We start from the raw sequence: 72,089 nt of genomic DNA, 5'->3' as shown, positions 1-72,089 counted from the left end.
TATCACGGTGACACGTTGGGTCGTTATAAGATTTAGATTGATATTCATATTTGTTCGGCATGTCACCTGTAGTAGATACACACCCACCCATTTTCGAGCCAGTCGCCAGTCACCCCTAATGTTCTCGGCACAAGACGCTCCTGATAATTGGACTTTCGGCCAGCTAAGGAATCATCTCACTGGGTGCCGGTCGCCTCCAGATAGCACAGGCGTCACTTCGAACTTCGTTGTTCGGTCGCCACGAAACACGCTACATGTAAGTACTGAGTACCGTTAGCGTTGGATCGTGAACGCGTGTGCGGGTATTTATCGTTTCGGCGTCACGTGCGACCTGTATCGAAAATATTTAATGAATTATTAAAAGAAAAATACCGCCCTCGGTGAGTGGGGCGATCGCTGCATCGAAAACGCGGACGGCGATCGTGCGGGTAACGTGTGTAACGGTGCACGCAGCGCTCGGGCGTAATTCGTTCCGAACGCGCGCGAAAGACACGAGCGCAATTATAGTTGTCTATGTCCGAAGTTTATTGCGTTTTTTTCTTTCTTCTGGTTTTTCGTATTTTCGTATTTCTCTCTCCGACCGACTTCGGTTGCACGCGATTGATTTATGTACGCCCGTAGGTATATGCATCACGTTGGTTCGTCACGTAACACTACCCGTGCAAACGTTTCTCGTGCGCACACCGAACGCTATACACGCCAATAACATAAATATACAATGTCTTCAAATATCACGTGTTATGATATAGTTCCACGCTTAATAGCCTCGCCTGGGATTTTCTCCGCTGTTTTAGACCGGAGAAATCACCGTTTCGGTGTGAAAAAACGAATTTCCTTCGGTCGGACCTGACCTAACATAACCCCAATTGAAGGTGAAACACTTAATACATCCGACCCGGGGCCAAAAATCTTTTCAGTCCGTGCGGTTTTCGAAAGAACCATCCTTGTGCTGTACCCGCACGTGTGATAATCAATACATTCCGTCGAGATTTCAAATGAGTCCGTGGAGAAGTTTCGGCTGAACGCCGTTCGACGAGTGACCGAATGAGTGTTATTCGAATTATATATACATATAAAAATACACGGATTATCGTCTCACTGTGTTGTACAGGTTTTTGTTGAATCATTTGTTCCGGCGGTGCGCGCACGAGCGTATAAGAAAAACCGGTGGCTTCGGTGGAACATCGTCACAATACCATCACGTTCGCATATTAATTACTTCGGGGCTATTCGTTTTCGTAATGCGCCGATCACAATATCGATCGGTTTGTTGATCAATCCAGAATGGCCGGTGTAAATTTGTCCGGACGTCGTTTGTTCGGCCTGAAAACTTTTCGATCCGACTCCGCGAACTTAAATCGACGAAAGGGTTGTTGTTATTGCTATTATGCGTTCGTCTGAGTCAATAAAACGACTGTGGGATATTCAAGCGCGACGCACCGAGTCTATGTGTTTTTTTTTTCATTTCGAACAAACAATACCATACCCATTGTGCGCAAGCCATGTTGTTCTACACGTTTTACGTTTAATTTTTTAGTCATTTTGCGATGCAGATAGTCACTAGTCGTCAAACTTGCCGTAAAACGTAGTTTTAATCATTATTAAATATTTTAAAAATCTATAAATATATAATTCAAAGAAATGTGAAAACGGAATTTAGAAAAAAAAAAAAATCATCAAAAATATTTGATTTTATTTAATTGTTAGCTTCTACTGAGAAATAGCTATTTTCCACTAGTGCCCCTTTACCTGTAAACCGTTTGTTTTATTATTCGTGTTTCAGAAAGGTTTAGAAATATAAACAAAACGTTTTAGCGAATATTGTAATCGCCCTAGGTAAATGATTGCATTTCAATTCTAAACATTAATGATATTAATAATCGGTAAATATAATCCAATAACTAACGTGCATTTCCACAGTTCTCTGTACTTGAGATGTTGAATGTTATAAATATCTTTAAACGTACATTACGTTTTTGTTTCAAAATTTTAAACTTTTTATTAGGACTTCAATGTTTTCATTGAAATTTGTCATGACAACAAAGATTCTAAAATCGTTAAAATATCCTGAACCACGGTAATTAATTGTACACCGCAAGTGTAATTCTCTATTAAAGTTATCATCGCAACAGTTCGATTCATTAAGGCAGATCGGCGAATATTATTTTCCACCGACTGTAACTCACCCTAAAAAAGTAGTGTCGAATGTCGAGGAAAATCAAAATGTTCCGGGACAGTTCGACACCAAACGTAAGAACATGCCGACCAATATAAAATGTATTACAGTACAGTAGTCGTTGATTGCATACGCCCCCCTCCACAAACTTCGGTGCGTTAATAGAATAATAATATATGCACGCGCACGGTTCATTATTTACCGATAATTTATTGCCTACAACCGACGGAAACACCGAATACGAGTGAACGCGAATCGGTTTACGATCTCGCAGAAATTCTCGAGGTCTTGAAAATTTTTTTTTCCTTAAAAATTCTAGCGAACAACAGCACTAGAACGCTGTACATAAACGTCCTGTAAATCATCACGTTTTTAAGTACATCCAGCTATCCAGCCACCAATAACGTTGTTGTGCATAAGTATCTCGCGCGGCACTACTGCTGCGCGGTGCACACACACCACTATCGTAAATCATTTCGAGTCGAGTCGAGGAGAAAAAACTTGGTTATATATATATATGTAAAAAAAAAAAAAACTAAAAAAATTAAGGAAAAAGGGTAGCCGACAAAAAATTATTTTTTATGTATATTTTTCTTAATGTCTAGTTATTTCAATGCGCCCGAGTTCGTTTCAAAACAAGCTCGTAGTTTTTACGGCTCTCGTTTCTATGTAGGCGGTCTTGCTCTTCCTCCGTCTAATATATGACACATGTCGAACTGTATAGTGCGTACGCGATACGACTTCCTATACCCGAACGATAATGGCTGTTTACGTACCGCACGTATTGTTAAAAGGAATTTATTTTACGACGCCGAACGGCGGTGAGCTTACGAAACGGTCCGAGGGATCAAATAATGATACGTTCAAACGAATACGAACACAAACAAATTTCTGCCTTCGGATGGTTCAATTACTTTACGTTCTGCTTGAAACTCTATATCAGGGGTGGGTAACTGGCGGCCCGCGAGCCTTTTTTATCTAGCCCGTGCTATACTTTCAAATTATATCGTAAAATTTTAAATGTTATCGTCTATCGATATAATAATTGTTATCCGTTATTAAAAATCGTTAAAAGACGAAATTTCATAACATGATATATTATGTATATATGCGCATAGCTTTCGACCTAGGTATATAATAGTTTCTATTTGATATTTAATTTAATTTAATATTTTTCTATATTAGTTTTTTCGTATCATTCGTGTGTTTTGAATTCATTATTTCCTTGTATATAAATGCTAATTAAAATTCATATTTTAAATAAATTTTTTTTTGTTTTCTACGCTTTGGTTCACCAGATCTTAATTTACTAAAAACTGGCTTTCTATTACTTTTTAGCTGTCCATCCATATTCTATTCGATATAATCACGAAACAGTGGATCCTGAAAGCTGATCGCACACCGGAAGAGCGAAACGGTACCGGTCACCAACAGTACTTTTCGTCTAAGAACGTTTAAGTCTAAGACATCAGATCGACATAATCATACAAGCCGTAAATCATCACCTGGCGAAAATGTTGCGGTCGGTAAATGTGATACGCGTTAAAAAATGTATTGAAAAATAAAAAATAAAATTATTGGAACAATAATTTTACAAATGATTCGGCGTGCAGTTCATATTTATTTTCACGTCCATTTTTTCTCATGATTTATCTGAAACAACTCTGTTGCCATTTGATCTTTATGAATCAAATCAAATATTGATGGTATTTTTTCTCCACTTAACTTAACAATATATCACCATCGCTAGCGGTTTTGTTTTCAGTTTGTTGTAATTTAATAAATACGAAAAAAAAAAAGTGTGTACTACTTAAGACGTGCCCATGTTCTTCGACCAGTGTTCATATCACATCGATCGCAAACACAATACTTTCAAGCTCGTGGTTCCAAGTTGAATCGATTATCAGCGTGTTTTAAGACCCGCGTGATAAAATATACAATTACATTGCACGTCGATAGAATGTGATCGAATGAATCGCTTAAACATACATTACTTCCGTTGTAAACGGTTCAAGTCTGTATAAAATGTCCGTTTTCAACTCTTATTTGAAGAATTTAATAACTGCATACTCGCAAGTGCATAACGATGATGACGCGTGTTTTTTACTCCCTTTTAATTTTGTTGAATTACGCGTCTGTACATTGTTAGGAAAGTTGTACCGCTCGCAGATATTATAATAAGACGCACATCATCGGCCGCGTATCAACGTTTACAAATCCCATCATCTCGAGACGAAATATCTCACGTGAATACTGTACGTAAATTAAAATGTATTCCAGAGAGACAAATAGGGAGAGTGAAGTGGGAAGGAGCACTTGAAGTTCCTTGATGTTTTTTGTCTTCAGAATCTGTCGGTATTCATATGTATTCAAGTGTTTGGTTTACACGGTTAAACCGATCGAGGGGACGCGGACGAAGTATGTTGTTTCCTTGTTTTGTTTTCGTTTATCGATTACGAACATACTTGCTGTCACATAACATTATTCTACAGTTTTCTAAAAACCGTCGTGCAACAAATTATGAACAAAACACCCTTTTAACTAACCCAACCTATTCACGGACACACAATTACAATTCGAAATATGGATATTATATTTTCCAGCCGAGGGAACTTACTTAATGTTGAAGTACATATATATTTTAACAACCCAGTTACACGTGAAAAAGTTTACAGTGACGTAAGTAGGATTTGAAAAACAATACAACTTTATAGATACATATATACGAATATGTAAACAAAACATAGAAACACAAAAGGAAAAAAAATACGGCGGCACAATAAATAGCAAATAAGTAGCAACGAGAAAATTCGATTTCTTGCGGGATGAGAGTTAATCTATTAATAAAACAAGTTATTATATGTGTAGTATTTTTGAAATCGATTGAAAACGGATAAAATTTTCTTACAAATCGTTTTGTGAACCGAGATCGGAAAACCAATTGAATCAAGTACTATCGTATTGTTTCAGGTATCTCGATGCAGATTTACCGTCCGACGGACGTGAAACTCGTGTGGATCGAAAATCGATGGATTCGGAGCGACTGAAATCGCTACGAAAGTGTGTCTCGGAGTGTTTTCGAAAAAGCGTTCGAGAGCCGTCAACGTACGAGCCACGTGGGGTGAGTATGCCCATCCGACGGACGGCTGAAAAATCAAACCGCACTCGTACACGATATAATATACACAACGCGACAATAATAACGTATCAATCGACCGGCGTTGTGTACGCGAAAAAAAAAAATAATAATAATGTCGTTTATTTTCCGATTCGCCGAGGGTCCGTGCATGATTCCGAAACAATGATGAAATTTGCGGGTGTAAACCACCCGGCGGTGGTGAAGGCCCCCGAACGGGAACAGCGTCTATTATAATAAAATAAAATACGGCGTTGTACGCGCATTAAATGAAAAGGACCCAATGCAATACAATAAGTATTGTATAAGTGCAAGGCTGCAGGGTTCAGTTAACATTGCCATTTATTTATATATAAGTATGTATTCAAGACTGTGTAAGTTGACTATTTTTTTTTTTTCTTTAAACTCTTCGAGTAAAGTCGATCAAGAGAAATAAGTCAAGTTTAATGCTAAAAGTTATTATTCTTTTTGTTGACTCGTAAAAACCATAAGTAAAATAAAAAAAAAAAAAATGACATAATTCAGTAGAAAATAAATTATCCTCTTTATCTTTTTCAACTGTGATTTAGTATTACGATACTTACGTAAAGCTATAACCGTGTACGTTAATTTGATCCCGATCGAAACGCAAGAATAGCGCGTTTTCAAACAGTTCTGGTTTTGCGAGTGAAAAGAAAAAAACATTTTTACATCGGAAATTTAAATTAGGGGTCTAATGAACTTAACGAGACCATAAAAGTAAATGACCGATCGGTAAGCTGTGTACGTCTGGGAGAAAAAAATATAGCTCGTCAAGTTAGAAATCACTCGGTTCGTGACGACTTAACAATAACGTTTTAACACGTCTAGCCGTAAGTACCTGTATGTAAGTTTATGAATCGTGTGCCTAAACGTATGTGCCGTTCACCTTGGTCGCATCCAGCGCGGGACACAATGCGAACTATGTAATATATCGTAACGTGTGTAAACGAGCGCACGGTGTGCAATGCGATGAGTGTTCTCATAACCGGTGTTACGAAATCGCGGTATAAACCGCGACGTCGTTACAATTCCGAACGGGTAAACAACAAATATCGTACTATTATTAAGACCCCGGTCTTGCGTTTACAAACTCAGCACGACGTGGGTTTTGTGAGTTCAAATAGTAATAATGATTTCACGTGAACCGTTTGGGAACGAACGTAATTATTTATTTTTTGCCGAACGATGGTAACAATGCGCGCGTCCAGGAAAAAAACGATTCGCCCCGCAAGCGCACGCGATTCGAATTCCACGCGTTTCTTGTTATCCGAACTTGCGCCGTTACATCACGTTTACATACGGAGATCGTGCTCATAGGAGTGCGCAGAACAGCATTTCGGGGGGGGGGGGGGCCTAACCTAACTTTTGGGTCCTATCTTAAAAAACCGTGTTTTTTTTCCTTGAATCTCTTATATTTTCTTCGTTTATTTATTATTCGTACTTTTTGAAGTCAATCGTAGCTGTTATCACAAAATGTTTTTGCACGAAAATTATAAATGAAATCTATCATTTTATTTTGTTTTTACCGATCACGAAATGTCGTTTATTTTTACCCGATGTCTTAGAATGAAATACATTTAATTTCAGCGGTTGAACTACAGGTCCCTTATTCTTAGACTTAAACTGTATTGTCCCGCTTACAATATTTCGGGGGATGCCTATGGTCGTACTGTTCGACGGCTTTTTGAGCGTTCAGCCGTCGTCACGCGCGTTAATCGATCGTCCGTACTATTCCGCAATGTACACAGTGCGAAATTAATTATGTTCAGGATCTCGGAACACGTTTCGAAAATCGTGGTCAGGAATCTGGTTAACGCCATTGTTTCGTTACCAGAATCAATACCGCGGTATCGTCATATGAATAAGTAGTGCCGACCAAATTCAGACGATCCAGGTATCGCAATACAACCGATGAGATGAAATACGAACACCGTATTGTTCAAAGATGAAAATAATGTAGAAGACATGTTCGAGAAATAAATACCGAAGCCGTTTACGTAGGGTTTTCCGGAATCGTTATTGAAAAAATAAAAAACGGGGCAATCCGATTGCCGAAGTCTAGACGTTTGGAGTATAAACTATCATAGAAAGTGATTGGATTCGAAATTCTGGGGAAAAAATAAATTTTTATTCCCGTGAAATCTTAAGATTGAAATACAACAGGTATATTGGCAGTAATATTTTAAGCCGTAAAAATGAAAAGTAAAAATGTAAATCATGGTTTTACAGTGGAAATCGTAAGAAGATCGGTGCTCGAAATCGAAAAAACTGTACCGTATTGTTGTTGATCGTCGCAGGAAACCAAAATTTTTTCGAGAATCGATCGAAACAGATTCGGTACACAATCGCAACGGCAACGTACGCAGTCGAATCTCCGAAATATCGTGGAAGTAACTCTAAAACGTTAGCGGTTCTATTAGCGCTTCGCGTCGGCGTACGAATGGAAATAATAATAATATATAATACGTTACATTCGTGTGACACGTACACAAATATTTACCATGGGCTGTGCGTTCAAGACGTTGACACGATGTTTGGGTTCGTACACGCTCACTTCAATATATTTTAGACGTTTAAGTGGCGACGAGACGTTCGCGCGATATTCCATCTGGTCGTATATATTGACGCGCCCACGTGTATTTATTGACGTGCATACCCGTCACGTAGACGTTCCGTGTCGCGGAAACGTGTGACGAACGTGCGACATCGGAATCCGTCGGTTCGTTTTATCAATCGAAAACGACACTTGCCGTACACCCCGCGGAAACCGCGGAAAAAATGATAATAAACGACGGAATCCGGGTGTGCATATCAAGTCGACTGGGTTGAGCATTATATTTAACTCTCACTAGCCAAACACGAGAAATTCAATAATTTTGTATAATTCTTACAGCAGAAATGAATTTTCGTTGACAACAGTACCCAAGCCATAAAATTATTAAACCATAATATTTCACATGGCCCAGAGACATATATATATGAGAATTAAATTTAACTCTCAAAGCGTCTGGTAAAATTTCATTCCAAATGGCTTGCCAATCAACTTGATATAAGAAGTGACACGTTGGGTCGGGGCGTTAACGAAAAGGGTCGAGGGGACTGGACGGAAAATAACGCGCGTCGAAACGCCGTTGCATGGTGCACGGCTACGCGAGAGTCCAAATCGCTCCAACACCATTCGCGTACGAATACCAGAACCGCGGTTCAGTGGCGCAGGAAGACTAGCTAGAGCTTCTGGAAAACTTAGAAAAAAATGCTTTTTAACCAATCAAAATTTGATGTTATGATATTTTTTCATGCAATTTATATTTAGTTAAATTAAGTTATATTAAGTTATAATTACATTGTTAGTTTTAAAATTTGAAAATTTGCTTTTATCGCTATGTGACCGGCAAATTCTTCGATAATTTTTTCATACGACATTTTTTATTTAAATGCCCTTGTGCTATTTTCACAATCTCACCATCGAATTCAGTGTGTATACAAATAGATTATATTTCAAAAAATGTAATGGAAAATTATGGATTTTACTGTAGGATAAAAATACGACTTTTGCAAAATTTCGCGCCACTTTGTAATTCGCGCCCTTAGCGTTGACACAGTTTGCCATACTCTTGCTGCGCCACTGCCGCGGTGGCATTGTGCGGATCATTCGTGTTCGTCGTTTCTTACGTATCATCTCGCAACATCAACAATAATAAATGTAAATCGTCAAACGGTTTTGTCCACCGCCGAAAGAACGATCGCCACGTGCAGTCACACGCTCGCGTGAATGAACGCACTGCTTTTCCCAATTCCGATGTACGTTTGTATCGTATCACGTGTGTGTGTGTGTGTGTGTGTGTGTGTGTGTACGCACGTAATAAAAGATTTTCGTGTTGACGGAACGTTGTACGCAAACGTCACACCCTATCGAGTCGTACTTGTGCACCCGACGATACAATTTCGAAAACGTCGTCAGTCATGCGCAAACCAAGACTCAGGCTAAGACTATGGTAGTCTTGGTCTCAGTGGCGTATTTAGGAATTTCGCTAGGGGAGGGGATGAAATATAAAATAATTTATAATACACCCATAAGGTCATAAATTGGTAGTTGACGACCGAATCATGATATAATAAACTAGTAACAAATTTTCTAAAAACAAACCTGCCCTAGGTAATTCTATGGTCATCATAGTCATTTTGTTTTATTTAGCGACTGCTTATGGGGTTTATTAACTCTTGCATGAAAAATAATTCGCAGAAACAAAATACAGTACACCATATATTATATAGGTATATATTTTTGTTGCCCGATAGTCACAAATGTCGCCAACGATTAGTAGCGATTAGTATATCAGAGCGGTACAATAACCACGACTAGGAACACTTAAAAAGCAGACATACTTAAAAGTAATATCATACTTGAGAAATATAGAAAATGAGACAACTTAACTACCTATATAAAAAAAAAAAGGTCAAGGGGGGATCTTTCCTCCATATCCCTCCCCGTAAATACGCCACTGCTCGGTATTGGTATTGTTCTTGCAGACTCAGTACCGGTCTTGGTCTTACAGAATCATTGTAGTATTGGTCTTGCTGAAAGATTTTTTTTTTTGTTTTCGTCGAGCGCTTCTATTATATTTGACTGCATGTTAAGATACATACAGTACATGTTGAGGTATATTGTACTCATTCCTCCAGTATGTGCTTAAACGGTAAGGATTAGATTGCACGTTTCGCATGTCGGTTGAGGCTCTTTACTGATTAAAAATTAGTGTGTGAACACGGAGCGTCCGATTGTAACGCGAGCATTACGTCGTACGCCCAACGTTGGTTTCAAAAGCAATAAAAATTAAATATAAAAAAATATATTATTATTATCACCAGTTACGGGTAGGAAACGGGAGCGAAACGATCCAACCGTGACCGACCGCATCTGTACGCCACGCGGTCTATTGTTGTCACGAGCTACCGCGGCAAAAAAAGGTCGTGGAGATCCGTTTATGTGCAATATTTGTTATCGGCATTTCAAGACTTACCGCAGCTGAACTGCAGCGGGACAGGTGGAACCGAGACGGGCGTGCGACGAGCGAACGTGGGAGTTCGCGGGCCCGGGGAAATCGCGAGAGACGTAGCAGAACCTCTCAATACCGGACGACCGGAGCGAAACTCGAGGGCACGAAACCGTGACGCATTCGCGGCATCGCATCCCTCCGTCCGACATTCCAACACGGTGGTTACGCTGCTGTGAGATGGTTTGCTCCAACAGGAGGGTTTGCAGGCTGCGCATTGTATCGATTGATTTCTTATTAAGCGTACAACACTTGAACGCGACCGCACGTTATTTACAAACGCACATAACAACAATAATATTATGCGGTTACTGAGCGTTAAGGGAGCGGTACGACTCGAACAACGGTTTGAGAATATTTCCAAACCGGCTGCGCGCAAGATTACTGTAACGTACGACTACAACCTAATACATAATGTACATAACATATGTGTGTATATTACAGGATGTGGGCACGAGTGGTACGAGTGTTCGTGCTGGTGTTGTTATTATTTTTGTTGAACGATCGAGGTAATGAACGGATGATTGGCGTTCGACGACACGTGAATTACACTCGTTGCGCTATTAAAATCTCATTTCAATGGTTGTACACACGTCTTGAAAACGGAACACGAAAAGATAAAAGTACCCGGAGCGTGCTGTCAAGTCGATCGGATCGAAATGAAAGCGTAATCAAACTGTTACACTTAGTAAAATACAACAGTGCACAATGATAACGAACAGGAGGTCGGTGCACTTACTAGATTATTACGAAACGACCGAAACAACCGCCCCTACCGCCAGAGGTGGAACTAGGAATTTTTACGCCCGCGGAAAATGTTGAATTTACGCCCTGTCATAGACCAATAATCAACACTCGTCTCGAGAATTTCTTTCCAATACAATTAATATACAATTACACGTATTGCGTTTTAACCTAATATCAGTATTACAAAAATTACACCCTCTAATATTTTACGCCCGGGGACGAATCCCCGTCTTCCACCCCCTAGCACCGCCTATGCCCACCGTGTTTCCGTAATGGTACATAGCCGCTATGTCGAAGAACGAAATTCCTTATCCGCACACGCACACGCGTCGCGTATTTCACATGTGCGTTAACATTGTTCGGTATGATATTATTATCGTGCATGATGTTATGCACAACACTCGGTGATATACATTATAACGTCTACACAGCATCGTGTGCTCGATACGATATACTTGAGAATGTAATAATATTATGTATGTTATATTTTAATCCGTAGCGTAATAATAACATTAAAATATGTGCGTTCCGGAAACTTGATCGGATATGGTGGGGGGGGGGCTTTTACTCTGTTCCGGAGACGGCGGATTTTCGAGCAGTGAAAATATTCAACAGGAATCGAATGGTTATAAAAATATGTGGATTTACAGAATCATATCGTTTACCGAGAACACGGGAGACAAAGGTTGAAACGGATCCTTGTCCGGACGAGATCGGGTGAAAAACGTGGCCCGTTCAACGGGAAAAATGATTTTTAAGTCGAATTTCGGGCATTCCGAAACGCCGCGTACGTCCCAACGTCCGACCTGCGTGATCGAGTCCGCCATGAGAAAAAAAACCTCGTCCGCGTGCTACACGTGGCTACCAGCTGGTCCGTAATAGAGACATTTTTAGACTCCAAGGGAGGAAAAAACGTTTTCGAAACACCGCCGATCATGAAACCGTTTGTAAGTTCACGTCGTCGAATGAGTTCTTCGCGATTTCAAACGCAAAAATACGTGTTCGACAATAAACTTACGATTTTTCAATAAGGAAACGTGTGCGTTGTACCACTTCATAAAACGACCATTGCACTGCAGAGTAACCGGATAAATCTGGTACGAATTACGTACACGAATGTAGAGAGAGGAGGACGATAAATGTTTCATCAGTGGAACACCGGCGTCGGAGGGGGAGGTTGGATGCAGTCCGTCGAGTTGTGGTACGTTGCAATGTGCATTCGACGTTGCACCGAATAATGCACGCGTTACTTCATTCCAACCCGATATCGGAACGCGATGTTCTCGCGGGCTGCGCTGGCTAATTAAAAAATACTACAGCGGACGGCGTAAAAAATGAAACGAAAGAAATACGAGTGTAAACGCAATTACGTAAACACCGGTGGTACTATTACGTAGCAGAGGCCAATACGTTACATCACGTAGTCAGTTTTACGTGCACATTTTTATGTACACAGTAGGTACGTAAATGTTATGCACGCGTACGTATTATATGTATAACGTTCCGATTCCACCGGTTTTTTTTTTCGGGGTGAGGGGGGGAGGGGAGTTGTGAGAGTGCGAAGTAGAACGAAGAAGACGGAGTAATCTGAACGTTGAGTACATTATAGTAACATAATCTCAAACGATGTTGTTGCGTCTTGCACGGTCGAAGGGGTGTTCGTCCGGCACTGTCACAGGAAAAACTTGCATTTATTACACGTTCGTAACGCGCGTTGTCTCGTAAAACCATGTTAATAATTTCACAAAGCGGTTCGACAAAAACTGTACAAAGCGATGTGTACACCGCGTACTCGTACGGTTTACCATGGCTAATTAATAAATTATAAAATCAGTAGGGCACTCGTTGCGGCCAGCAGCTGATGGTCGGTACAGTAGCGAAAGAAAAAAAATAACGACAGGCGGTTTTTTTGTAATTTTTTTTTTTTACAACTCGATCCATTAAAAAAAATAATGATGTCGGTATGATAAATATTTTTATTCTTCTCGTCCGAACACCGTTGTCGTTACAAAAATATTGTAATGTAGTGCCACCGTCACAGCCGACGATGATACCGCATACATAATATTATCGAAATCGTACTATCTAACCACGATATTGTGTGTGTGTGTGTGTGTGTGTGTGTAGAACGTGTTACACATCTTTATGATATATAACGGACGTTCATAGGGGTCGACACGTATTATAGTGTGCGTCCCCTGCACAAAGGTATCCTCTGTTAAGTTGGAAAGATAAAGAGAGCTACTAGCCGGCGAGGTGTACAAAATATTATAATCTTTCAAAGGAATATTTTAAAACGTCCGTTATTAAGTACAGATGCCGAGATTTCTATTTTCGTTTTTTATCTCGAGAAATGGCGGTTAGCAAAGGGTTCACGCTCCGCGATGTACGTATGTATGCCATATTAAACGAACTATCGGAGTTAACTGTTAACTCTCGAGCGAAGGCTCGACCAACACGGTCGTTTTCGTGTTACCTCTCGCCGATTAAACGTTTCCGCGAGAGTGAAAATATTATTTTTAATATATTTTCATAATTTGTAATCTCAAGCGGTCGGTAAATTCACTAACTAGATATTTTTAATTATTCAACTATTTTCGTATCTCGGTTTTTTAACTATCACTGATAAAAAACAATCAACCAAGTTAATATTTATATTTGATTTTTCATATTTAAAATAAAAAAGTTATGATATATATATATATATTCATTGTGATGAATATTACCATTATTTTAATAACTAACACCCGAAAATGAAGAAGGCACCAATATCTTCCTCGTTATCCAGATGATAATAGACTAGCTCAATTTAAAAATGAAATCAATTTTATTCATACAGCCGAGTAACGTTAGTGTTTTTCTTCGTCTTCGAGCTTTTTACGCGTTTAACCGTTCGACCCATGAGCGCCGGGAAAAGTTGTCCAGACGTTGGACGATTTATAGAAAAAAAAAAAAAAATGGTACGTAACAGTTATAATAAGACCGTCAGCGTTTCAGTAATACATAATACACAATGTATTACGTGTATTAGTGCATTATACGTTTTATAGGTGTATTGGCTGCAAACGCATTGTACGCGTTACGCTTGCGCGTATAATTATAATGGAACGGTAACAAAAAAAAATCACGTTTCCAGCTCACTACGACGTGATGTTATAATTATTATTGTAGAACGCAGCTACTATGTATTATGCGTCGATGAATGAATTGACTTCGGTCGAGAAAAAGTGCGACGGTCGTGGTGTAGGTACAATACTGTAATATTAGTATGATAGTGACGATTTTGGCGGTAACGAATCTCTGGCATAGTATTATCCGTAGAGATTCATAGATGCTAAATGCAGGAACAATATCCGGGCTGTTGAGCAAATTAAAAAAGTATGGTTCGAAAAAAATCAACATCGATATGACTAATTGCGAGTACCTATATTCGATTAAAATCTATTTGGCTTTGAACAAAAGTTCTACGCTAAAATATTTAAATACCCGTCGCGTGCGGAGTTTCGGACTCGTTAATCGGTCGACTCGAAACGTGTGTATTTTTCACATAGTCGTGAGTCTTATATCCGTCGTGCTGATGTTACCAATTATCGATTTCGGTTGAAAAATCGTAGGATACATAACTAGGATAGTACTATTTCGACTATCAAAACACCCCCATTTCGCCTTTCGCACACGCGTACTCCCTAAAAGATGGAAAACTCCTTTGTGCACGGTTGGACGAAGACAATAAAACAATGCGCAAAACGATCGTATGATACTTTTAGCGAACATTTTATGATTTACAGGAACAATGGTCGTACGACGTAACGAGTTAAATGTGGACGACGAACATTTTTCAAACGAAAAACAACAATCGTTTAAAATCAGTTCATGTACGTATACTTATCGCGCGTTTCCCGCTCTTTGGGTCACACTTTTCATACTATTTGATACGTCACGCGTTATTCTACGCACTATCTCTGACGTTCGATTAAAAAGGCCGTTTCGCCGATGAAAAATCACGTGTTATTACACTCAAATAGCCGTGTGTGAACGTCAAACCGCGTTATCTCCAAACTTTGCTGCACATATTAGCACAACGTTAGTATGATGATGCTGCTAGCGAACCACGGTTACTGGAACACTTCGTTAAGTCTTGATGTAACTATGTCGCATGACCACGTCTTTTGACGGTTCGGAAATCTGTCGGAAAAACGTCGTCGCGATAATTTTAAGGCGACACGGTGACGAACGATACGATAGCAATATCCCAACAGTGTATTTGACAGTTTTATGTTCATTTTTTTTATAACATAAGAATAGTCACGTCGCGTACGTATTTTTCCACGACACACAGCCAATTGTGGTCTACGCGATGCCCACATCGGGAAAATCGTCGACTTTGATGATATATGCACGTGATTATTAATCATCGTATAACGTTCAATTGTATTATATAATTATTACAATTGTTGCGGTAATTATTATTCGATTACAATTATTATATTGCGTGCATAATCGATGAAACGTTTTTTTACTTTTTTAAATTTTTTTATTTCAAACTACTACATGCCGCAGACCTATGCCCGTATATGATTCTGCGTTACGGAATAATATGGTTCTTTTGGAAACCGTCAGCTGGAAACAAACTCGTTGTTGATTTAAGATAACCTCCCGTCCCGTTACCATCTCTATCCCGGGATACGTTCGAGCGGTGACGCGGGTAACAATGTAATAATAATAAAAAAAGAACCCCCTCCCTCCGGGAAGAGGACGATCCCGCAGGGCAACCAGTTTGAAACTTACACGGTCCATTGGTCGTGCATAATCGACGTTGAGTCCTGCGCTTTATCCTTCCGTGCTTACATTGTAGTGCAGCGGGAAGTACACAGTACAGGGGGCTTCTCTGCGCACTCACTGCAGGTAAAATGTCTTCATTGTCGGTCTCGCGACATTGTATCCATACATTGTTTTCGGAGGGATATATCCTGTAGGCAATAGTACCCGGTGAGGATGAACAACGCGGGGTTGCTCTCGCACATGTCTCACTGCGCGGGGCCAAAGGTGTATCCGTCATAATATGTACAGGGTGGGGATTCCGATATTTTTGCCGTGTTGATAAACGTGGGTATAGGGTGTCCATCAACGTGGTTTTGAATCTTCACGGCTTAGTAAATTGTTGTTAACGTCGTTTTTACCGATTCTATAGGATCAAAAATCATTAAGAATACTTTATTGAACTACTAAAAGTCTAGGACAATGATTTTTCGATAAATTCTCGATTCGAAGCGCATTACGAGTAGACAGTGCACGCGAAAAGACGTTATCATTTAGCGGTTTGGAATTATATTCGAAAAAAAGAAAAAAAAGAAGTTAAGCCCTACTTGCAGTTAGACTGGAGACCTATAATTAATGATAATATATTTTTAAACAAAATTATTACGAAAATTCAGACATTTCTTTCATTCATTATTAAACTTTCAACAACACAGCTCACGAGTGCATGAATAATGAACTGTTTTTGGTGGATACATGTAATACATACCTGCAAACATAATTTTCAATCCCATCACTTAAATTTTTTTTACCGCTGTACAGTATACTATCAACAACAACGCTACAATCGGTTTTTCATATTTAATTAATTATAAATGCCAACTGAGTTTTTCTGAAAACGTTCGATTCAACTAATAACTCGGTGTCATAAATTTAACGTACTTCAGTTACTGATAGGTGTACTTCCGTGGTTACGTGAAAAAAAATAACTATATAAAACTTTTATAATTAGTTTTCAACAATTATTAATTGAACTATGTCAACTATAGGTAGATGTTTAAGTAACTGCAAACATTTACGGTAATATTTTTACTTCCTCGGGAATGAAAAAAAAAAAAAAAGTGAAAATATGACGAAACTGTTCTTAAAAGTTCAAAACTAAATACGTACAAATTTCTTTTTTTATCAAATGGTTTAATGACTAGGTATAAGTTAATACCTAAAATCGAAAGTAACAGCATTTTTATAGAACTATATAAATGCGTCAAAGTTTTCTCTCTCTCTCAATTATCTTAATAGATCGCCGAAGAAAAAACCACCAGTATCTAAAGTTCGGTGTTCGTTATTGCTTTTGTCATTGGACTAATGCATAATATTTACGATTTAAATGATTTATGCACTGTATTAGTACACTATGGTTTGTCATTCGAAATTTCTGAGTTTTTCTGCATCAAACGCGATGGTATACGTACAGTTTTGTTCTGAAACCGCATTAACACATCCACGGGCATTAATCCATCGATTTTCTGTGATTTATTTTTCGGTTTGTGAAATATGAACCGGTACGTTTTCATGTTAAAAGTTGTATGATCAATAACGGGCGAATCGATGAAATAACGAAATGTTTGGAATTTTTGAAGAACCAGCGCGAATAAATAACTCAACATTTTTTAACATTTTCTCTAAAAATTAGTTGTACGCTATGCTCGTTCGGTATAAAACAAAGACATTTAAGAATTTAAAAAAAAAAAATGTATTTAAAATCATTGCTGCGTCGCAGATCAGTAGTAATGGTATTACATAAAAAAAATAAATTCCTAATGGAAAATCATTTATTTCGCTCGTCGAATCACCGAATGCCGTACTCGAGCACGTGTCGTACGGTGCACGTTTTTTTTCGGGAAAGAAATAAAATAAATAACAAAAAGTGAATCCGTTAATCCATCAACGAAATACGCGCGTTGTACGTCCTCCGTGGTTGGTATTGCTTAAGCAAAGGGGTTCGTTTTCAACAAAAAAAAAAAAAAAAAAAAACCTGGTGTACACAGTCACAATAATACCGTAAAAAAGTGCATTGTACCGAGTTCGACTTTGACACCGCGCGTCTACGAGCCACTGCAAGCCGTACTACCCTTTGTGCCAGAATGACGTTTTCGAAATCGTCTGCGACCGGCGTAATTTTTTTTTCTTTCGCCCGAACAATACACGCGCTCACAGTAGCCGTATTGCAAACGTACCGTGCGTTCGAATTATGCATAAATCGTCACGCGCGTGCGGTGTGCGATTCGAGTGCACCGGTATTGCGACAAGAGTTGCAGGACTGCGCGCCCAGCCACTATTCGTTTGTTTGTTCACTATTGTTTTCACTGTTCCTTTGATAAACCGTCGTCTCGTGGGTTTCGATACGGTTTTCGTCCGAACAACAGTCGTGTTAAATGTAACACCAACCTGTAGTCTGGCCCGCCATGCGATTAGAAAGCCCGCCGAAGTATTTCGCATCGCTCGCGTTTCTCGTTGGTCTCCTTTGCGCCCTCCGCGGTATACTTGTCGAACGCGGGTCCGTGTTCCGTGGCCAAAACCATCGGTAACCGCTTTAGAGGTCGCTGTTGGACGAGAGATGTGCTTTCGTATTTTAACTCCTGGTGAGGTGTACGTTAAGTAACGCTTAAGTCCCGAGTGCGCGATGTCGACTTTTGCCCAAGGGATTCGGACGAACGTTGCCAAAATTTATCGAATTATATTTTAAACGATCACGTGATTTCAACTTCTTAACTCTTCGTTAGACTTGGAATCGACGGAAATGCGAATAGAACGAGGTAACTCAGGAATATTTAAAGTCATTTTTAACGTGGACGTGTGAAATGTGCAAAACTTAGCTCACCGCGAACCGTACTCGTATTTCCGCTAACGTCAAAGCATATGTATAAAGTAACTTCGAATTTTGATTCATAACAGTGCGATAATAATGAACAACAGTTATTTTTTAATAGCATCTTAGTAAATTATATTTTCTACAGCAAAATGCGATGTTCGGCGTACGACTTGTGCAGCGCGTTCATAATGTCGTCGTAAGATCTTTTTTGACACACGTTCACGGATGAATAATTGTTATTAGTGTCGGGGTGACGATAAAAAAAAATTATAAAACAATCTGTTACAGGTACTTAATACTACGATATCTCTGTATTATCGAACAGCTTAACGTTTAGATTAACATAAACATCTGCGACGGGAACGCGTAAACTACTCGTGAGAACCCTTTTGAATAGGATTTTTCCGAAAGCGCTTCGACATGAATAATTTGGTAACGTGTCTTCTCGTGAGCGAGTATTTATCCTACGTACACGTATTTCGCATACATCACTTTAACGTCCAATATCGTTTCGTTGTTCGCGGTAATAGGTAGTCAAACCTAGGTATACGGTGTATCTACTCGTAAATAGGTGTTTACCATCGATGAGTGGTATAACATTTGGTCGTTGTGGTTGTACTCGACAGTGTTGAGAAAAACTAAAAATTACAATTCATAGCACTAACGGATTCTATAATTTCAATATAATTTGTTTGATAATATAATTTATTTAACCTAACATGGCTAATTTTACGTCCGGTATACGATAAGGTATAGGTTATATGGTTTATTTAGACATATGTTAATTTCGAAATCCAATCATTGCCCAATTTTAAGATGTTTTAAGATTACACCTAGAAGGTAAACTTCAGTTTCGTCAGAGTATGAAATCGTTCGATAAGTCTTAGGCCAATCTCCAAAACAGTACCCGAGTATTCTACATAGGATTTACTCGTTTTATCGCAATTGTTGGATGAATTTCAGGGAAAATATTCATTCACTTTTTTAAGTGCGTTATATGGTTGTAGTATGATTTGTTTATTTTTCGATTTTAACTTAAGAATAACAAGGCAATTAAATGTTATAGGTTTATATAATCTGTACAAGACCGTAATTTATTTGCAACACATTGAAGATAATTATAGTACTATTTCAATATGACATATACAGTTTTTTATTATGTACAACGAATGGGTACAAATATTAAACACATTCATCGTAGTGCTTATCTATTTAACATCAGTATACCCACCATACACCTAACACGGTCAACTGTCTTACAACCAAATGCAACGATACAACGAACTTGCGGCTAAAAAAGGGTTGATGCGGCCCAATGAACGAAAGATAAACAAAGAAACAAGAGAACGTCTAATGTTTTAGTATGGATCATTTAAACGGTCATTGTCAATTTTCTAATCGAAAATTAATTCAACTGCTTGTGGATATGACGTGACTAGGTGCACGAAAATGGAGAAACAACCAAAATGTGTACATCGAATATTTATCTTTATACGAGTACGTCGTTTTAATCTGTCGGAACGCAAAAACGAAAAAATACAGTTTCCTCGGTGTTTACATAGACATTATATCTGTAAGCGTACGTTTGACGATGAATATTTTTATATGATTCGGAGGAAAAAGAAAATAAACGTTTTCAACAGTACACAAAATCAAATAAATGATTAAAACGATCTTTCTTTCCAAAGAACAGCAATCAAACCCAGTCGCTTTTCGGTGTAATTTCACGTGGTGTTATACGATTCAAAAGAAGCATAATTATTGTTCACTCATTTTTACCAGTACTGTTATTATTATTATATATTTTTTCGAGATATTCGTACGTCGTTTTTTTTTTTTTTTTTTTTTTTTTTTTAATGACTTTGAGTCCAGTCCGATACCAACGCAAGACAATAATAAAAATATACGCACAGTCCGCGGCACTGCTCGTGGTTGTAAATAATAACGTATAAACGATCCGAAATTCCTGTGAAAAAGCAAATTTAAAGTACGCCTGCTTATTACGCGAGTAGAACTTGTTCCGTTTTATTATTATTACTGTTGTTGTTGCGACGTTATCGTATTAAACCGTTCGCGTTAACGACCGTTGCGTTTGCACTCGGTTTTTTTCCGTCGCGTTTACACGCATCGATGTACAATAACAATATTAAATAGTACGTATAAACGGTCGTCTCTTAAGTCCTGTTGCCGCCATACTCATCCCCGACTAGATGGACTGATTATCAACAGTCGTTAACACGAATGAAAACACGTATGACGCCATTCGTAGACGTGTACATTACACAGCCTTGACGAATACACCGTTTTATTCGCATGATATTATGTTTCGTTCGAGAAATGCTTTCAATCGAGCGTACGGTCAAAACGAGAGTTGACACCGAAGCAGAACAGTTCCAATCGCAGAAATGGCACTTGTACGTAAGTACAATGAAAAAAACTGACATTACTAGGGGCGAATGACGAAAAAAGCAAATTAAATCTCTTTTTACATAAATATTTTACGCACCGGCCGAGCAGTGCCATGATAATTGATTGCGAGCAAAACATTGGAGTTGATAACCAAAGTCTGTTCGTCTTATACTTATACGTCTTTAGAGATGTATATTACAATCACGACGACTACGAAAAAATATTTAATCAGTCCCATATTGTATAGACATGGCGTGAAGACGAACCATATTTACAATTTGCGCCGGATGTGCTTTTATGTAAATTATTTTTTCACTCGATTGGCATTTCATAATATTCACATAGTACTACGTAGTTGTGTCTTTTGCGAATAAAAATATATTTGATACCGAATTGTGTGAATTGTGTCGTCATCAAAATAAAAAGTTAAGATCCTCGAATCGTGGACACGAAATTTTGTATTCCTAATAATGTATTACCTGCTAAATAAATAATACTCAATAATAAATAAATTAATAAATTACCAATTTCGTAAAAGTAAACTTTTAAAACCGATTCAAAAATGATGATAAATGTAGGTATATGTTTATACATTTATTTTATTGATCCAAATTAAGTTCGCTTTATTTAAATTTTTTTTTTATTAGCATACATTAGAAATAAATTTATTGTATTCCGTATACATTTATAACACAAATATAAAAACACATAATTTAAATACATAAAATATATTTTAATACACAATGTATACATTCATTAATGTATTCGATTAAACGATATATTTTATTGTGTGAAATATGTAATGTAACTATTGTTTGCTTGTTTGCGATTAATTATGTACAATTAAAATAAGGCATTTTTTTTTATTGTATTATTACTTTTTTTTTTTTGTTGAGATTTAATTGAAAAAAATAATTATAAATCATGGACAATGCAATAAAAAATTGTTCAAAACTCGTTTTACGTTCGATACCGCGAACGACAAAAACAATGTTATATAAATCATAGAAAACTGCAACAACATTTCAATATTCTCAAAACGAAAAAAAACTCGTATCTATATAATAATATAATAACGTATATGATAGCACGGAATGTTCTTATAATTAAATAAATTAGGTTACGTTTATTACTTTCTTTATAATATCTAGTAAAATGTAAAGTAGTAAATGTTTACAACTCTTCGGGATGGTAAAACAATTAACCTACTTCATGACGTCCTGCGTGGTTTATTATGCCTGCAATACAGTACCGAAAATAAGTACTATGTCCGTCCTATTGGGACATGCACGTAAGACAACACGTACACGATGCGTACGCGCAATAATATTGAACAATATAAACAATATAACAATATAATATTTGAACACGCGTATTCTACGGAAATTCGATTTTCAATTATTGTAATGGATGCGCGTAGTTAGGAGACCATACGAACGAAACGTTCGAAAACAAACCGATACGACGCATAGATAATTGTACATATCGTACACAGGGTATAATTCGGAAGAATAATTGAGTAGATGGTTAGGAGACCTAAATTTGTGATGTGCTGGACGGAACCACGGCTTTAAAGGACGGCGCGTGCTGCAAAACTGATCGAGATAACTACGTATCCACAATACGTTAAAACGCGATCAGATTTTATTCATTATACAGTATAACTACGGTAGTTATTAACATTGACCGTGTGTTGGGCGATAATATTTCAATAAACGGTACGGTTAGAGCTGATCGGATACTATTGCCTGTAGACGATAATTAAATTTACGGTTTATGCTGAATTTAATAGTAATCGTACAAATGTAATCGGTGCGTGCGGTATAGTAATGGTTATCTAATGGTCTCTTTAAAACATTAGATAAATCTGAAATGTGCGTAATTCGTTGCAGGGATCAAGTACGATTGTGGTAAACGTCAGGGGTGAATTTGACATGTAATTTTTGATTTTTCTATTTACAAAGTAATTATTTTACCAGATCCAAGAGTATTTAATAATAATATCTATATCGTGTTCAAATATTTTGTGCGCGTTACACCGAACCTGTAGCGAATTGCTTAGGTTCAAGAAATCAAAAAAATTCACGAATTCGGCATAACATACAATTGATCGTATAATATTGCACTTATTCTCGGACGTTATGCGTCTGTATAATATATATAAAATAATAGGCGGTACTTGTGCGTTATCGAGCCTACCGCGCGACATATGCATTATCGTGCTTACCTCATATTATGGGTTATAGCGACGCCGTTTTATACGCGATTCTATTTCTAATTCTATTTTGTCCAGTGTCGTTACAATAGCATTTATCACAATTTTTATCAGCGACTGGGTAACTTTTAGGACTTCTAGAACTTTCGTGGACATTTAGTCACAACCACGCTGTAGTAGTAATAACTTTTTGTACAGCTACGATTATTTGGCAATGGATCTGTGGAACTTACCAACCACATTGAATTTTAGCTTTGGGTAGTTTTATATTACAATAAACGTATTAAAAATATGTTGCGTACAATAATGCGTTCGAAATCAAGGTAGTCGCGACGAGTCGGCGGTAGGCGCGATAACCCACAAGTACCTACTAGACTGCAAACAATAGTTTTTTCCCTTGAGTTGTAAATGTTATGTTTAGAACATTTTTCGATAAAATACTCGTAACACTTGAACGGAAACATTTATTGCAATGAAGTAAATAAAAAATAAAAACCAAGTAGAAAATTAAACTTTTTTTTGTTTTCTAATGGCGAGCTCGCAAACAGCAGAACCAAATAACTTTGTAGAAAAACAAATGCAGCTATACGTGCGTAATACAATTTACCTATGTTTTTTGTTGCCGCGGTATTTAAATATCGGAAGCGTAGAACTTTAAGATCCATCGGGCCATTGTTTTAAGCACATATGATTTTCAAAGCTGATGTATTGTTAAATATATATGTAATACAAACACGATGATTACGTATCGTCGGTTAGAAGGCTATTTGCTGTCTATGGTGTAGATGACGCTCTATTGCAGGAGTTGGCAACTTTTTGAACTACGCGGACCATATTTTTTTTCCGAATGTTTATCAAGGGCCACATTAAAAAAATTTTTTCACATATGATTTATACTAATAATTGTATTGCTATTATATTTGATTATTTTACATAGAAATATGAGTGCAAAAATACGAATGTTACTGGAGAAAATTGCTTTTAAGAAAAAATTTAATTTTTTGACAAATTAAACATAATGGCTTACCATTGTTTTCGACGAAAAAGTATAAATCGACCAAAGAATTATTAAAAAAACGATGTTCATCACAAATTTTTCTTTTTTAGTCGTCATAATGTTTGGATTTACTTGTAAAATGAAACCATTACAAACGCAGTCACACGTACGAGCATAATCACGGTGTAATACTAATTGTTACAAACGCAAAGTAAATATGACCATAGATTGAATATATTAAATACATATGTATTAAATACATAGATTAAATATATTTAAAATTTTAATTTTTAAATATATATAAGTATATTTAATTTATACGATGACTGAGTAGTGCAACCATCGTTATCTTCGACTCCGATTAGATAATAATAACAATTTTATTTATAAAGAAAAAAGAATTGAATAGTATTGAAAATTGTATGAAAAATGTATTGAACAAAAATAAAACACAAAAATTAACCACCTTTTTGCGGGCCATAAAAAATTGCTTTGCAAGTTACATTTGGCCCACAGGCCGCGGGTTGCCGACCCCTGCTCTATTGAATAGTAATAGATAGTTTCCATTACAGCGTAATCATTATTTTATAATATGTTATCGATGATCAAACGTTATGTTGTAAACGACGGGTATGAAAAAAGTATTGTGTAAACGACAATATTTGATGTAGGCGACATTCTCATTAATTGAGTGAGTAGTAAGGGAAGTAATAATTTTGTGTTAAGCGCTCAATTTTTTTTTTTAACAATGACGCATACGCCATATTGTTGTTCATAACAATTTAATTTGTCGTTTACAGCATATTTTTTATGTAAACAAAATAATGGTATCTAATAAATGAGAAAAAAATGCGGTAAGTGATAACGATTTTTGTGTTAGTTCAATTTAATTTTAACAATTTTGACAGCTAGAAAATTAAAAGTTAATTTATAATGGTTCAAACCTCCAAATAATATATGATAACAATCATTATTTCTTATATTGATGATGATAATAAAGTAACTATCAAATTTGATTAAGTAAACGTGAATCAAATGAGGTAAAAATATTTAAGAGTTGTTGTTCTATAATTGTAATTGTTATTCAAATTAAAAATAATTGTTTTTATTGTATTTTAATGTTATTTTTGATTACTACAATTTAGTACAAATAAGTCCAACTATGCGTACAGTTCATATCTTTGGTATCGAGAACAACCATACAATAATATGGTATATGTTTAACGATTAAACCAAGAAAAGATCAAATGACGAAAATTAAAACGGACTAGATGATTTCAACTGTAGTAATTGATTGCGTGCTACATAATGATAGCTGTTGCGTTTGTAAAATAATACTATCATACATACCAGATGAAAGGGTTGCAAATGTCGATGGCTGGCGAAATAATGTTCATTATTGTTTTTAAAAACGTTAACGAACGCCGTACCATAGGTTATATGCGTGGAATCGATGTGCAAACGCAAACCTAAACGGAATTTCCAAAACGTAAATATTAATAAGTAGATTGACTCAAAATTTCAAACGTATCAGTGCGATATTTTTGCTGTACGCTGATCAGTGAACGGACGAGCAGCATTTTAGTTCTACATTTATACATTTTTATATGTCATGGAAAATGTTTGTATTGTATATTATTAAATTATACAAACAAATAAATCATAGCGTTGCGGTGGAAATGATTTATAATAGACGACCAGCTTGTAATGGTAATTAGCTGGTATAGTGTCTAGGCCCTGGCGGATTTCCTATTTTTTATAACGTTGTTTATCGAAGCTGTCGACCTTCTATCATCATATTACATGGTTGTAACGAACTATTTTTAATCCTTTTCGTACGACGTATGAATATATTACTATTGTGTACATTTTTCATACGGTTGCAATGGACGATATAATACACTCACTTTTCCTACACCTAATTCGTTCTTACATCGCTTAGTTTAATTAGTTAAATTAATAATTAGTTTAAAATTAGTTTAACATATTTCAAACGCAAGTCGTTAAGCGAATGCCGTTGAATTAAGTAGAGAAGTAGAATGTAAATAGGAACTGATATTAAAGTAATTTAGTGCACAATCGTATGTGTAACAGCAGCTGTACCGTATGAGAAATCGGTTACAACTACGAGGACTGTGCGCAAGCAGATCCTTGAAAAGAAACGTACACTACAACCGAATCGCCTTTTTGCCAATCTGAACATCTGAATATGTGGAGCAAGGGTGTCCAGCACGCGATCGGTATCATCGCGGTCCTCTCGTCGGTTGCACCGACTCGGCTGTTGCTTTCGGAAAAAAGCTGTTTCAAATTTTCACATAGGTTTTTCTTCTTCGTGGTTCTAACAATTGTTTTTTCTTTTAATCACAAACACATTTACGCCTTGCCCTTGTTACCGTTGTAAACGAAACGTATTGCAATAGCTGTGGAAACGTGTGCGGCTCACCGCTATTCGTTCTCAACGCGGCCCAGTAGATATTTCCAAAAGCTTGGATGTCCCTATCGGTAATACAGGGGACGATGTGCGTAAATTATTTTCTCGATCAAGCGTTGATGCACAGTTCCGGTTGACAGGATCGTCCTGCGCATCCTCGTGCTCGTATGAAACGTGCACGTGAACCTTATTTTAAGTAATTTTCACTAGACGGCACTTCGATAAAATCTTCTATCATCGTAGTTCATGGACGCGGTGTTCTTCTGCGGAGGAACGTGCAGGGAAAATCAACTGCTGTCACTAGGGTCGTTATGAGAATGTGTTGGATGGTGTTGGCACGATCACTCAACACTGGGTAACGTTCGATTATCACTGGGGTAGGGACACTAGTTTAACCCTTTCCTTCATACATTTTTAGTTTCAGAAATTTTTTTTTAACTAATTCAAATTAAACTTGAATTTTCAAAAATATTTAATATGCTCTGGTGCAGTACGGTTTCCGATCGTTTCGCGTCGGTCGACTTGCAAATGACCGCTCAAACGAACGCGCGCAACGCAACGGTCGTAGTGCAATACGCTAGGTGTTTTGTAGCTTGTGCTTATACTTGTGAACTGTGCGCGTACAAACTTGTTACGTACCCGCGTGAAATCTATACCTAACGGTATCGCAGAGCTCACTCGCACCGTTAGAAAAAAATATACGTTACACCCATAGGTATTATGATTTCGAGTAATTTCATTTCAATACGACGCGCGCATATATCTCGTGCACTACAACGTTGCGCCGGTACGTGTGTAATGCGTTTTATTATTATTGAATTAATAGTGTTGACGTAGTCGTATATCAAACGGGCAAGCGTACGGTCGTAACAGTTGAAAGCGTGAGGTAAACTTTGAGAGAAAAAAATCGCTCGCAATGTTAGTCGTACGAACGTTACAATATACGTACATTATATCGCCATTGTAACCGGACGATTTCACATACGCCGCCGTGTTTTTTCCCTCTTGTTGAAAATAAAATAGATTGTGATAATAATGATGTAAAATAATAATAATAATAATAATACACAAATAAATATTTAATTACTTGCGTATATAAAATAGATACTCTTATATCATAACCATACCGTAACGTAATGCATAAAAAAAAAATAAATAAAAAAAAAATAAAAAAAAATAGACATTTAATACATAAAAATTATGCTGTGCTCGGACAGACCACTTGATTACATTATTTCAGCATAATCGAATTGTGTAATCCGTATAACTCGTTGTGCACCTTTTATAATAAGCACCGAATCGTTCGTTTATAGTTCAACGTTATTAAACTGTTGTGTTATCGTTTACAATGATAGTTTATGGAATCAAATGATTGTCCGCCTGATCGATAGGTATTCACATATAATTGTGTATCACTGGGAGTCAAAAAATTCAACCGTAATTAAAACGTCCGGAGGGATTCGTTGGGCCGTGGAAAATATTTTCGAAGAATCGTTATTTGTCTTACTGGACCACGAACGTTCCAAGTCTGCTAATAGGATATGGAATGTGCGGCGTTACGTCTTGACCTGCGGTGTGAAATGCGGAAAAGCGTATGAAAAAAAAAAAAATGTTCACTTCTCCGGTTGTAACAATAATAAGAACAAAAACAAAACAAATAATGTTAATAATAGAAATTATTATTATCACTACTCTTATTAACAGACGCGATCGATGGCATTTAACGGGTTAAACGGCATTTTACAGTATAATCGGCGGTGGTGCTAAAAAAAAAAAAATAAAAAAATCATACCCCGTCATATTTTTATGGTACAACATCGTATAAGTGCGTACACGTGCGCGCGTATATTACATGGCGCGCCTATACGGAACGGTCGTTCTCAAAAATAAAAGTTTTATCGCTGCGCCGCAACCGCGTGTCGAGTAGGTACGGCCCCAGACGGGACGTGATTAGTAATAATTAATATTTTTTTCCGCTCGTAAAATCAGGTTACCTCCCCCCTTCTCGGGGTGGTGGGGGATGAAACGAAAACCTTTTTCGCAGGTCGACCCGCGCCTTGTTACGCGATACCGCGAACCTTTACGACGGAGACCGCTTGAAACCGTTCAACGTCAAGCGACCGTTATTGCTCCGCGGGCCGGACCGGCCGACGGGCGGGTACGTCTGGAAAACACGTCCGTCGTCCAAAACGCGCGTGTATTTCGCGGCCGCGGTCCGTTCGTTCCCAGTGCGCACGTCATTATAACAATGGTCGTTGTGAAACGCGGCGCGGTAGCGGCTGCGCGACGTGTCCGCGTGTGTGGCCGAACGGTGCGATTAACAACAACCGGCAGAGCCGTGTTTAACGGGGAGGCAGATTTTGCGACGTCTGATGGGGCGGAAAAAATCTTTATGATCGACATAAAATAAAAAATATATAATTGTAATTTTTATTGTACGACTATAATACATATTGTTTCTGTTACGCATATTATTTTGTACTTTCAGTTGTAATTTTCACAAGGGCGGCATATTTTAATATTGTTTACCGCGGCACTGACAACCGGCGTTGCTTCGGGACGCATCGTGAACCGTGTTACGCACGGCCCACCCCTGCGCGACGCGTTTTGGACGTACCCGCGCGTTTGACGTGGTCGACGAGTCAGATCGAACGGCAAGGAACGCGACCGCGGCCGAAAAAACACCGCGCGTTGCGTCCGCGTCCAGTCACTGCGCGGCTTTCGCGTCGTGCCGCGCCATTAAAATTCTCCGAATTCGGAACCGCTGTTCAAGACGGACGGTCGAAGCCAAAACTGCTCTCGACGATCGGAACGAGTTCTGTTTCAAAGGGCCACGTTTTCGAAACGGTCAACGACCGTCCGGACGCGGGATTCACCGGAAAGATGACCGCGCGTAGGCCGGACCGAATTCGAAGTGGCGGTCAACAGATAGGTGATTCGCGTTGGCGGACGAAACCCGTTCGATTCGCACCGGATCGCGGTGTACGTGCGCGCCCCGGACCGTATCCGTGGCGGACGAAAATAGTTGATAATGATCGATAAGGGACGGATGAGCCGAATAGACGGAAACGCGCTGTACGTAGCCAATTGGACGGTTCTATTTTCGGTGGCCGTTCAATTAGCCGGTACCGCGGTGGTAGACCGGTCGGCGCGCGCGCGGGAGGGGATGCGCAAGGCGATTTTTCCCCGGCGACGACCGTGCTCCGAGATTTATGGACCCGACGTGCGTGCCACCGCCGTCTCTAAAAATGTCCTTTTGTTCATTGTCGGAGTCGCGGGGGCGTGACGCGAACGATTTATGATCGGTTTTTCGAACACGCGACACTAGCGTTTATCACCGGTGCGACGCGCTGCTCGACGACCAAACGCGCGTAGTGCACACGACGCGCGTCACGGAATCCGAACCGGTCGGTTTGCTGAAACGCGAACCGTCCTCGATGTTGGCGACCAGCAGCTGTACATGGTCTGCAACACCAAGGCTCTCCGTATCCGGTAGACCGATACTAGAACAAAACACTTGCAGTTTTGCAATTTTAATAGTGACATTTTCGAAATAAACATGCATGGTCCTCGGAAAAACACGCATTTTATGTGAAATATTACGGTCGACTTACGACGTCGGGAAACAACGAATCTTTGAACCGTCGAAAACAATGTGAGAAATGATCGGATGTATTCGGTACCGTTTTTGACGTTTTTGGCGTTAATGGCTGCGCGTACAGAGTTTAGTGTCCTTTTCGGAAGCAAAAGTACGATTATTATTTCACATCAACAACTAGTTTTCCAAATTGTAACAAACGTTTGGAATTCGAAACGGTATTTTTAGACCTCTACTACTTCTTTGTTAGAAAACGTACCAACCGTAGTAATTTATCACGGAATCACAGTAATAAATAACTTTGTAGCCGCTTGTCACTGTACGTTGATTTGTTAATCAAATGTATCGCTATAGAAGTAATCGTCGTATTTATAGTATTTGAATTTCGAGTTGAGTATTATTTATTATTATTTTCAAACCGTAACTTATCGTTCGAGTCAGACGGTCGAATTTCTCAGAGATATTTGGCCCAGTGTGCCTATTGGAAAGAAGCAGCGTTGGCTACAATATTCGCTATGAAATGGTTTTGTAACAAATAGCAATCTCGAGTATGGGAACGTACTGGAATAATTTTAAGCTACCGACTATGACACAAGTGCTGATGTGTGAGCCCAAACACGTATTATATTAATAACACCAAGACCACCAATACGGGCGATACGTCTCTCCGTTAAATCTGATACCAACAACGGGGTTTAATAACAGTTGATACTTGGGGTATTATTATATTGCATGTATTTATTTCGCGTTCTATTTGTGTGATACGGTACAACTGTTTATTGCACAATTATCGAGTTCCACTAAATCCTAGCCTAAACGGAGTTATAATTTTTCTTTTTTTAAATTTTAAACAACGCAAGAGTTTCGTAGCAAGATCAGTACATGACCAAGACCGAAGACCATAATGATTCTGCAATACCAAGACTATCGTAGTCTTGGCCATGGTTTACTAGTCGCACCCGCGAAAAGCGCAGCTGGAGTCGTTGTGCAACTAGTACTCGTGGTTTCGGAAACCGATAGACACAACACAATATATTACAACGTGTTGGTACACGTTTTTCCATCAAACCAGTTGATGGAATGGAATATCGTGCTCGAAACGTGCAACCGTTCTAGTATTTTTAGTATTTTTATTTTCATTTAGTTCACGTGCATTACCGGTCGCTGTCCAAGGTACCGTATTGAAATAGACATTATTAAATTACAACAGACATAGAATTAATATTACACGCATATGTAAAAGGTATTAAAAGCTGGAGAGGTTCTCATTTGCTAGTCGCATCATTCGGTGTGTACCGTGGTTCCGGCCATGATTTGTATTATGTCTAGGAACATATTAGGGAGAACATGACCCGGAGGATCTGTGCTAGGAATTCTAAAATTAACCTCTGATTTACGACTCAAGTATTACGAGTTATTCAAAACGATATGAATATTGTCAATAAATATAAGGATTAAACAGAAGGAAACAAGCTGCTACTTTAAGTTATTTCGGTAAAAGTCGCACGCTATAATGCACACTCTCTGTAAGTGCCGCATTTTCGGTCTTGTTGGACGCGATATACTATGTTTAACTTCTGTATTCTTCACATCAGCTGAACCGTCGACTGCGTACTATCTTAACAATGGTCAGAGTTCTTCAGTTCGTTGTCACGACGAAGGATCAGGGAGTTCAAGAAGTAATGTTCGAGAAGTAAACGAGTTTCAACTATCGTGATTATCAGGTGTTGTGGTGATAGTATTTCTATTTGTTAATTACTGGTACGAAGTCCACGCATACACACACACTCGTATAAGTACTAATCGGTATAACTATTACGTGTATCATGAGGTTTACCGCATTTATTACAGTTTTTGACAAACCATACGAGCGCGAGAACGGCAAATCTCCGGTTTGTGAATGTACGAGATCGATGTAAAACAAAAACTACAGTCGCAATGTCCGCGTTTTATTCTAAATATTATAGAAATCTTAAGATATTTTTTATATTTTATTTTATTCTTTCACCGTTCGGTAATGAACTTATTAACATTATTTTATGGTGAAATGAATTCGCGCGGAGCATTCGTTATGAAATTAATGATGAAGTTTACTAAAGTTTCTTTTGGACGGGACACTTGAAAATATGTTGTGCATTATTCTGTTTGTACAGAGGTTGATTAGAAATTGCTCGTAATGAAAGATTTATTGTTCTATGTACTGATTATAGTAACTCACGTTAGTGTAAGTCTTACAAAGTGTTCGCATGGAGTTAGTAAATCATATTCTCACTTTATTAAACCAATAGAAGTAATACACTGTAAAAATTCAAATTAATGTTTCCGTATATTATATTTTACGACAAACTCACGAAAGAAAAGGTCGTAATACTACTACAGTTGAATAATATTATTTTCAAAATGTTTATAGGAAGCATTAAAATTTATTATTTATATCACTCTTTTGGAAGTACTTAAAAGAAAAACACTTAAGCCATTTAATGGTCGATCACTTCAAACATACTACGTATAAGGGAGTGTACATCAAATAATTTGATGCGATTTTATTTTGTAAATATTTTATAGTTATAATTATTATGTAGTATATAGTTAAACGGTCGGATTCGAAATGTGCCCTCGTCAATATCGATTAATTAATTTCCAAGACGACCGTATCGTCGATTTTTAATATTTATTTCTTCGATGATATATGATGAGTATACAATTCACCGTTAAAGGTTGATACAATAGTTCTAACGACCATCACTTTCGTAAGTGTTCGAAAACCCAATTCGACGCGTTCAAATTGTTTTGCAAGCTTAAAAACTAAAAACTCGAATATCATTATGGGACGTTAACGCGTTCGTGAATTAAATTTATTCATAGTCTATGGCGTCAAAGCATTACGTAGCTATATATGATTCGGAAATGAAAAATACCATTCGATTCAGACTGGCGACAGGCGGCCGATTGAAATGTACACATGGTTTCACGTGAACGTGCATAATATTATTATACGTGTACACTCACAAACACACTTGTTTCGCGTAAAAAATGTATTTCGAACGTATATGCTCGGCGTGCGCGTGCACGTGTGCGGTGTTGTGTGTGTAAAACGAGTAATATCGTCTACCACGACGACGACGGTTCGGTGGGCTGAGCGATTTCCGCGTTGAAAACTCACTTTGATTAAACACTACTTAGGCGAGCGCGCGGTAAACAGAACCACTTAAACTGTCACACTCCGTCCACGTAACACACATATACGATGTGTAAATGTACGTCTGTACACCGACAAAAAACGTGAGTGCGATGCGGTGTGGGTGCGACGACGGTCGGTGAAGATTGACGCCCGTGCACACATAATATATTATTATGTACTTGATGATGGTACCCGCTGCGCTCGGCTTAGGGAGAGATTTACTCCGGCCGCGACCGAGTGCTCGGTACGTTGTATACGTTATGTAAAAATATATATTCCTGTACGCGTACCCACGTCCCGGTTCTTCCGCTGCAACTTTTGGCATAAAATTAAAATAATTAAATTTCAACGGGTCGCGCGGTTTATTGTGTGTGAAAAAATAATAATAATGATAATAATAAAAGTAAAAAAATCTTAACATAATCATCATCACCGACTGCGGTCGTCGTCGTTACCGCGGCAGAAACTTTTCCGTTCTCGGCGATTCGTTCTAACGATCCGCGTTAGAAAAAATAAACCCCACCGAAAAGTTGAATGATAATAATAATGAAGTAAAAACGGAAACAAGCCCTTACGGGGATTATTTCGGAATTCGCATCTCATCTCGTACTAGCACGTCCAATTTTCCTCTACCCCGACCGTTATCCCACCGCTAGAATCAACCGAGAACTATGATGTTGCATTCATTAATATACACTGTTGTTAAAATCAGTGACGTCCCTGTACCATTTTGTAGGGAGGGGCGAACTTCATACATGTATTCACATTTATTTGTAGTCCTAGTATGATATAAATAATAAATAACAAAAATTCGAAGAAAAAAAAGACCAAGGGGGCTGGGTGTTGCCTCCCCCCCTCTGAGAACGTCCCCGGTTTAAATACGTACCCTTCTGTGACGAATTAGTGAGACGTATATGCAGTCAAGTCGAAAACGATTGGAAATAAATTTAATTCAAGCACAGTGTAATCAGTCGTATTGTGTGCTTTTGACTCATCGATAAAATTATTTTCGATCCGCCTTAAACATGTTGAGATTACATAATAATTTGTCGGTTAACCGTTTCAATTCGAAATTGGAACTCATTTGTTTTTGCATATAACCATGAATTAATACCGACAACGTTTTGTGATTCGTATGATTACATAATTATATTTAATCACAGATTATTCGAATTTCCTAAAGATATAATTTCAATCTACGTTGGCCATGTTACGACGAACAAGAAGGCCGAAATACCATAGTATTCAACAAAATTAAACGCTTAATAATAATTATCTAGTGATCCGGAAAAATGATTTTCCATATGACTGATACGTGACAACATCTGTTCGGATCAAAATCATCGAACACTCGATGTTGTGCTGTAAGTTGTCACCGATTTCACTGAAAGTTTTAAACTGAAAATCCTCGCGCAGTAATAGATTAATACAAATCGAAATCATAACGCGTAACTTCCTTTTTTTTTTTTTTTTTAAGAGAAATGTTTTTTTTATCATATGTTTTTCGATTAATTTTTTACACGATCAAATACACGTACATCAATAATAAAAGTAAAGTATAACATGGACAAATACCGATGAAAAAAGTTGATCTCATAGCAAGGGCGGTGGATGTGATGTGCAAACTTTGTTTCCGGCCGGGTCATCGCGTCATAGTCTGTACTTATATTATTATTATTGTTGTTGTTACAGGGACGATTTAATATTGTGAAACAGCGAAAACTCGTCCCTCGTAATCGTGTGGTTGGAATGTATTGATAATAATAGTACACGTAGCACACAAGTAATTTTTGATTTTACATTAGTGCAATCGCACGGCCGCGGTCGGACGCACAGAAAACGATTTAAACTCGTCCGAATTTCGATTTTATTGGAAAAACAATCCGTTTAACACGAACACGCCTATTTGGTGGAAAACAAATCAATAATAATAATAAAACGGTCGTAATTTCACTACGGTTATATGGTTTTATTCCGTCAATGCAAATTAATGATTTTGCCTTCTGCTACCACTATAAACTAATCCTAATTGTTCTTCTATAAAAAAAAAAAAAATTATCATTTTTTTATTATACATTCTATCACTATTGTTGAGTTATTATGAGTTTATTAGATCTATCTATTAATATCTATATAATAATATCTATTAAAAGTCAATTTATCTATTAATTAGACTCTGACTATTAGAGCATATTAACTTTTATGACTTGTGAAAAATTATAAAACCATTTTTAAAGTATATAATAAATAATAGGATATCCTTAAAAAGTCACGTGTAAAAAAAGATTTATTTTTAAAGTTATTTTAATAATCGATTCCATTAAACAAATTACAAAAATTATATTGAATTCATACTTTTCATCCGACACTCGAAAAAATGTATAGTTTTTTTTTTTTGGCTAACACCAGCGTTCCATACACTTATATTTTACAATATTGTATTTTAATTTTTTTTAATTTTTTTATCACCAAAATATTATGATGGAAAAGACCAATATTACATTAAAATGTTGGCCGTGTTTCGGTCCAGCGTATATCCTGGCATTGGTCGATTCAAGGCCCTCAGAATCATCGGACATCCTGTTTACAAATCCCTAAACATAATATCACAGAAGACTTTCAATTCTATATCCATCTTTCCGATGAGTTTCGACGATTTTTATTATGACAATTGGACCGCACTAGAGTTCCTTTGGACAAGATCGGTAAACTAACATGCGTAAAAATCGAAGTGGATGGTGTACGTAGCATACGATATACGAATGAATAAACCAAAACTGTTTCAACAAATTTAAATTCTATATAATGTATTAATTTTCACGAAGCAAGTTACCCTTTGAGCATCGGACCCTTATCGTTGGACTTTGTACACATAATGTTCTGGTGTCTCAATCATTCAGAACTCCATAAGTGTAATAACAAGGTTTTATGATAATTCGAAGGAAAAATCTGCTCCACACATCACGTCCTATATGTACTTGTTTAGATCGATTAATTCAAAATGTATGGTAACCTCGGATTATTTCCACTCCCTTTTGCCTTTACGCAATCGCGATATTCCATCGTAGGTTGTATCATGTACAACGACGTAATTATTGTACGCTGTACTTGTAGGACTCGACTCGGGTAGGACACATATATTTTTTTGTAATATCGTTGTCGTGCGATAACGTGTGAGTTAAAATATTTGTGTCTATGCTGCCTTAGATCGTATAAACACGCGCCCTTGATTGGTCATCACGCACATGCAATAAATTCAAACGCCCGATATGCATATCTGTAAATAATTAAAAAACTTAGCCGATTATACTTCTTATTCGATTTAGTATAAAACCGAATTTCAAAATGAATAATCATTAAACAACGTATTATTATCACTATTATTAATGACCTATAATAGGGTTGGGCTTATGCAATTTATATTAGTTTCACTTCGACGAATTTTTAATTTCATTAAATTTGATTTACGGGACGTTCTAATTAGATAATACATAATTAATAAAAATAAATAATATGTTTTATAGGAAAATACGCACTGTATTTTACAGTTGGTGTTTCTCCATAATTTTGCTATTTACAAAACTATTTTAAAACTAAAAAACGGTTTCATTGATCATTACTAAAATGTATATAGTGTGTCGTTTTATAACTGGAAATCGTAAACAAAAAAAAATGTAATTTCCATTGAAGTTTGATCGTATCACCGACCGATGTAATAATATTTCCTTTTTCAGCTAAATCCATCGTTTCTGTATTCGGGCAGATATTTTTATACATGGTGATAGTATTTTCAAACCCTAAAAAACACCGGGTTGAAGTACGTTAACGAAGCCATTTAAAAAGCGAAAACTAAATACGATTAAGATACGTAAATAATATTTATAGTGATGAGGAAGATAATACGATAGGAATTGTACATTTACATAACTATACTCGAAGATTAATTGCCTGCATTTTGAGAAACTCGGGAACATATGATATCAAGTCATTTTTCGATATCAAGCACTACCATAGAAATGCAACTCCAAAATCATACTGACCAAATATTAGACATGCACTAATTGAAAATTTCACTAAATCCCGTGTTCCTGTGAGACCTTGTACATTGGATAAACTAAGAGAATAATAGAGAAGGATGGTAAAAATGTGGATTAAGATGAGTCGAAAAATGGATAGTAGGAGGATAAATGATTACAACTTAAATTTTAATTTTTATATATATTATAATTTTATGGAAATCGGTTTATAGAACAAGTAGAAATTAGTATGCGGGAGGGGGAATTATACATTTTCACTAAAAAAAATTAACTCGTTTTGGGTACGGCCTATTTGCGCTGAAATAAAAAAGATATATTTTTTTCGACAGAAATTATTTTCAAAATAGGTTTATACATTTTAAACATTTTTTTTTTTTTTTTAAACAATATTTTTTTCTTTAAAAATAATATCATATATCAATACATTTTAGATAATAATAAATAACAATAACCAAAGTATTTATATTTCTTAACATATCCATGACTAATAAGAATTCATTCTAAATAAGTAGGAATTTTGGGGGCTTTTGCAACCTCCGCTACTAACCGCAACTGAACCATCGTTGACCCAGGAGTCTTTAAAATTATATTTGCTTAAGTGTGATCAAACATTTGAGCCGGGCCCTGTAAGTTCCTGTTCGTAGTTCGTACTCCTTTCACTTTTTGTACTCCTATTCTGAAATCTGAAACAAGAGTTAGAAAAAGCGCGTATTGGGTTTTGGTGCTATCGCACGCTGCAAGCGCACCGAAATATTAATGATAACAGCTCCCGCCGCATGCACAGTATCATCACGGTTAAATTCTGTTTTTAGCATAGAGTAATATTATATGACTCTATGGTTTTTAGACGCTCCTTGTGTTGCTCTGTTACAGTATCGTTCAGCGGAAGACTCCGTGGGTGACCGGCAGAAAACGTATGCGGCTGTTATCATCGTACGCAAAAGAAAAAAATAATAAATAAAACGCCCAAAAAATAACGCCGTTATTCAGTGCGTTCATAAATTTGGTTATGTTTCAGTTCTAAGTAAAAATCATCGTCTCAGATGTCACAAAGTTTCATAAGTCCGCGTATTCTAGTCTTAAGGTGGTGGCACTAAGGCATTTATCTTCATTGTGTTATCCGGTGGCTATAGCCTTCGTGGAAATGTCATTGGTGCCGACTCGTTCTCTATCGTTTGGTCCGTATTCGTGTGTACACGCAAAGTTTATAACCTCATCGTCCATGTAGAGCCTTTTTTTATAAAACCACGTTTTCGTTCGCTTTTGTGCTGTGCTGATCTTTTGGTAAGTATTTATTGCCATTTTGATTACTATTATATAGTTCCCCCTTGTTTCAGCGGCGATTGTGAATAACGTGGTTTAATTAATTGATTCATTGTCGTCGTCCAGCGCTGTAGACTTGTGAAATTCATCGTGAGCAAGTGTTGACATACGAGTTCGTGTGCGGAGTAATTTTTAAACATATTTTTGTTACGGATCCCGGCGTTCGACGGTTTGATTTAATATCGTAAAAAAAAATGTTCACGTTAATGAATATCTAAATATTTCTAATATGGACAAATAGATAAAGTTTGGATTTTTATTTAAATAAAATTATAGATACTTATCAATTTTTTTTATCTAGTTAAATGTCAAAACTGTACTTTAAATAGTAGTAAAAATTGTTAAACACCTGTGCGTCCTAGTTGCCCATTCGGACGCCGTATAACATAGATGACGTGTCGAATTAAAAAACTGGCTATATTGAGGATTGCATTACACTGGCGGGGTCGCCAGAAGGAATGTAAAGCCTTCGACCGGTTAGATAAGGAGGCACGTCATCTTTTTTCTGTTTCACACAAGTATTCCTCAAAACAGTCCGTTTTACTGTGGTCGATGGAAATTTCGAGAGAAGATTCGGTTCGATTCTCGGTCAGGTTTTTTGTGATTTTTTTATTTATTTATTTTTTTTTTTTCACGCCCATTTAATTATTTATATTATATTATTATTATTATTATTATTTATAGATCGGACCTATTGCATTAATTATAATATTACTTATTACCTTAGTTTTCTCACTGATCACTTAACTTAATCGCCTTAACTTTTGAATGATTAATGTCATTACATCAATCAGTCAGAACATAAATTTGACACTTAAAACCAATCAATACTCACATGTGACTATGTTGTAGAATTCGGACTCTATGCCATGCACCAGGGGATGTGAGCAATCCACTGAGTTTAATACAATAAAGACCCTTGCTTGCATGCAACCACTGAACCACAGTCACGAACGAAGATACAAGTTTGCAGCGTAGGACGAAAACCACATTAAATCACAACTTATGCTGGTAAGTGAACATGGTAACAAATAAATGTAAGGTAATGAAGTTCTGAAGAACAACACTTAACAAACAACAAAATAAAGAAAAACGTGGTTAAGTCTTAAGTTAGGCTTCAGTGTCACCATCAAAATAATACTTGTGATATCAATGTCTCATTTCTCTTAACTATAAGTACAATTAATAATTATAATTATAAAAACACGAAAAACAGACATTTCCGCGTAACAATCACAGTTCAACTACGTTGCTGGCCGGTCGCACGCGGAGACACATTGCTGTCGCCAACCAATACCGCAGTAACTCAAATCACCGCTATGCATCGCATGAAAACGTTAAAAAAAACGACAAATATGAATCATATTGAAAACATATATATCGTTTTATGTGTGATAAAAAAAATGATATTATAGAACATAAAAAAAATTATAAGAAAACAATATTCAAAAAAGAAAAAAAAACACCGACCGAACACTAGTCGGAGCGGTCTACCATAACCGGATACTTCGGAAACCGAACGATGTCTTGTGACGGGAAATAAACACGAATGATCCGTAATTTTTTCTTGGCGGAGTGAAAAAAAAAAATTAACAATCCATTTGACCGCTTCGCACCCTCCGTGCGCGGCTACGCTTCCGACCCGGTACGGTGTTCGTACCAGTAGCGTATGTATGGTAGAGGGGGCCTAATGGGCTACGAACCCCCCCCCCACCGAAATGTTTTAAAAAACTTAAAAATTATTTTAAACATTTGTTATATTTTAATGATGCTTTATGTTTATTTAGAATTTGCGTCCAACGTCCAATCGTTTTAGGACATTTTGTAAATGAAATGTAGTTAAGTACCTACTGTGTCTGTTGGTAATTCTCAGATAGCAGTGGTAATTTAGCTCTGTCCGTAGTAGTCCCTCCCGAAAATATTGTCTGTATACGCCACTGGTTTTTACGGTTTTGGAACGGTGCGTTTAAAAAAAAAAAAAAAAAAAAAGAAAAACGATCAGGGGTGTATCCTTTGACTTTTTACCAGAAGCGAAGACGGTGGCGCATATGGTTTTCGACAATGGAGAAACACACGCGCACACGTGTATTGTGATATCCGTCACAACGTGCCCACCCGTTACTCGGGTTACGGTTCGATTATCGTCCATTATGCGTTCCAGTTGTGTTTACGTCACACACATTTTCCCGGCCAACGTACCGGCGCGATGAATAATGCACTGCATTACCGTACCGTACGATTACAAGTGCAATCGTGCGCGCGCGCGACGTGGACTGCGGCGTGTGTGCTCCGGGCGGTAAAATTACTACCCTTTAGCGCCGCGACGCGTCTGGTCGAAAATTCGTTTTTCTCACGCTCTAATCGCTTAATCACGCGCTGATGGTGGTGGTGGTGGTGGTGGTCGTATCTGGTTTTTCGACAACACATTTTTTTTTATCTCTCTCTCCGTCCGAGAACGTGAACAAACGCTTGACACGACAATAGTCGGCCGTGAGATACAGCGTTATATCACAACGGTTGCAGCGACGCGGAGATCCGTGTGCACTTTACGTACGAGAGACGTCACACCTGAGCTTACACACGGTTTCGACGGCGGCGCACAAATTTAAAAACATAATTTATAGTTACCACCGCATGTATACTGTGCCGGGGAAAAACGTAATAGTTAAAAAAAAAGTTGTTCCAATAACGTACGACGGCGAAACAGTTGAACGTAACGGTATACATGTGGAGGTGCGTGTTTTTAAATTGTTTTTCGCGTACCGTTTGGACGAAAAATTCGAATTTTATTCTTCGAGTACCTACTAAATCGTGTATATCGCAGTTCCGTTTCTCGAGCGCACCTGGTATCACGTACCGTTTTCGACGACACGTCACAACGATTATACAACGCGCCGTATTCGTTGCGTTCCTTGCAGCAGCATTGCCCTAAACCGGCGCGTATACCGTTTGAGATTCGGCAGGACCGAAGCCTTTCGATACTCGACGGTGCGATCGAGAGAAATATGTCCGCGCACCGCTCGTGTACGTGTACGTCCTACACCCGATCGCGGTGAAACTTGCTACGCACATTTTCTTCGATTCCGTTCCGTCGACAAATAAATCGTAAACGTGTGTAGGGGCCGTTAAAGCTTGGACCCTTAGGCCATACCCTTATTTGCGGCTGCGACTGCACGTTCGTGCCAATTGGTACAACCCTGGTAATATTGTTCAACTGCACTTTCTGCGTGTTACACTCGTGCGCGTACACCGGTGAGCTGCTGCGCCCCGTTTCCAACGGCTTCTACATAATAATATTACACGCTGACCTGCTGCCTTGTTTATTTCTATTATATATATATTTTAATTTTTCGTTCGTAAATTGTACAGTAAAACGTGAAGTCCTACTCGGGCGACGACCGGGACCAGCTGATGGTCGTAAAAAATTAACGGCACATATTTTATCCTTCTCTGCACGCGCGCGCGCTCCAACGACCCGTATTCGGAACGCAAAATACGTAACACAATATTTAAACTAAGCGCTGGTAAGACACTAATGAACACTAATGATTATATTATCACGCCGAGCGATCGGACGGACGGCGGAGACGAATGCTCGAACAGCGGCTGTGCACATTACGTCGCGTACAAATACAAAGTTGTACGTACGATTTTAAGTCTGAAGCGCGTACAAACAACAAGTCGCGAACATTCCTGCGCTGACGAGACCCACGCGAGCCCCAGGTTTACCGAGTGCACAGCGCGGATGAGTTGATGGAATAGTTCCCGCAACATATTGCGTAATACTACACTGTTTAATCTGTCTCGATAAGTTAACATTTAAACGCTGACGGATAACGTTAAGTTGTAACGCATATAAGTCGTGCCTACAGTTATTTTAGCTGATCACACCGGCATCCGTTTGGCTTTCGGAACGGATGAAACATCGGTACTCATACGTCGTGTTGCGTATTCGCATGAACAATATGGTGTTCAGCGCTTTTCGAAAACGAGCAGTATCACGATTTCAAAGTCGAAACCCCCCTGCCCCGGCAAGATCGTATGGAATACACGTTATGCACATAAAGCAAGTGTCTAGGGTCCGGAGGGTTCGACGAGCTGTCGTTCTATACGTATACAATGCACCGAAGTAATGAATCATCGGCACCGTTTTGTTATAAAAACATATTCTAATGAAACTAATTTACCGATCGATAAATCACATTTAGCGTCACAAACTTCATAAGCTTTTACGGACCCCGCGTGTTTACTAATGATATTCGGTGCCGAATCGGCGAACGGCTAACCACACCCGGTTCGTCCGGCGATCGAGGAGTAAAAATTAAAAGGTTACACCGAGGATTTAGTGCAAGTGTGTCGTTCGACCGACGGTTATTCGTTGTGTTCTTATCGTATTACACTGTTGCGTTTAAATGCTAATAAAAATATCGTACTGGAATGGAAAACGGTCTACGGACCGGATATTGTCGAACGAATAATTGTGCCGACGACAAAACGCGTGTAGCATAATGGATACTCGTACCCGTACAATTCGTAATAACTCACGTAACGATATTACGCGTGTTCGTGTGTTGTATCCACGTCCGTGAGTGATATTAACGAATCGGTATAAAATGTCAAAACCAGAGGCCTTGGGAAAAGAAGAAAAATTCAAAACGTCGAGTAATACATTATTATTATAATAATATGCTGTGTAACCCTCAGCTATGTATATAAATATAAATATATATTATTACATACATACATCGAGTGACCGGTCGCGCTGCTGCAACAGTAACAATGTATAAACGGACGGATTAATGTTGAATGGCGAGAGGCTGCGTGCTGGAAACTATTTTCATTCTCTATCGTACGTCGTTTAGGGTCAAAAACCCCGTTCACGGAACAACCGGCATCACCGCCGCCATCATCACCACCCGACTAACAACACCGTTGACTACGTCACGCCAACCGTTCCGATAAGTGATATTTTTGACAACCCTCGTGTAATTGAAAAACAAAAAACAAAAAAAATAAAATAAAATAAAATAAAAGCAAATCAAACAGAAAAAAAAATCCCGAGAAAAAAGTTAACATCCGTCACTGACGTGCAGTGTCCGGATCCAAAACACAGCGATATCCGTCAAATAGGGTTGTATTATGTGCAGCTCGTATACTATGACGTGCGAAACGTGCGGGTACGGGAGACCGGATAGGGTTGGACTGTTCATGAGGGTTGGAAGCGATAATTTTCTGTCCCTGTCCGTCTCGCGCGCAACATATATGAATCTAGATGGACATTTTCTATTACGATTCGTCCGATGGCGATGCGATAAGGATTTCGGAATCGTTTGCCGTCAAGTATACAAATGACAGCGGATTTTTAACATGTATAATTTCATTCCATTTGATCCGAATCGCCAAAATCAATAGAAATAATAATTCCAATTTTAAAATGTTTATCTTTAAATTTCTTAAATGCAGAGAAAATTAAAAACGTCAGATTAAACTCTGAAAAATCCTTATCGCTTTACACCATATCGATCGGTACGTTGGATACAGAAAAATTCTTAACCATTGCTATATTGTTGCGCGTGTGATGGACGGCGATGGAAAATTTCTGCTACCGATCCCTTTAAGGACGACCATCACAATCACCACCACCACCACCAACACCGCCGTAGCATTCGCATAACTCTTCATCGAATCTCCCCTATACGTACGCACAAAAACAATCGTAAAAGGCAAAAACCGTAGGGTGCGACCGGTGCCACGAGTGACACTTTTGAATATTAATCCGTGGGTGAGAGGTTAAATCCTACCAAACGACTTGGTCGGATCGATTTTCCCGGCGGATAAATGCTGTCACGCATGCGCATCACGTTCCGTAATTCTCACGCACCGATGTCATGCACAAGGTTTCCCATGCGCTTACTCCGAGGACGGTATCACCGTGATACCGAGTAGGACTGAACATCAATTTTGATTTTTCACTTATCGAGTTCGAATCGCAACTAAATACACCATTTGCAATCTTCCGTCCCTTCTCTTCCTATCGCTCGTAACGCCAAACGAAATGTTTCAAATCCGAAAATACGAATATCTCGTTCGACGTTTTTCACGGCCTGAAGATACGTCATAATTTCATTGTACCGTTCGAATTCAACCCGTTGCAAACATTTTTATTGGGCCTTATATAATCATAACTCGTTTTGTTTTGCTGATTAATCGTTTCATTAGAAAATCAATCCGATCGAGCCGGTGGCCGCGTAAATCCTTGCTCCGAGCGAACGTATTGTTTGCATGGTACAACCCATGCGCATACAAGCATACCATTGCTGGAGACCCATGAGAAATCGAGACCAGTCATTGGCTGTAATACGTGTGCGATAACAATATAACAATATCAATATTCAATGTTTTCAAATTCGAAATTGGTTATACGTTTTTTTTTTAAACTTTTTTGAATAATTTTAGTTATATAAATCGAATTTACTCGTGGTACGTTCGATCGAGTGCAGTGCGCGAGTAGTCGTTCGATGTAATGTTATCGTTTCTTTCAACTCTAAAACGATAAAATTGTTAAAGTTCTCCGTACGAGCAACGCTAACGGTGCAGCACTTGATTTTCGTACCACGATGGTGACCGTGAAACGATGTTGCCGATTTCGAAATCTAGTTCGAAATCGTCTAATTCTCAATACCGTAATTTATAATAGACAACATTGACGTATTTCTAAATGAAGAAGAAAAACATTAAGCGCATGATTTTTTTTTTCACTAGACAGATTACACGCGATGTCGATACGAGCGCGCCGGCATGTTACTACCCGGAAGGGAGAGGAAAATGCGCTCGTATTAAATTTTGAAAATGAATATAAAACGAATGCTCCTACTCCACCGCAGGAATGATGGAGTACCTGACATTTACTTATCCGGCGCGTACAATAACGCGGCGGTATGCGAGTTCTACGAACAGGATGAAATCTTTATGGGTTTACGTGCAGGATAAGCCCTTATCAGACGAGTTGCACATAATGCGTACGTGTAAATCGCGCTGACGCGTTATTTTTCCCCGTCGATAGACGCACTCACTCGTGTACACGTTTACCTGGTCCGTCTGATTCAACGCGCACCCAAACCTGTATATTTTAACGAAACCGTCCCCGAACGACGAGAATCATTTCAAGGAACCGTGAAATTTCCATCAGTATACGTTTCCAAGTTACAACGAAATAAATGTAACGATTTCATTTTTCGCCATGGTTTTACAATATAAATTTTGAAAACCATCACTACTTGTTTAAGTAACTTAAGACGTTGGATAACGGTTTTAACGAGCTATAGTCGTCACCGTCACAAAATGTACCTAACTAAATTGATCTACAATTAATATTGTTTACGATTTATTACCGTACAGTATTGTTATTGTTGGCGCACGCGTTACTTAGCTGAGTTATCCGACCTCGTCCGGGAAGAATTTTACTATTTTAGATCGGAGCGATAAGTATATCGATGTAAAAAAAAAATATTTTGATTGATGGCTATGATTACGATTTTTGAAAAATAATTTTTTGCTGCTCCTCCTATACACAGCACGAGTAAAAAGTATATTCCCTGAAATCAATAAATTTAATCGGTAAGGTAGTTTTGGCTGTATGCTTATCAGTGCGCCAGTAAGTGGTAATTGGATTTTATATATTATAAAGATTTCTTTCGGTCGGTATTTCGCATCTTATCACGTATTATTATTTGTAAAGATTCGACTGTATTCATGTCCGTAACCTCTGTACAAGTGAAAGGTAGTGGATTTCGTTTTCCCCGTCCCTTCGTCGATCGATTCTCGCTCGTGAATCGTGTTCCGCGCCAGGACGACGCGGGATCATTTATTATCATATCGTATTGCGTTATTATAAAATCGGTGTGCCGTTGCCAGTGGAAAACGGATCCGGCACGAGGATCGCATCGTTCGTCGAGTGCGTTGTTGTTATTATTCGTAAAGTATAATAATGTTTGCTGTTGCGGTTCTCGCGTCGGTTGCGTACCGATTAGCAGCAGCGCGTGTAGATTTTGTGTCCGTATTTTCGATTACGTTTCACAACCCCGAATCGTACAGTATAAATATTGTTTTCGTTCCGAACTGGCAACGATCACCGGCGATGAAATTATTACAGTGAACGTCTCGAAAACTTTTGGGGTTCGCAACGTACAATTTGGAATCGCTGAATGTTTTCTAACACTTGAACTCGTACTGGTCTCGAATTCAAACGTATTTCACTTCGTCTTATCGCACGTTGTAATCAATGAAAACAATAACAATTTTAATAAAATAATATTCGAAATACTCGGCGACCGACCGTTAACGCGTCGCGTTACGTTCATCGTGTTACAAATCGACTCGTCAAGAACGTTTTTGCTGCACCGGGAAACTACCTGTCCGGAAAACGCGAAATTATTAATGACTTATACAAATCCCTCGCGAGATAAAACCCTGTGGTACCCGGTGCTTCCAAAAAAACCCGGCCAGCCGTATTCATTTTGATTTTCTGGACTTGAAGGTTTGGAAAATTAGTTTTTGATGTGACTCATACATTACGTACAACCGCGCGTTTACACGAAAACGAGTAGCAAAAAAAAAAAGTTGATACATCGCGGGCAGTATAATGTTTTCAACAACCATAAATATTCCACTCGTATAATAATTTGGATGACCATTTATAACGCACTCGCGGTCCACCGCCGTAATGGGCTCTTTCTGTTCACGCGAGCCGACGTGATGTTTAAAACGACATCAGCAGAGACAAGAGATACTACCGTTCAGACGGTTCTAGAGCGATAAAAACATAATGTTGTTTAAAAAAAAGAAATTGATTAAAATCCCGCGGGACCAGACGAGCTATTTTTTTACTGTTCTGCGTGCGCGCCGTTAATAAATCGAATTTCATCAGTATCGCATAATAGGCGTTTCGCGAATTCTCTATTAATGTTCCGTCAACCAAATGATTTCATCGATTTGCTTAGCTGGCAGACGTGACGTTCAAAATTTCATTTTACGGTTATATAAATCCGTGCGGCCGTGTCGCATCGAAAACAGATCGAGGCGAAACGTCGTCTCGGCTGGTAAAACGCCATATAAAATGCGAAGATTAAATTACAGGCGGAACGTAGAAGATATGTATATATATATATATATATATATATATTTATATATATTTATATATATATACGCACGACGGACCGCGAAGAGGAAACAAACAAATAATAATAATAACAACCGAAAACGATTTCAAACGCAATGAGTTGATGGGTTAGAGGGGACCGACTACATCAAACGCATTTCGAAAACGCCTGCGATACAAGTGTACAAAACGTTTTTTGAAATTAGACGTGTACTTAATTCACTTACTTGGCTCACGGTCCGGACGAAAACGACGTATTGTGCACGTCTTCTTAAAACGATTTGTTTGAATATGGTTATTATCAAATCACGAAACGTACACGAACCCGTTTAAATAGATTATCTTTGCGGGGATTAATTAAATACCGACTAATTACTTTTACGTTTCTCGAGTATTTTATGTATTTAATACGATCGCAACGTATAACGTTACAAATATTATACGCATATACATATAATATGCATAGCACACATATATGTCTTGTAAACGCGTCCTCCGTAAGTTCGTTCGATACACGATTGTTTGACAATCTGATTACGATGACTCACGACGACCCTACCATTAAGACCGAGCGAGTCGAAAGTATTATAGTGTTCAAATGGAAATAAAAAATAATTTTAATTATCTTTTGAAGTATAATATGCTTGACATTAACGGCAGTGCTCCCCTGCTGGTTAACGAGAGCCATCTAAAACACAATTATTACATTACTATAGTTAGGATTTCGTAGCGCAATAAAACTCCGAAGAAAAAGCACTCAAACTGAAGTAAAAAATAACTACAATACTAAAAAAAAAGCGCCAACTATTTAAAATTATCTTAAATTCCCCCTTCCCACGAAAAACGCGTGAGGCTCCTCGGTTGGATGTGATACAGGAACGGGTGAATGATATTTTTGTATTCCCGTTTTTTTCTTCTAAAATCTACACAAATGTGCCATTGCTCTTAGAAAAGCATCATACGGTGGATGATTTATATCCATGATTGATAATGTTGATACAGCAGTAAAACCACATTTATCTATAGGCCAAGTTTATGGTATTTTTTTTATCGAAAAGTTTCATTGAAATATATCAAAAACTATGTAATATCTATAAAAGGCTAATTAAATAAATATGACTATCCAGTAAATGTTTCGCGTCGCTACGCTTAATATTTATAGAATGGCAATAAAATCTATTACTGATTATGTTCATTCGAAACTTGATTCCATCAAGACTAATGCTCATATTGTGTATTTATGTAAAAACATATCGTAGACACATATCTGCTAGACATTCGTTAAACGTATATACTTAGTTTTTATATCAGAATAAGCGATGCATTAGAGAAGTTTATTTTTTATTTTTAAAAAAAAATTATGCATTCCATCGGGTTGGTGTTGTTGTAGTACTCAAACAGTTTAATACGCGTTTGAAAGCCAAAAAGAAATGTTTTCCTTTATAATATGTACGTGCAGTAGACAAGTACGTTCTCTAAACCACAGTTGAATCGGAAAAAATATCGTAGTATTCTAGTATTTTTATTTATTTTTTATTTTATATTGCGTAACAGTCATTTTCATTTTTCATTTGGCCGTTGCCCGAACCGTTCCGGTCGAACCGGTGTGAATGTTTTTCGTACTCTTCTCAACCGTTTTTGTGTTTTTGAACTTATGTGCTTCAACTCGGCCCAAGTGGAAATCGACGTCATTTCGACATTTTTACACGTTCGTCCGACGGATTAGGTTACGATCATAACATATAGTCTTACGTTCAGTCGAAAACTCGAAATTGTTAAAAATATAACTTTTTTTCAAATTTTTTTTATTTTTTTCTTTTCTTTGATAAACTTTATTTCAAAATATAATTTTAAATAACAATGTTATAGGAAATCGCGGAAATATTGTGGCAACCTAACTCAAAGATCTGTGTTGAGGGTGTGAAACCAAACGCTATTTTTTTTTATTTTTTTTTTTTTTCATCATCTTATACATTCGTATTATTTTGACACAACAATTAGTGTTTTATTAATACCATTACGAACTAGATTAAACTCATTGTTGTAAACGTGAAAACAATCCACTTCGAACAATGTTGATTTCGGTTCAAAAATAAACATTGAACTCTCATCTATGATCTTGGAGTGCTTAGCGTCTCTGGCACACTCGCGTGTGCACCAATTTATGCGCGTTCAAGCAGTACGTACGAAATGAATAATATATGTTTTGAATCCCGTACGAACAGAGTATTGAAAAATGGGAGTGAGGCGAGAGAGAGAACGTGTGAGAAGGATAGAGTGAGAAAGGAAGAGAGAGAGAGAGAGTGAGAGAAAGGTTGAAGATATTATATCGTTTGTTAGGGAAATAATATATTGCACGCGCACGTCGTAATGACGGAAAGCGTTCTGCGGTCGTCGTCCTTTTCGCAGGACAAACGCACCTGCTGCAACCATCCACTGCGGAAAAACGACAGCAACAGCAGTAAGAAGTCGCGAGTCGGCTTACGTCGAGATTACATCTCGCGCACCGGACGGACGAATTTGTCAAACGAACGTACGACGATCTGTCAACCGAATTTGTCACGTCGTTCTCGGCACCGACTATACGTAATGCAACCCATCCCCGTACGCGTACACGAAAAGACAAGGATCTAACGCACTTTTCTTCCGGGTCGAGTAGTAAATAATATAACAGGCATTATATTTACACGCACACACATTGACCATACTGCTCAGAGCCGTACCGAAACATTTTTTATCCTGAGGCAGAACTGAAGCAATGCGCCCCCTATGTTGTAGGGTTGTCACACTCACAGCTTTTAATATGTGTAATACGATTCGGAAAAATCTGAAAAATTGTAATAAGGTTTCTAGAAAAACAAGAAATAACATTTATTGAAATAAGTTAATTGTTTAATATTTTTGCGCTCCCCCCGCATCAGGTGCCCAAGACAAGTGCCACGCTCGCCTCGTCCAAGTTACGGTTCCGATACTCTCCGCTCCGTGAAATATCAAATATAAGTGAGATGTGAGTACGTGTGTGTGCGCGCATAGCCCACACGTGCCTTTTCCGTCACTGTAAAAACAACACACACCGGAGGGCCGCACACGAATTACGACGCACGTCATATGGTTTGTATTAAACTCGACGAGGTTCGCTGCGACCGTCGGTTGAACACATGACGTCGCAAGGCTTCTTTTCCGCGAATGCGTACCGAACTGAAACTGAGTGGGTACTACACTTGTGGTAGAAAAAAAGAAAAAAACGAGAGATGGAAAATCGTTTTTATTTATTATTATTATTAATTTTTTTTTTTTTATTTTGTCTGCGACGATAAAAGTTGACGCGTTCGAAAAATAACGAGCCGCTATCTTTCGTCAAGATGAACGGACATTTCGGATACGAGAAACGTCGACTGGAGTGTTTTTTTTTTTTTCATCTTATTTTTAACAACTAATTATGTTATATATATGTATATAGTTTGTGAGAGAAAGAAGGGGCGAGTAAAATACGGCGTGTCTGCGTTTGTTCATCAAGCTGATTGATCAAGACGCATTTTTATCCCGTAGCTCAATAGTGTTATGCCACATCCGAGACAGTGGTTCTAAGTATTGTTCAATGTTTGCGATAAAATGTTCATTACAATAATTTATTTTAATCGAACGTAAAACGAACAAATTGTTAAAAAATGAATTTAAACAATTAAAATGCTATTCGTTTTATGACATAATAATCTTAATACAATAAATAACGCAATAATTAATCACGATAAATAATCTTTTAAAAAATACTTTTAAACGCTTTTAAATTTACATTTACAAATGAAAACCGAATGCCATGTAAAAAAACGACACGATCAATACAAAGAAAATAGATAATGAAAGTTTTAGTTTTGGACACATGGCATATTTAACTTTTTGATGCCCCTTCTCACCTCGTGGTACCAAAAAATCTACAATATTTGGTCTGAACATCTTCATATACATTTTCGTATATAAATTTTTAGTAAAAAAATCGATATTACCTAAATTTTTAAAACAAAATATATTTTAGACTTCATATTTTGATTAAAATGATCGGTAAAATTCTTATACAGTTCCGTGATAGAAATAGAAATAGTAAAAAATATACATAGAATCAAAGTATACATGAATAATAACAATAACAGAATCATAAAAAAAAATTAAAATATATTATGGAGAATCAAAACCCTTTCTTTTACTGTTTTAAATATTTGCCCAAACACTCTTTTTTTATTAGAATATCTTTTCATTTGTTTATACTGTGCACTACTTAGTTATTTTCATATCGATAATATTATTCTTTACATGATCATATATATATATATTAAACACTAATATATGATTATTTAGGTATAGACAATACTAGTAGAAACAAAAAATAAAAAATTTAAGTGAATTCAAAGTTTCTATGATATGTAAGTAATATAGCTTAGTTACCCGGCCCAAGCCAACATAGATATTTAATTTTAGACTACTCGAACACGTTGTCGATATTAAATCGAGGTTTAAAAGGTTTATTCACCATAAAATTACCAATTGTTTCTAAAGCTAATAAACGGTGACTTTCTGTCGTAGTGATTCGAAAGTTTAAAGTAGAAACGGATAGACTTGTAGCGGCAACGGAGACAGCGTTATCGTTAGTATTTCTGATAAATTTTATATTTTTAGAAAACACCGACGTAGGCTTGTTTAACGCGGACGATATCCACCAAAAATAGAAAAACATATTTTCCCAAAAAAGGAAAACAATATCGCTAACCGCCTAAACTCTTGGCGATCCTGGAAAATAAATGCCTTCCTAAGCTCTGGCATCGTTGCCGAACTGAGCCGGAAAACGTAACTATTTAAACGAAGATAATATTATCAAAATTTATCTAAATAAAAAAAATCTAACTAAATACTTACTTTAACAGTGTCGTCATTTAAATATTTGCTAGGGTAAGGCATAATGACGGTCGACGAGTCACCAACGTAACAATGAATGTAGGTATACTCTATATTCGAGCACCTAGTTCTGGGCCTTTAACGAAAAGATTAATAAAAAATAATACCTAATATATAATATTATTATGAACATACAATTTTTTACTAAGATGACTTAACAATTCGAATTCAAAGTATTAATTATCAAAAAAAATGAATCATTAATAAAAATATATAATTCCTTTTGTTGTACAGAAACGAATTTATCTAGATAAATTCATCTAGACGGATGAATTTTTAACTTAGATAATTTTTTACATAAAACGAAATTATTCATCTAGATAAGTCTCAACACTGGTCTTCGGGTAGCGGTAGCACCGCGGTTCGAGTTCACCGGGATCATCCCTGACGAGGAGCGACGGATGCGGTCGCGAACGAAACGTTCAGCCTGATAGTGCACCGATCAGCTCTTCAGACGGCACATCAACGGTACACACGCACATCGACCCCGTACGTGATGCAATTATCGTCGCAGTCATTAGCCGAACAGTGCCGGTAAGACCGCTGACGCCATCCGAAGGGATGGAAATCGAGACGCCGCGCGACGCGTGACTTACCGCCGGGCCGAGGGCTTTTCGTCGATCAGCAGAACTCGGGTCGCGGCATCAGGCGAAACCGTTAATGACTCCTTCGGGCGAAAAGCAACGTCCCTGGTTCCCGGCGACATGTCTCTACACGTATGCGCGCGCGAGTACAATTATAACGCGATTATGAATCGTCATATATTCGGCGCGTGACAGTCAGGAACATTTTCGTCGATTTTGCGAAGACGTTTTACTTACTTACTTCATCGGCTTGTCAGCCCGTTAAGGGCCATCGCTGCCATCATAAAACCTCTCCGTTTATCTCTGGCATATGCGTCGTTAATAATCGAATCCTTTTTTTATACCTTCGACGTCTTGAGCCACGACATACACCCATCGGGACCTTGGCCATCCTATCGGACGCTTTTTGTTTATTTTATCAACTAGAACTTCTTTCATTCCGTCCGCTCTCCAGACGTGACCAAACCATTCTAGAAGTTTGCATTTTATATAAGATAAAATATTTGGCCATATACATTCCTTAGTACCTTCCTTTCAAAGGGGTAATTAGACGTTTGCTACCTCCTTTAGGCAGTGACCAAATTTCGCTCGCGCGTGTGAGAGTATTGGTCATAAATGGCTGTGTTGTACAATAAGGTGTTTGAGTTACGCGATAGTAGTTTGGATTTAAGAAGTTTCACTACTCGATCGTTAATTTCATCATGCATATTTTTGTCACTATTTGTGTTAACACCTAGGTATTTTTCAAATACCTCAACGTTCTTGAATCAACTACTATTATATGGTCTATGGCTGAGCTTTTTCTTGCTGTTATTAGATATTTCGTCACGTCCTCGTTTGCACATATAGGCCTATAGTTTTACTCGCTTTCGATAGTTTAGACGTAGTGTTTATGACTCGAACAAGGCGTTTTACGAACAATAATCGTATTGTGTACGGCCGTAATGTAACATGTAACCGAGTGAAAAACTTCGAAGCGTTGGAGAATAATAACGCGTTTTAATTAGTTCAACAAGGATTTATCGCCCCGTTATGGCGCTTGATAGCGGCAAGGAAATCGGAATTATTAATATGACTACTACAACGTCGAGCGGCACGGACGAACACACACCGAAATAACTCACCTATCTAACCTGCGCGCGCGCGCGCGTATATTGTAGCAATTAAAAACGCAGCGGAATCGTGAATGTCATTAATCTACGTCTCGCCGAGTCTAATTGATACATAAACGTGATTTAATACGGCGCGTATGACTATTTATACACACTCACGCGTGTAACACCTCCGAAACAGAGAGATAATTATGTGAAATATATTGTTGTTAAAAAGTCGAATTCACTCGTCGAGTGTTTTTTTTTCTACTTTCTTTCGTTTTTTTTTTTTTTTTCTTTTTTTTTTACCGTCCCTAAAAATATATATCGGTCGTGTTGTTGCGTACATGTTTATGATATATTAATCCGTCGGACGTTGTTATTGCCAAACGATAAATTATCAAAATTATCGTAAATTATACGAAACGCACGCTCAGCCGTGCGCTATACTCGCGTGAAAACGTGCCGTTGAAACATGCGTAAAAACATGAGTTTCGGGCGAAAACGGTCCTCTGATTTATCGCGCGCAACTTTGGTGGCGTGCAGTACAATAATATTTAATAATGTACACGGTAACAATATATTATTATGAAGCGGGCGACGCAACGAGTGGACTCTAATGATCCAATGGTGATAATTAAAAAAAAAAAAAACATTTTTCTAAACATATTTAAGGGTGGGGTGAAATCTTGAATACCCCTGCTCACTCACCACAACTGCCCGGAAGTTAGCGAATTCAAATCTCTAAAAAAAATGTATTTTTCATAATATGTATAAACAAGCAAACTACTTAAAATAAGTGCATATAGTTATATGTTTTAACATATGTGTACAATGGCATTTGTATTTTCTATTATATAGAATTATAATTTTGGTATACGGTCGACACTCGATGATTAGGAATTCAGGGAACAGAACATTTGAATTAAAGTGATTTTCGTTTCAGCGAGTGTTAGGATTATCGAGGGAAAAAAAGAAACAAATCGAATTGAAGACTATTGAACTATTTGAGCTATTTTTAATATAAACATTTTTGATACAATAAATTAAATATTTTAGTTTATTTTATTTCATTCCTACCGGTTCAGGTTATTTTAATTATTTTTCTATCTCATCATCGATTGAGTATGGTATCAATACGGGATTTTTAAAAGTACGGTTGGTAGTGTAGAAGCTGGTTTACAGAAACGCAGGACAATTCATTTTTTATTCAACTGCTCCAGCTGCTACGATCACTTTTTTTTCTATCCGTAAACGACAAACACTTATTCACAGTCTCCGTTTTCAAAATGACTACGTATTAACACAGATTAAATAATAATAGTATATTTAATCTGCGGTATTTAACTATTACGACAGTTGTTTGCTTATTTTTGAGGCTTATATTGACGACAAATGTTAAATTATATGATTGTAGGGGATTGTAGCAATTTGAGCAACTATAAAATTAAAATAAGAACAGAAAACTACGATAATATGCCGTAGTTGACGTGGTTTTCGATGTAATATAAATACATAAATTTAACAATGTTTTTATTTCATTTTATTCAAGCATATCATAAACTAATAATGGTTTTGATCAAAAATATAGGAATTGCAATATGTTTGCCGTCTTCTCGCATTTTATTGTTTCGGTTTACCGAGGGGGGACAAAATACATGAATTTTCTTTGAATTATAGTTATTGACCAAAAATATTCGAATTACAATTTGTTTGCCGTCGTCTCCCACATTATTTTTTTGATTCATTGAGGGGACCAAAATGCAAGCATTTTTTGAATTATGGACGTTTTGTCGGGTGACTAAGCGTTAAGTTTAACTTATAAAGGTATCTACTAGAGATGTTCCGAGTACTCAACAATTACTCAATAACCGAGTACTCGGAGTTATAATTAAGACCCGGGCCTTACCCAGTACTCGGTGTAATATTGAAATTTTTAATCGGCCATAACTCGGTACCCGGTTTGTAATACATTTTCTACCAGGAACATCTCTAGTATTTACATTATAGAGAGTGTACTTACTACTGTTATATTTTTGTGCTTCGATCCTACCTTTTTCCCCCATTAAACATTTCTGGTGAACTCTTCTCAAGTCCAACAGGACGAACGTATTCCTTTATCCTTGAGACGGCTCATATTTTTTCCCAACTTCGTATTTCCCGTCATTCTGTATAACATATAAGTTATAATAATTAGAAGATTCTAAAGTAAATAAATTATCGTCATCACTGAGCAGCGATAAAATATTAATATTACGTCGATCCATTACTTTCTAATTCTTACTTCGAACCGAAAAGAAGGAAATTCAAATGAACAAACATAAAACGTTGAAACAATGAAATTTCACACGCCAGTATAGCGCATGACTTAAGGAGTACAGATGGCACGAAGTTTGGTCATAACTGATAAATAAAAGTGATTATCTATCAAAACGAATAAAGTAGTATACATTTACCAATAGTACCATACGACGATGACCAATAGTGAAATCTTCCGTTTTTTAAATTTTGTCCCGATTATTCGTATTCCGGGACGGTGCGAGTGGTGACCTGGGAGACGTTTCGTTATAATATTTATTATTTCGGTTATCCGGTGACCTGGATCACCACGCAATTTATATGCAAAGCGGCATTCTCGATACTATGACGGAACAGCATTTTCAACGCGCGTTTGCCGGCACATCAATAACCGACCGAATATAGGATACCGTTGCTATTATTTATTTTCGTCTCGATAATGTGATTACGTTTATAGGATACATCGCGAGAAAAATAAGTAAATCAGTGTCGGCCCGGAAGGAACTGTAAAACAACGGGACACATTATATTATACGTTTAAGCGGAGGATTCCCATCGAACCCGACGATAATTTATGTCGGTGATAATTACAATTATTAGAAAAATCAATTTCGACAACGACAACGACGCGTATTTTATATTCAAACATATATATGTGTGTATGTGTGTGTGTGTGTGTGTATATTTCGGACGCGATAACAGTATTATATTGTAACGATCGTCGATCGTAATTTTGATTTATCGAATACTGCGTATCCGCGTGTACGCACGAAGGGGTTTTATCGTTTTGTATTGTTTATTATTGTTAACATTACTGTTGCGGAAAGGAAACGGGAAATTATTCGACATCGCATAGGGTCCGATCGAAATCCATTTCAAATAATGTACACTATCGTTGGCGCGCACTAGCCGAATTCGTATAGTCAACCGTTTCCACAGCCGATAATCCGATTAACCCGTTAGGATTGTATTATACAATACTAATTACCGGTCTTTAAACGTTACGGTTTTTTTTTTTTTTTGCGTGCGAACCGATGAAATACTTATTACGCTGCGTGTACGGTGCAGCCAAAAGAAGGAAGATGAAATGAAAAAAAAAAAAAAAGCTCTGCGCGTAATTTAATCGACGTCGTTTGGCGCGAAAGGGAGAAACAAAAAACCGTAATGCGATTAAAAGTTAAAACAACCGATGGTTTAATACGTCGCGCGTGGACGGACGAGCAATATACGGAGACAACTATTGTGATTGCGAATCATGTCGGCCGACTAACATCCGATTCGCAAATTGTATCGCGCACGAACATCGTATGCGTTCGTCGTATGCCTCGGAAAATCGCATAATTGATAAATTATCGACAACGGATCCGCGGGACGGTGAACAGCACACTCACCATAGGCGCAACTAGGAGAAGGGCTAGGGGAGGCTTAGCCCTCCCATAAATATTCCATGTCATACACGGTATACCGCACACAGCATACTTAACTCGCAATAGTGTCACATACGAAAAAGACACATTGCAGAAAATCCAACTTGGTTCAGAATCTAAAATTTATCAACGTGGTATATAAGAGTAGAGGCAATCAACAGGTTAATTTAAGTTTTGGTAAAAGGGCTATAGCCCTCCCAGATTTTTTACCTTAGTTGCGCCTTTAACATTCACCAGTACGACGGGACGACGATGGCGACGTATTTTTCTGGTCGCGTCAGAGGCGGTAAACGGTTTCCCTTGACCGCGGGTTCGGACACCGGTGAAACGCAAACGTAACACTCGTAACCGAACACGTATTGCATTAGGAGCATCGATGGCGTAGCGCACAAGTGTGATAAGTAACATTTTCGTGATTGTTCAGAACGATCTTTTTAGTTTGAGCTGTTGTAAAAATTCAAAAATGTAACAAACTGTAACGAACTTTTTGTTATATTTTCCTTAACGCGTGATGAGGATTCAAAAACCTGCAACTACCACATTCGTATTCTTAAAAAAAAAAAACTTAAAAAATAAAAATATTGTACTTAACACATTTTGCACACGTAAAAAATAATATTTAAAAACATCACATTTTTCTTCTAATTTCAATAAAGAACGACAATTACTTGAATAATGTAATAATTTTGTTCGCGCATACCGTGCAGAATTTTACGAGTAAATCGAATATGCATTTAATTCATTTTTCAAAAAAATTATCACACTTGTGCGCTACATCATGCTCCGACCGAGGGAAATGTCTCCGTTACCCTGTCGGTTGGCTTCTTTTTTTTTTTCGACACTTGGTCGTATTCTCGAGGACGTTTCTCACGGGCGGTTGTGGCGGCTTCGTACCCGCGCGCGTTCTTGACGGCCATTCGTTCGGGGTTTTCAAACTCGGAACGCTAATTGTTGTAACTCATAAACGGATTGTGACGTACAGAGCTGCTGCTGAGCTCTGGTTTCGGACGTCCGACAACGTGTCGAGTGCAATATATAGCGTGTCGGGAAAACGCGTGGGCGGTCGGCCGTCAGTATCATAATAACGATCCGCCGTGGCATCTGCGCCGCACCCTGCCGCCTCCACCGTCGTGGCATCGTCGCCGGGCGAATATTAGCCGTTTTTCAAAACGTGTTATTTTCGTTGCTGTTATTTTACGGCCAGCTCGTAACGGAACGCACGGCCCGGCTACGACGGTAATAAACGCGTGTTGGACGGACGGGACACGTGCAGGAGCGCCGAAGCTGTACGTAGGTGCGGCACGGAAGGACATCACGTGGAGTTCATTAGCGTAAGTGGCTTCCCCACCTCCCTCCACCCCGTCGAAGAAGCTAATAACATCAGTCCGTCCAGCACCGGATTACCGCGATCCTGCCGCCGCCGTGCAGGTACACATAGGCGCGAATTCGTTTCCCGGCCTCTGTATATTTTATGTGCATCGGTGTACATTATATACACGTATAGATACAATTATCGTTTTTTATCGTTTACAATTAAGGCTACCGTGAAAACGGTCAGGATTTTTTTTTTTTACGCACGCACATTCACGCACAAACGCGCACACACACACACACACATTCTGCTCCAATAATACGTGTAGTATTAATGAAATCAACGGTGTATAGTATCCCCTTCCCGGCGCGTCATTTCCCATCAACGGTCCTTCGTCCCCCGAGTGAGTTTTGTTTCGCTTTTTTTTTTCGTTTTATTTTTTTATTTTATTTTTAATGCCGTGCCAGAAAGCTCGTAAACATCAATTTGCCCGACCGACGACAACGATCTCGTATGATGTCTATACAGTTGATTAAAAAAAAAAAAAAATAAATAAATAAAAATAAATTATCCCAACAAATAGTAAGGATATTGATGGCGTCTGGGAAAAAAAACATCATAAACATCGTTAAAATGTTTCACTATAATACATAATATATGTTTTTGTGCACGATCTCCGAAATCTGGCAATCGTCGAAATACCTTTGAAAATGATAATTAAACATTTTACGAAGTCATCGTCAAAAACGTGTTTCGAGTGTACTACAGGACTACATTATATGACCGTTAATATTACACAGTATCTTATACGTTTTTTAAATAATTTATTTATTTATTTTTATTATTCGTCTAAACACACCAGTGAACATATAGATACTTATCTCTTAAGAGTATTCGATTTACTCTTGGTTCTAAATCACATATATTACACATTACACTGGAAACCGTGTTGGACGTTCATTAGTCGTACACTGAGCTGGAGTAAAAGGTATACAATTTATATCACTTCCTATAAGGATATTATAAGTACTGCATAAAAATGCTTATGTTGGAGACATAATAATCGAATTAAAATAACATGCATCGTATCGAACTGTACTTTACTCACAAATTAAAAAGAAAATTACCACTCACCCGAAACCAAGTGTACTATGCACAAATATAATATATTTTATTTTATTTTCAACATTTTAGTTGAAATAATAAAATTCATAATCATAAAAGTATACAGAACGAGTACTGATGAAAAAGGTGGTTAAAAACTAACATCAAAGAAATTGCATTAACTTTAAAGATAAGTGATATTTAGAAAAGATTCTTAACACCATTTATCGTTGTTATCTTCGTGTATGCTATGCTTAATGTTAACTTTATTGGACAGGGTATATAATATATATATATATATATATATGTGAAAAAAAAAACTTAAATGCTAATTATTAATTTCTTGTGTCCTTTTCCCCCGTTTTATATAAATAGTTCAATAATAATTAATGACGCATGATAACTTCCATGATAACTGTTCGCGCATTCTCCGGAATCGTGTTCGTACTCGTTCATACGTGTTCATACAGATCGGAAAACACTGCTGTATTACATGTCAGTAAAATATTAGCTTTACATACTAGGCATACTCGATGTGTTATTTGGTTTTTCGTCCGGATTGTATGAGAGTCGTCAAAACAATTACGCTACGCAAAGTTACCATTTAAAACCATGAACTACATATTATCGACAGTTGATTTCTGATTTCGCGAATAAATTATAACCAAAGAGGACTCCGTACATTTTACCTGATGTGTACGTGGTAAAATTAAAAAAATAAAAACATAACAGGATGAGTGTATGATTGTAACACTCAAGCGTTAACTGCCGACGTAATCACGTGAACCCCTCGCCGTGCGTTCTTGAAAATCTTCAACTGAAAATTGTTCACAGTGGATTTGTACGCGTTGGCAACCGAATACCATTTCCCGGCCGACGGACAGCCAATTGAATACCGACTCGGGCGTTTGTCAATAAACCGAACGTTTTGTGCCGAACGGTGCAATGATTTTTGTTGAAGTTAACGGGGTAACCGAGAGCTGCACAGGATTACTGAACAATGACATTGCCTGCGGAATGGCGATTTCGGAGCCGATGAGCAAGAGGGCGGCCGAACAACGTTTCGGATGTGTTGGAGACGTGCGATTGTGGACGGATTAAAAACAAATCGTCAAAGGTCTCGACGGGCTGACCGGCGTACGCCGAACGGTGGATTTTCATCGCGGCCGGGACGCGAAAATGGCATTTTCGACGATCGCCGGGCCTATTTATGTTACGTGTCCGACACCCGGTTCACGAGAGGAAGACAACGGTCGTGTCGATATCGGCAGCGAGTAACTGATCGATTTCGGTGTACGGCTTGAGGGCGCGCGTATTAATAAAAACAACTGTCAATAGCGATTTCACGTCAAGTACGCGATTGTACGCCAACGTGCAGGGGCTCGGAAACTACAGCAACAAACCGTTTGATTCCGGAGCGAATCGGAGTCGTGTCGAGAGGGGACCGGAAACGAGAATTTGTCGGTGTCGTCTAGCCCGTCATATTAAACACCGAAGCCGCAGGCGTATTACGCGCGCGCGCTGTGCCCACCGGGTGGAAAATTAATAAACGCCACTCGAAACCAGTGGAAATAGAGCCTATTGTTTGAACTGCACCGCGGCGACTGAATAGATTTTGAGTGGCGTTCACCGACGCCGCCTTATTAAGTTTTTATGAACACACACTTGTATACATGTACAGATTTATACTCGCACAAATGTAATACATAACACTGCCACTCCGTAACAACAATATCAGCGTGTGGAGAAAAAAATAATGATGTTAAAATTTGAAATCGTTGAAATCGGACGAAGAATGATAATTATTTTTAATACTCGTATAATTGCCGCGACCGTAGCATAGGTACGTTTGTAGTGGTGATGTATAAACTGAATGACGTTTCTCTCTCACATGTCAACTTTTCACCGAAACACGTAAAATAATTTACTAACACAAATTATAATAATAATCAAACAAGAAAAAAAAAACCACGAGAAGTGGTACAAATATTGACTTGATTCAACTTAAAGAGACGGATTGAAATTGTATCAACTATCCCTATAATAATTTATATTTGATTTACTATAAGTTATCAATTTGAGATTAGCATATCAACAGCCTCGTCGTACAAATAATGTTTAATGATGTTTCATTACGCATACAATTTTAAATTAATATTATTTTAGTTAAGAAATCATTGACTGTCGAGACGTAAAATTTACAATTCTAGGATTAAATTGAATTTACATCATATCCTAAAATAACATTCAAAATACTAATATGCGGTTCTACGTAAATATTTCTACCGAAATCGGTATAAAACCGTTATCGTGGTTAAGTTAAGTACTGGTATTTATAAAAACCAATTTCGTTAAAAAACAATTGAAATAAATTGTATTCAATAAGTTCGGAGCAGTCACTATTTCACTATTAAGGATAAATAGTATACGGCACATTGTTGTCTGTCGATTCTGGGGATGGGATTTGGCGTTTTACGGCCGCGTCCTAAGTCGATTTGGCTACCATAACGATTTTATAGGCAATCGTACAAAAATACGTTTCTGGATTAGTTTCTAAGGCTGACCCGAGTCGAGTTTCGAATAGCTGTACCAAGGTTCGTGTATACAAACCTAATTGCAAGCTTACTGTGTCGATTAAACAATTAAGACTGTGAAACTGGGAACAACATTAGCTTTAAACGTTATCTACATTTGTTTATTTTTTCTAACTCGGACACTTCCATTGCTTGTACAAGCTTTCCTTTTTTCCGATTTGACACGGAAAACAGGCCAACCGTCTTATTTTAATCTACAAGAAAGCTTCATGTTCACTGCGGTACGATTCGGAAAAAAGTCATCTACTTGGGGCTTTTCAGGGTGGTATTTTTACTTGCATGTATTTGGTGAATGATAAACACACGCGAAGAAAAAAACGCGTTTCGAAAACGCTTTGACGGCATAATTCGAGTACGCGTCGACCTGGACTTAAAAACGCGGACGTGCGTTGACATTGTAAGCGAATAAAATCGTTAAACGACCGGGCGTGAAATCGGTTCTCGTTCAAGAAGAATTATTATTGTGCTCTTGTGAGATTGTCGACAGCGGTTCATTTTTTTAGATTAAATGTGCGTGGAAACACACATCTCATTCCAAAAGTCGACGTCCGTACACATTATAATGGATACGTCAAACATTTATTAATAATATTATTATTATTATTATTATCATGTTACACCGCGGTTTTAATTAAAACTTTACCCGACGAGACGTTAATCAACGCGTAATTCGCTGCGACAGTGCACAACATCAGCATAGAACACGCGCTGCTGCAGTGATACAATAGCGCTAATATATGTATGAACAGTTATTGGATATAAAATTAATCGCCGTAACGTAACGCGCATAAGTATGTAAACACTCGAAATTCATAATTTAAACTTGTATCGTGTTTTTTTATTTATTTTTTTTATTAATACGTATACCGCTGCGCCAGGTCGTACGGAATTTAACGTCGGACGCGAAGGGGAGAAAAACTTGAAAAATATTTCACGGTCGTAAACGGATGGGTTCTTATTTTTATGAATTAATTGTACGTTTACGAGCACCGTGCGCCGGGTTACGGTTTAATATAACGAAGATATTTCCATCGGCGTCGAACGGGTGATCACAAATAATAATAACAAAAATTACAATAACGCAATGCATCGTAGTGCGTACATTCATCGCACTCGTATGTATGGACGATTCGCGTTCAACATACTCCGGTGACATTGTCCTCGGGTTGCGCAGGACAGTTTTTCTGGTTAAGCGAACGCGCGTCTCGTTCCGGAACCCAAGGCCGGAACTGGTCGTGCGTGAAGTTTTTTTTCACTTCGTTACAACAATATTATGTTCGTGACACGCGTGCATAATGCAAATAATGCAAACGGGTACTCTCACGAAAAACCTTACCGGTCCTTAAGGACGATCGACCGAAATAATAATAAATCCTCGGTCGAGTAAACATATGCATATCAAACGAAAACCCTGCGGCTGCTGTACGGTACGCGCTCGCGGAGATCTATTTGCACACACGGCATGGTGCGCGGCAGCGTCGTGCGAGGATTCGTGAAAAATCCTTGGTCGCGTCCCCGAGATAAGCTTACCGTTGTTTTTTTTGTTTTTTATTTGTTTATTTATTTATTTTATTTTTTTAATACACTTTTCGATGAGCTTCGACAACCGGGCCATATCATTTGCCCTGCTTTTTGTGTCCTGCGGTCGGGACACAGTAGGGTTAACAATTTGTTTTTCAGTACTCGTCCTTCGGAACCGTTTGTTGGGGCGAAGGAAGATGACGACTTGATCTCTCAAGTCCAGGCAGAAGAACGAGATCGCCGGCTGTCGGGTTCGAACCTCGGTGACTGTGCCTTAAGGACACGGACACCTGTCCACTCACCATCCTTCCCCTTTTTCGTTGTTTGAACAGATTTTCCGCAGCATATACGGATTCCAAATAGGTTCTAATGGATACGGTTCGAGTACTTTAACATAATATTACAATAGAACACGAATAATAGTTAAAAATCGACCCACGTAACGTTCACGGAAAAAGCAGGGAAAAAAATCCGACCTAAACAATGCGATTTACGGTACTACAAAATTCTCGTCTGGAAATCGAAAAACAACGTGCAATTCGCAAGGGAGTTTTACCTTTTTTTTTTTAATAAGATTTTCTGGTAAATTTCTGTTTTCAAAAACATTCCTAACATTCATTTTGACCTGCTGCATTTGAAATATTACATTACTATGGCCCGCTACTGCTGTCCAGTACCATCACGAAGTGTCGCGTAAAAATGTCACATTCAATATTCTATGGTACGAGCTGCCTGTACCTAATTAGCAAGAAGGTCTGGGGCTAAAGATGTTCCAGTCTCCCTCTCCCCCTCTCGAAAAACTGGATTGATTTCACATTTGAAAATCAGGTGATTTACTACGTCTAGTGTGATCTTATGTTAGTAAATAATTTTCAAATCAATTAACAAGAGATAACGCGAAAAAAATTGGAGAGCTATAATTACAAAAACCAAAAATTAAACAAAAAACGATTACTGATACTGTAAACTGAAAACAAGAGTCCGCAGATTTAACGCAAGTTTTGTTTTTATCGGAGAGATATTTTTTTACATTATTATTATTATTATTACATTATCTGTACACGTACGTATATGTATATTTGCACTATATATATTTACGCGCGTCGAGCGACATATTATGCGTTTTTTATTCCTCCATTAAAGTACCGAACACAATGGACTGGGAATGATTCTGATGGCGCTACATTAAAGAAAAGTACTGTCACGTATAATAAAAAAGAAATAGGAAAAACGTATATATGTGTATAAATAAATGTATATATAAAAACAAAAAATGTCGGAAATCCATTAAAATTGATACGCAGTCGTTTTTCGACTTTATGACGGAATTGAATCGATGCCTGTGGATGGGGCTAAACTTGGTACATTTAAAATTTTTTCATATCGTTCGTAATAATTATTATTTACTACGTAATAAATAACGTATCGATTCCGATCGGTTGTACAAAACTTACTGAAACGGGAATATCTTTTTAACTTACATGGACGGAATAGAGAAGGCTACTTAAAAACTAGCCAAAATTGTTTTATACGAACGCAGGTTAGAAAGATTGATAGTTTTCTATTTTTAATATACGATCTATACCTAAAGGCACAATAATTAGTACATTATGTGATAACAGTAGTAAACATATTCGTTCACGAAATTACATTTTAAATCAACCAAATCAATGTAAAATATATATAAAAAAAAAAAAAAATAATAATCAAAAATACATGTAGTCACATGTATGTTTAAAGTGACCCGTAAATGAAGTTCAAAGGATTTTTTATTTGAATTTTACCGGTAAACACAACGGTCAATATACTCGTATTATATAATTATTTAACTTAATTATCCGATCATAAATTGTTAAGAAATAGAATTTGCTTTCTGAACATAATATATAAATAATTTTCGAATTTGAATCGTCTTACATTATCTATCGATTACAAATCAGAGAACTCTATCCGCAAAAAAATTATCAAACATATGTGTATTAATGGTGCGGTATTAAAATTATATTCACAAAAAAAATAAGTATCTCAGTGCATTTTTGTTTTTTAGTTTTAGTTTTTCTATTTCGGGTTTTTTATTTTTTTTGTCTTTCGACTTCATGAAAAAAACATTTACAAAAGAAATAAATAATAATATGTAGCACGCTATTTTTGAACCTCTTATCTAAAAAGCTGTACGAAAGACGTCGTACACTCGGTCACATTTTACGACGATTAAATTAATGTGGCTTAATGCGCGTACAGTTACTCCAACGAAAATTTCGTTTAGTTTCGTAAGTTTATTAAAAGTTTGTTTTTAATTTCCGCACCGCATTTAATGCGGTAATAATTTACTTAAAAGGATGATTTTTTATCTATTATGAAATACACATAGGAAATCTCTTGTAAGTTAATTTATATTTGCTCGAAAAAAACGAGGGTTTTGTAATTCGATTAACATTTTTTTTTCTCTCCTTTTCATCGCCGTACGCCGTATAATTAAGTAATGATGATAAAACTAATGGAAAAAAAAATTAGAAAAAACTGAAATAAGGGTATCCACGTGGCTAAAAAAAAGAACTCGTACGTAGATAACATAACGTTATACAAACGTACGGTACAAGTTATCGAATTACATACGGGCTCGGGACGTATTTTTTCCTGTGCGAACCGATGGGCCCACAGTCGATGGGAAAGATAATGAAAATAAAGAACTGCGGGCTTCGCACGAAAACGATGCACATAAGACAGTCGTTTCGGGTGTATGAGTGAGAGAGAGAGAGAGAGAGAGAGAGTGAGAGAGAGAGAGAGAGAGAGAGCGAGTGAGAAAGAGAGCTAAACCTCGCGAACCAACCCACACGTAATGCGCGCAAGGGTCAAGTTGGATGTCTAACGAGCTTCAAATCCGTTCGCAAAGTGAGTGACCGACGAGCGGCGAGTGGCGGAGAGAAAAAGAGGATAATCTATTAAACGACCGCCACCGCCGATCTATTATTCGGACGTCGGTCCGCGCACGGCGAGAGCGGGACGGACGTTTCAAAGAAAAATAATTGTATTCGGGATTGATTGAGTATAAAGAGGTTTAGGGTTTGAAATGGCGGAAAATTGCTGTCGTGAATTTACTCGGCTAACGCTGTTACGGTTTACAGAAAGTCCGGTATCCTCGTTACGGTGTTCGTGGCATTCGAAATGTCCAATATGTAATATGATGACAGTGCGGTTGTCAGTTAACAGTATAGATCTCGAAAAGCATCCAATAGTTTTTTAATTTGATGTTCACTACGATGCGACGGCTGAAAAGAGCGTCAGTGATATCATATGGGTTTGGATGGTTGTGATATTTTTGAAAGGTTGATTTCATGAAGTACTTATGATGTTGGCAATATTGGACAGTGATTATTAAAAAAACAATTTAATGTGAATAAAAGATAAGATCGATAGGAATGGGAATACCAAGATGATGTGCTTAGAGAGGAGCGGATAAGAAACGAATATCCGAGAGGTGTTTTCAGAATGGCAAAAATCGTAGAAAATAAATAGAGAGAATTTATCTGGATGGTTCAGTTGTGTTATGGCAAGAGATAGGTAGAGAAGGCGAGATGTCCCTGAGAAATGAGTGTAGAAGAAAAGAAAGGAGAAAATCTAGTTGTATCGACGGAAACATAAAGTTATATGATATGTGTGTGTGTAGTGGTAGAGGACAAGGGTGGCCGAGTCCATATAGTTTGGTGAGGAGGAGAGGGTAAAGAATGATTTTAAGTAATATCATCGACACGACAACATCCCTTTGTTTATTATCTGCCGCAGATATACAGTTACTGTTGCCGCATTATTAGTCCTTGGCGTCTGCCCGTTAACCATTTCCTAAATTTTTTTGAAAATATTATTTCCTTTTTTTCTTTTTTTATCATCACATTATTGTTTTAGCGAAACATCTTTCGTACGACCGCCACTAGTATCGTTACGAGAACGAAACCGACGACCGTTTTGTTTTATGGCCTGCAATTTCATAAACTAACAAGTTATTATACCAGCGTGCACTTTGAACGGCGTCACGCGTCTTAATTGCAACTGTACATCACGTCCGATTACAGTTCGTCGGAGACTTAACGCACACATTAAGTTATCAAATAAAATGTTTGGGATGAAAATGAAAACCATAACCTGGATTTAACTTTGGTTACTCGGTAACTTTGTTTTTGAACGAGAGCTGCGCGTTAATTATCGTTATCGATATTTAATTATTGTAATCACACAGAGAACTACGGTCAAAACAGACCTTGTACAATACGAAAACGTGTTTTCGGACTACATGTTATTGTCGAACGTACATTATCGGTCTGCCGAAGAAGTCGAAAACTTGCTTGAAACCGAACGTTTTGATTACGTACTCGAAAAATGAATGTATTTTAAATCCCGGACCCGCCGACGAAATATAAATATTAATGTTTACACGTGCCGTTGTCAATCCCGCATGGGTCATGTGCGTCATGTATACTTTAGTCAGGGATTTTTAGTCTCGTAAAAAAGGCCAACCGATCCCTCGTTGGTACGTAACGAAAATCACGTGCCACTGGTATTTTTTTTTTTTATTATTAATATTGTTTTGTCTCGCGACGGCTATGTGAATTTTAATGTCGCGGAGCCGACCGATATACACACGCAAATACGCCCGAAAGCAGCTACGCGACAGTTGGTCAAAAACAACCATCGTGGGATAAGTTACAGGAACCAACGCGTATATTATAAATAGTTTAGGACCACAAGTAGCGAACTCAATAAGGAAAGAAGAACGGAAACCAGGTTATGCAATTTCTCCGAAGCTTTTTTCCCATTTTTCTGTGCAACTACTAACGAGGTAGTTCAGGTGTATGCGTTTCGCCTTTAAAAAAACACGTCGATTAATATTGTCCAGAAAACATTATTATATCGTACACCGATATAAGTATATCGATTTAACGCGTTTTCCGTGGATAATAAATCAAAGTATTTAGAAAAATAAAAATAAATACCATAGCGTTCCTTAACGGTTGCACACCTATACCATACACCCGCGGAGTATATTATAGGCGTGCATTGTTTAAAGGTTTAAAACTTTATACGAACAAAAAATGATTGGCGATTTTAATTTATTGCGTACCTGTACGTTGTGGGTCGAGTATTGACCGGTCACGTTGCGCATTATTATAATTTTATTATTTTATCATTATTTTCTTACATGTTATTACGGCGATTATAATTTATTCAAATAATGCGTTGCCTACGCCGCAAAATCAATATACCACGCGATTATCCTTCGAATGCGGCAACGTTAAATAATTGAGAAAAAAAGTTTAATCGCGTGTGTACGCAGTACACTGTTCTAAATTATTTATCCTTATCCGTTGAAAAAAAAAAAAAAAAAAAACTAAAAAAACTACAACACGTTTTTTATAGTCGGTTCAGCCAATATTATTGAAATGTCATAGCGAAAAATAAAGCGTTCGTTTTTGCTTTCTCGTACTACGTATTTCGTTTTCGATTTCCGAATCGATGTCATGTGTGTTATATGAAATACTATTACGGCGCGCATCTTCTTAACGCGACTGAACTTTGAACACGATACAGCATTAATGCAAGAGTTGTCCGGACGAATCGTCTAGTTTTTTCGGAAATGTTCTTTTTCGCGTTCAGACGACTGAACATTCTGAACCGAAGCTCTCGCGGTTGTTGACACGGTACGATAATGCCAATACGCCAAAACGACTCGTGTGGAACGATTTATTCAAATCGCACACGGCTCGTAGCGCGCGTACGGGGGTGATGTGTAAACAAGAGACCGAAAATACCGAATACGAGAGGGTCTTGAAAAACAAAATGTCCAATAGGGTGTCCGCGGACGCGGGTCAGTCTCACGTCAACGGTATAGAGAGTGGACTGGACGCGTCGGTCACCCGGTAATACGACTAAAATGTTACGGTGCGCTCTGTACACGCGAACATAGGCGTCACTAAGAGGTATCGAGGTGTATCTTTGCTGGCCCAACATTTTTTGTGGGGTAGCAAGGATATTTTTTTTCTACCCCAAAAAAAGCTATAGATTTTCAAAATATAATCGAAGTGTATGATTCAAGTGTGTACGAACATAGACCATCTATTATTGTGATTGTATCTAAAATAATTATATTTTTCAACAAGGAAAAGGATATTACATGCAATTATTACCACTAGTGCAACCCAAAATTTGGATATTGGAGTCCGTAAAACTGAAATTATAGACTGAAATCCGAAATTTAAAATCCAGACTTAAAGGATTTTCAGAGAATCCGAATTTAATGTCCATCACTATTTTTAAGGTAAACTTTACTAGCCGAAATACTTTCGCCCGGAAAATTAAAGCAATTACTATTTCGATAGAAAAAAAAACTTTAGATTACAATATTTAAAAAGTATCTCTATACAATATTAGAGTACATAATATACCTCAATCGATAACTATTAAAATTAACAAGTACCGAACAACATAAAATATTTCTTAGGTAATCAAAAAGTGAAAAACGTATACATCCTGAACAAAATCTTTTCGGCCTTTAAAAATGAGATGTTCGGAAATTCCTTCTTATTGCCAATCTAAAGTATTAGATTAACCACTACGTCAAATTTTAAATTCGTAGGTTTGGTCGCTTTTCAGATTTAGCGATCAGTGATTGAGTTAGTGATATCTGTGCAACTGTTCAACAACCAATAGCGTGGTGTGTTTACGGCTAAAAATCTGAGATGAACATAAACGATTGGCTCAATTCCGATTTCTTAAAAAGTATATATAAAATAATAACGCCTGCAAACTGATTATAATCATACCACGTGTTTTGCATATTCACTCGCCTGACGATAGTCGTTTCTCGGCACATGTCTCTATACCGACCGCGTTACGGTCTCCGGACAGCGTTTCAATATTATTTATTTGTTTTCAAGTTTTCAACACCCCGACGGGATAATGAGTACACGCAGTCCGTATTGTAAACATAGGCTATGTGTATGTACATATGTATATTACGATTATAGAAAATCAATATGTGCTTTGTTGTCCGTCAAACGATGTGTGTCATTGTTAAGTATTGTACACAATAATATTGCGTTGTTTT

At 37.7% G+C, this 72,089-nt stretch overlaps 1 protein-coding gene across 1 annotated transcript; it reads left to right on the top strand.

Moving 5' to 3' along the window:
• The first annotated feature begins 39,214 nt into the window (after nt 1-39,214).
• Nucleotides 39,215-40,311, top strand: LOC112688157. Its single transcript, XM_025561222.1, has 2 exons — nt 39,215-39,543; nt 39,808-40,311. The coding sequence occupies exons 1-2, from the start codon at nt 39,346-39,348 to the stop codon at nt 39,931-39,933; spliced, it is 324 nt and encodes a 107-aa protein (XP_025417007.1). The 5' UTR covers nt 39,215-39,345; the 3' UTR covers nt 39,934-40,311.
• The last annotated feature ends 31,778 nt before the right edge of the window (nt 40,312-72,089 follow it).

This window comes from Sipha flava, unplaced genomic scaffold (assembly GCF_003268045.1).
Source record: "Sipha flava isolate LNK unplaced genomic scaffold, YSA_version1 37_pilon_pilon, whole genome shotgun sequence".
Taxonomy (NCBI): Eukaryota; Metazoa; Arthropoda; class Insecta; order Hemiptera; family Aphididae; genus Sipha; species Sipha flava.
Note: the sequence above shows the minus strand (reverse complement) of the source record. Positions and strands in the feature narration are given on the sequence as shown.

Bases quoted from the DNA above. Each gene is read 5' to 3' on its own strand.
- LOC112688157 (XM_025561222.1), top strand. From the start codon at position 39,346: ATGACGTGTCGAATTAAAAAACTGGCTATATTGAGGATTGCATTACAC. The intron at 39,544-39,807 runs GTCAGGTTTTTT...ACTATGTTGTAG, and splicing joins AAGATTCGGTTCGATTCTCG to AATTCGGACTCTATGCCATG.